The sequence below is a fragment of the Polyodon spathula genome, chromosome 1 (assembly GCF_017654505.1).
Source record: "Polyodon spathula isolate WHYD16114869_AA chromosome 1, ASM1765450v1, whole genome shotgun sequence".
NCBI lineage: Eukaryota > Metazoa > Chordata > Actinopteri > Acipenseriformes > Polyodontidae > Polyodon > Polyodon spathula.
This window is the reverse complement of record NC_054534.1, coordinates 11,132,362-11,204,450: the sequence shown is the minus strand read 5'-3', so window position 1 is coordinate 11,204,450 and position 72,089 is coordinate 11,132,362. Positions and strand designations below refer to the sequence as shown.

General features: G+C 36.5%; 1 protein-coding gene across 3 annotated transcripts; it reads right to left on the bottom strand.

Moving 5' to 3' along the window:
* Positions 1 to 40,613: 40,613 nt before the first annotated feature.
* On the bottom strand, positions 40,614 to 49,473 carry LOC121314132 (insulin gene enhancer protein isl-1-like). 3 transcript variants are annotated; one of them, XM_041247088.1, is made up of 6 exons: positions 49,144 to 49,473; positions 48,184 to 48,373; positions 45,436 to 45,695; positions 43,586 to 43,869; positions 42,402 to 42,569; positions 40,614 to 41,790 (listed from the first exon to the last, which is right to left on the bottom strand). In XM_041247088.1, the coding sequence occupies exons 1-6, from the start codon at positions 49,169 to 49,171 to the stop codon at positions 41,674 to 41,676; spliced, it is 1,047 nt and encodes a 348-aa protein (XP_041103022.1). In that variant the 5' UTR covers positions 49,172 to 49,473; the 3' UTR covers positions 40,614 to 41,673. The 3 variants fall into 3 exon arrangements, with proteins under 3 accessions (XP_041103022.1, XP_041103031.1, XP_041103011.1); XM_041247097.1 differs by having other exon boundaries at positions 40,617 to 41,790; positions 43,586 to 43,872; positions 45,436 to 45,581; positions 49,144 to 49,467; XM_041247077.1 differs by having other exon boundaries at positions 40,618 to 41,790; positions 43,586 to 43,872; positions 49,144 to 49,466.
* Between the last annotated feature and the right edge of the window lie 22,616 nt (positions 49,474 to 72,089).

The window sequence follows — 72,089 nt, the reverse complement described above, 5'->3', positions numbered from 1 at the left end:
CTCAGCACCAATTAAACAGGCCACATTAACATAACAACGTTTTATTAAGTTGTAAAAAAAAACAAAAAAAACATTTGTAATGTTAAAATATATTTGTACTTCAGAAACATGAACTGTCAATGCATGCAAGATTGTAGTGGGCTCAAAAGGCAATTTCATCATCAGGCAAGGTAGCAGGATAACGTCGATGGGTGCTGGGTAAAACCTGTCTTGCTCTTCTGTTTAAGACCCTTTAGGACCCCTTAGCATATATTAGGACTGGTGCCCTTTATAGTTGTTTTTCAACATCGCTGCACTAAAAATATCACCATTCAGAATGGCAAACATGTACATAACTTAATGATAAAACAAGCAGGTGTTCAGATGCTGTGCTGTGTGTGATGTGATGTTGGCTCCTGATTGGACACCTGCCTTCTGCAGCTGCACATACTCTGGCAGAGCCTGCATTATCTTTTCTGTCTTCATAGTTTCTTTTAACTTGTTTATATCATTTACTTTTGTGTCGTTTTTAATTCCTTAATTATTTCATATCCCAGTGTGCATGTTCTCTATCATTATCTGTTGTTATTTCAGTTTAAATCATTTTTTTAAAAATAAATGTCCTGAAACTGTGATTTTCTTGTAGACTTTTTTTTTTTTTTTTAATTTACAAACTCACAGTTGCCACATTAGCAGCAGGGCAGTCATTCCAGATGCACACCCCTAGAGGTAATTTACAAAAGCACCTCACTTTCGAATGCAGCTTTTAGACTTGATTGGAAAGGAACATTTTGACAGAGAACACGAATGATAGGATCTTTAACAGGTGAGGGTTACATATTTTAAAAGTGTGACCTGTCCCATTCAGAGTTGGATAAGAGCCTTACTTGTTTGTAAAAAAGGATACGAGTTGGCTATGCAGACAACAGTTTTTGTGACTTGAATATATATTTAATATCCTCCAAAAGCTTTGATTTTGAATAACTTCAGAATTATAACTCTGATATGATGATATATACTAAATGTATGTTCTGCTTTGATCAGTTAAAGTTAAGGTTGAAGGTTAGGGTTGTAAAATATTCAAAAAATTGCTTGTTTTCTTTAACAGTTTCAGATCATAATTAACATTTACTCATATATATATATATATATATATATATATATATATATATATATATATATATATATATATATATATATATATATATATTGAAAGATGTAAATTAAAGTAGAGATTCAGCTTTATAATAAAACAACAAATCATTACATAACATGCATAAAATGGAAAATAACATGCCAAACTAATGTCATACTTTGATGAAAGTATTTGGGCACACTTATATTAGTATTTTGTGTGCCTACCCTTTGCTTCCTTTACAGTTTGCAATGTTTTTGGAATTTTAAAATCAGTTCTTGGCATCTTTCTGGATATATTTTTGTCCATTCTTCAACACATACAGTTTTGAGTTCTGCAATTGACTTTGGTTTCCTTTTTGCAACACCAGCCCTCAAGTCAATCCACAACATCTCAATGGGATTTAAATTTGGGGACTGAGATGACCAATCCATAACTGTAATCTTCCTTTATTCAGAAATTCCTTTGTAGAACTCGTAGAATGCTTAGGGTCATTATCATGCTGGAATACAAACTTTGTCCAATAAGCCTTCTACCATTGGATAACAAATGAGAGTGCAACATTTCTTGATATTTTGCATCATTCATTGATCCTTCTACAATACAAAAGTTGCCAGTGCCTGGGGAAGAAAAACAAGCCCGTATCATCACACTACATGCTTCATGTTTAACACTGCTCATGATGAACTTTTCTTTAAAGTATTCTCATCTCTTCCTCCAAATATATTGTTGATTTCTTGGTGAAAAAAAAGATATAGTTTGGATTCATCTGACCATAACATTTGGTTGAAGAAATCATCAGGCTTCTTCAAGTATTCAATAAAAAACTCAAATTGTTTTCTTTTGTGTGTTGTATTTAACAAACTTTTTCACCCATGGATATTCATCTTGTTAAGAAATATTGAATTGTTCGCTCGTGAATTTCTTGACCATCTTCTCTTAATTCTTGTGTCAAATCTTTTGCAGTAATCTGAGGATTTTTCCGGGCTGCTCATACAATTCTTCTTCCAGATTTTGCAGAAATCTTTTTTGGTCTTTGTGACAAAGTGGCTGAGTGAGAACAGGTGCAGGAGTGATGCAGTGCGGTAATTAAACAGACAGAGCCTTGTAATCCAGTTTGGAAAAGTGATCTTTTATGCCAGGTCTGGTGACCAAAACAATAATCCCCCGGCAATACACAAACAGTGTGTATTGCACGGGGTAAATAATAACTGGATTACGGGATTACTGTTCTGGTTTAGTGCTGGCCTTAGGTGACAGCTCCAGAACTGTGTTAGCTGTCTGGTAATGTGCAAGACAGCTTCAAGACAAAACTACAGTTAAACAATTATAAGACAAAACAAACAAAACACAAACGGTACTTTTATGAAATAGGAATGGGGTCTGTCACAGACCTTCTCAGTTTATTTACATAAACCAAAGCGAAGGAACTGATTACGATTCTCCGTCCCCTTTTATACTGTCACACATGACCCTTTGGTAAATGAGTACAACAGCCTCTCCAATCTGTGGCTGCCACGCCGTTTCCCTTCCGGGTCAATGCATTATTGCAACAGAGTCTCACCTCCTTCCTAGCTGGCCGACTTCCCTTGAACCCTGGGAAAGAACTGTAAAGCTAGCCAGTCCAAGGAACTCTGTTCTTGCTGTTTTGTGCCCTCACAGGTCGGGAGAGAGATTTACAACCAAGAATCATTGTATTTCTGTCACAGTCTTCCACACCTGGAACTAGTTGCAATAGTTCTCCTGTGTTTGTCAATGATAGCCCACACAATGCTTTTCCGTAAACTGAGTCTTTCTGCTATTTTTCTGGCAGTTTCTCCTTTTTCGTTTAGTTGTATCACTGCCATTTTGAGAGAGTTGCTGTTTTCTTTAGTTTTAACCATTTTTAAATCACACATTTCCAATTTACTTTTGATTGTGTATTTATTTTTTATATAATTTTTATCAGGTGTTGGCTTTAAATCATAATTGTCAATAATTAGCAACAAATGGGTTTCATACGAAATGTGTTATTGCCCAAATACTTTTGTCAACATATGAAATTAGTTTTTGCATGTTACTTTTCATGTTATGCATATTATGTAATAATATGTTGTTTTATTATAAGCCTGAACCTCTTATGCATATCTTTCAATAGAACAATAAGGAATGATAGAAATTGCTTTCTTTGTGTGTGTTTTTTTTTTTTTTTTTTACCGGCCCTAATACTTTTGTCTGTGCCTGTATATGCCTTAATCCTACACTTGTATTATGATTTGAACCCCACTTGCAGGTCAGTTACTGTCTTGTACGGTCCTAGTGGCAGTGGCCTCACAGATTAGTAAACATGTGCTTTATCAGACTCATTATCAAGACAAACAGGTATTGCAAGGAGACAGATCCACCTCGCTCTGCCACTCAGGAGTTCTAGACATGAACAAAAGAAATACAAGTACCCAAATGCTGCTTCTCACTCTGCACAACTGAGGAATAATACAATCGTAAACCTTGAACACTCAACCTTAAATTCAATTGATAATCAGTCATTACAAGTCACAATTAAAAATTGTAGCTATTAATACTGAAAACGTATCATATATATGTAGGTCTAATTCTTGCATGATTTGCCCTGTATGGCAGTTGAGATTGTTTTAATTAAACAAAGTGGTAGTGTTAGCCGATCAGCAGTCAGCTGCCACAGCCTCTAAGCTAAAGCGGCTGAAGAAGCAGGCAGGGGCTGGATATCATAGATTGAAATGCAGATTAGGCTAGCTTGTCTTAATACAATTATATAGTGTCACGTCTTTACTCATTACGTCTCTGTGGCAATGTGGTTAACAGTGTGCAGGTGCAATGAAGGTTTAATTGTATAATCCAATGCCTGATGGTTAACAGCAGTAAACAATAACAATGTTAATGGAGCAATACAGCAGTGTGTATTGCTTATTTATAATCTGCGGGTTTGCCCCAAAATAATAACAGCCCCGTTTCAGTTCACCCACATGTAACACAAACACAAACACCAACACCAGTCCACAGTGCATGTTCTAGTGCTTGTGGTGAATACAGTTCTTTAGTGTTGTTGATCCGGGTTTAGTGCCAGCCTTTATTAGCTGTCCAAATAAATACAAACAGTATTATTAACGACAAACAAAAACAATCAAAACACTCAAGTTTCACAACACAGGTTCTCCTGGTCATTTAATGTCATTCACAAAGGAACAGATCACATCATTACGTCCCCTTTTTATAACATCACCCATGAACCTTTGGTGCGGATGCCACACCATTTCCCATCCTGGTCATTGAGTTCGTATACCATAGCTTTGCTCCCTTTCTAGACGGCCGACTGCCACCTAACCCTGGGAATAAACTGTCATGCCATTTAGATAACAGTATGGTGTTCCCTTTACACAGCGCTCTCGCAGGTTGGGAGGGAGATCTAACACCAAGAATCATTAGACCTCTGTCACAGTCTCCTTTCTGCCCATGTTGATGGTCACTGTTGTGATCAAAACAGGGACCTGTGGAATTTACTTTAAAAAAATGTATGATGTCTTAAAAAGAAATTCTCCTCTATAATCTATTATCTCTTTACTGTTTTGTGATGCTAGGGGATGTGTGTGTGGTGGAGTTAAGCCACTCTGAGTATAGCTCTCTGTAGATCTGTAGCGTGACACTATGCTGTGCAGGGTTAATGTATGGCCCAATATGCTGAACAATGTTCCTATTCAGCATTAAAAGTGTTATTGAATACATGATAACAACATTATTTTGTATTTTCATTATCAATTTAAGCCATGAGAACATTCTAAAGTATTTTTTTTCTTTCAAGTTGCAACCACAAGTTTTTAAATTTCCATGGGCTTTGTGGAATTGTCATATAGAGACACTTTTAACAGAACAGAGAGAGCTGTCCGATTATTCAGTCACTTGCTGTATGTGGTTAGAATTGTGTGTTTAAATGTTGAGGAGTGTTTCGCGTGACTTGGCTGGATGCTGGATAACATGACTATTAAAGGATCAGGGTATGAGTTAATCCTGACCTTAACCATCTCCTGCTCTTTTGAAAATCTGAAATGTATGGTTTTGATTGACACCTTGTTGTGAGTAAGGAGTTCAGAAACATTCATTCCATTCTTTTGTAATTTACCTGTACACTGTACTTCATTGGAAACCAGGCATCGTCTCCTTTCCGGTTTCTTTACATTCCCTGCAGGCAGATTCAGCTCCCTTCCCATTCTGTCACTCTGTAACATAAACAGACATGCACCTGCTATGGCCTGCAGCAAGGACAGATAAAATAATAAAGACATCAATAAGTTCTGCTGCAGCCCAACATAGTACTCAACATCAGATTGAAAAAACTTAAAAATAATATTATATTTCAGAAAGTTGGAAATAATAGGTCTCTGGGTGTTTTCATATACAGTATATATATATACATACTGTATATGAAAACACCCAGAGACCTATTATTTCCATCTTTCTGAAATACATACAAAAATATGTCACCAAAACAGGACAAAACCCCTTTAATTGGTGTGAATATACAATTGAACATCCTTTTATTTACTATTGAATATGCATAGTGAAGTTAACAAATGTATCCTATGAGCCTTGATGACTTAACCAAAGCAAGCAAGGAAGTAACAGGTTGAGAGCAGTGGAGGGGGACATGCAGTAGGTTCACACATAGCTCTGCGTTGTGCTCAACCTGAAATGCAATCATCAATGTTTAGAGCTCTTCTTCTTTTTATTGGTGGGCACACTCTCGGGTGCTTTGCTTGGGCTGGTGTGTCAGGTTGTAATTACTTGGTAAGTAAGTGAGTAAGGAAATCGCCTCTCCTTCTATATGCTCTACATATTCCAGCCAGAGGCAAGTGACCTTCCTAATGGTGCTCAGGGGAGGGGAAACACCGCAGCATTAGGTAGACAATCCCTCAGGCTTAACTGTGTGTTGGTTAAATACGATGGAATTGATAACTGCTTTTAACAACAGTGTTCAACAGCACAGGTCACCATAACCAAGTCGTTGTATGCAAATCTAAGAGAGGGTTTCACCTTCCTTCAAACTCCCACGTAAGACAGATTCAGTGTCATCCTTCTAACCCACTGTGCCTCCTCAGGTAGCACGTAGCTCCTAGAAACTCACTGAACAACGTCACTTTTGTGTTTCTGGTTGCTCTTCTTAACGATGGCTGGTAATGACGTCAACCAAGAGTATCCTACAGTGTCTTGATTGAAATAACGTGGATGCAGCTACTGTACAATGCAAAGTTAGGAACAGGAAGTGTTAGGCTTTTATGAAGGAGACTTCATATTATATTAAAGTATTAACATATTGTGTTAGCATCATAACAATATATTATAATATAATATATCCCTAAAGTCATAGTTCACACTGTCGCATACTCTATGCTAAATACTTCATGCACCACTTTTGCAAAAATAATGCTGTTTCATCTGAAGGGAGGGATCCGGGTTAGACTGTGTCTCGTGAAGGGAGGGATCCAGGTTAGACTGTGTCTTGTGAAGGGAGTGATCCAGGTTAGACTGTCTCGTGAAGGGAGGGATCCAGGTTAGACTGTGTCTCGTGAAGGAAGGGATCCAGGTTAGACTGTGTCTCGTGAAGGGAGGGATTCAGGTTAGACTGTGTCTTGTAAAGGGAGTGATCCAGGTTATACTGTGTCTCGTGAAGGGAGGGATCCAGGTTAGACTGTGTCTTGTGAAGGGAGTGATCCAGGTTATACTGTGTCTTGTGAAGGGAGTGATCCAGGTTATATTGTGTCTCATGAAGGGAGGGATCCAGGTTAGACTGTGTCTTTAGCTTTCCAGTATTATTCATGTCACGTCCTTACACAATCCTTTTTTGGATTGTTTGTCTCTGTGCATGTGTGTGCATGTGATTTTGTGTGTCAGTGTTTGTGTGTGTGTTTGTGTGTATGTGTGTGTGTGTGTTGGTTTGTGTGTGTATGTTTGGTGGCGGTGTTCTTGGAGGTATAAGTATTAGTGTTGTTTGTGTGTGTGTGTGTGTGTGATGGTGTGTGTGTTAGTGTGCGTGTGTGTTTGTTGGTGTGTGTTTGGTGGAGGTGTTCTTGGAGGTATAGGTATTAGTGCTTGTGTGTGTGTGTGATTGTGTGTGTGTGTGTGTGTGTGTGTGTGTGTGTGTGTGTGTGTGTGTGTGTGTGTGTGTGTGATTGTGTGTGTGTGTGTGTGTGTGTGTGAGTGATTGTGTGTGTGTGTGTGTGTGTGTGTGTGTGTGTGTGTGTGTGTGTGTGTGTGTGTGTGTGTGTGTGTGTGTGTGTGTGTGTGTGTTTGGTGGTGATGGTGGTGGAGATGTTGCAGGATGAGAAGCAGGATACATAGATATAGTGTTGTTTGTTGTTTGTGTTTGTGTAAGTGTTTGGGGGGGGAGGGGGCAGGTATCAATGTCAATGTGCGGACGTTATTTGACAAATTATTTGTTAGAAATAGTAAATAAAAATATAGCGAGTCAATGAAAAGTCCCCATAAATATGGGAATACAAGCATAGTGTTGTTTGTGTGTGAGTGTTTGGTAGAAAGCGTTGGCCAGTCTCTGCAGACTATCATGTGTGAACGGGTTAAACAATGTGCAGGGTCACACTTACTGTTTCATTAGTAGCTGTGTACCACAGGCAGAGTGCTTTGTATACTCAGCTGTAGTGGCAGGTAGAGACCTCAAGCCAAGACATGATTATTGTGAGTGCTCACAAAAAAATGTCTTGTTTCCTTGAGCAAAACTGGAGACCAAATGCAATCCACATGCTAAATGTGTGCTGTAAAATGCAGGCTTTAGTGAGGTTTAGCAATGAAGTGACAAGGCTTTAACAAACTAAAAAAACATAATGTTACTCTTTTCAAACATTAAACAGAAATCATTGCCTAACGAACACAACAACCTGCTCAGCCTCCGCAATCTAATTGCATATGATTTAGGTTTCTAAAGCAGAATGCACCAGTTAAATTACCAGGAATGAAGGTTGTGTGGATTACTTCACATTAGAAAACTACTGCATTCACTGTAATCATGTGCAGATGTGTATAGTAGTTTACTACGAATAAAAAGATATACATATCAGTATTGTCAATTAATATCCTTCAGTCAGAGAACATAAGAATATTGTTATTTAAGTGAAGTGTTACAAGCAGTTTTCAGAACACTAATATTCTTGCTGTTCACAGTCTTGATCTTGGTGTTTTTATTGTTGTTGTTGCTGCTGCTAATTTAATTAAATCGAAAATGAAAAGAAAAGATATAGTAACCATAACAATGTATAAATCGGCATTGGGAGCTATTCATTTTTTAGTTCTTATCAATCATTATATATATATATATATATATATATATATATATATATATATATATATATATATATATATATATATAATACAATATCTGTATCTGTCAGAGAATGTATTTATTAACAAAATAAGTTGAGATGTTGTCATTAAATGTGATAAATGTTCTTTTGTCAAAAATTAAAACTCATTTTCTTTGTTAATGGTTATCCTCAAGTCAAACTCCACAGAAAGATAGTATTTAGTGATTTGTATAACTTGTTCTTATTTTGATTCATAAGGTCAATAGTACCATGGGAACCAAATTAATAGCAGCTTTTTGGAAATGAAAAAATTAAACTATGACTTGTTAAACATTGTAATGCTAGTCAGTTTATTCTAGCCTCAGTGGAACACAAGAGAAACTTTACAGTAAGTTGAAATGAGTAGAGCTTTATATAGTTATAGCGAGCTATCATGCAAATTAAAAAAATCACAGCAGGTTCACAATACACATTGCACATTACAAACTGGTCTTGTTCAAAGGCATCACTGAGCTACACTGTGGCTGGCATAATGATCACTGTGAGGCATGATGCTTTCCCCTTAATGCCCTGAGGCATGGGAGCAGGTTACTGGCCCTTGTTGTCAGATCAGGAGAATAAGCTGGTTGGGGTAGCAGAAGCGCAAGTTGTGGATTGTTGCCATGGATTCCAGAAGCCTGTGGGCTCTTAAAATTGGCCGTGTAGAGCAACTCCTGTCTGGATCTTGCCACGGAACACAAATTAGGCAAACATGGGTGGTGTGGTCAGTATATTATGCACTATATGACCATTCCCAGAATTCCAGGCACACTTCTACTGAAGGATATATGTTTAAACAATGGGAGTAGGTTTGCTTCAGTGGAAGATTGACATGTAAGCACAATACTTTAGGTGGAGATATAAGCTTATTATTCTATTTCAGTATTACTTTTTATATGTGCTCCCTTACTTTTTAACAGAGAGCAAGGGAGGTAAATAACTTAGCAGCAATTAGTGTGTTCCAAATAAAGGGACAATATTAATGCCCGCTCTTTGAATAGTTGTGAAAGACTTTGTTATGACGAGCATAATTGCTTTTTGTCTCTTTCAAGTGAGATATGTGATAACAACGTAAATTCTTTTGTGACTCCACTTAAGGATGTCAAAAAATTTTTAATGCCTGTAAGCAATAGATTGTTGGAAACAGATCTCCTGTGCTTCTGCGTGGCAAATGTTAACACTTAATGGTAGCGGCTATCATTCTAGTATACAGCTATGGAGAAAAGTTTTGCATCTTCTACAATTTAAGGATTCAGACATCATTTAAAAAATAAACTATATGAACATAATCTAGATATGTTATTTAATATCACGTAGTCAAAGAAACTATAAAATAATATTGCAAAAGTCTGCCGGAAGCCATAATAGTAGTACCTAGTATTTCATATTAGATTTCAAAATGTCACATTTTTCATTTTTTGTCAGTTTTTCGTTAAGAATATGGAAAACTGTAATGTGGTATTTAATTCAATATGTTAAAGTAGCATTATTCAACAGGTTTCATTCAACATTATGAAGCACAATTTGTTAGTTCTATAGGGTGGTGTAAAACTTTGGCCAGAGCTGTAGGCTGTAGTGTTGGTTCTCACTAGGAATTGGTCCAGTGCTTCTTCCTAAGCCCGGATTTCTATTAACATACAGAATTATGCAAGAAAAAATAGAAGCTTGCATAAACTTCAGTGTGTGATACATGCAACTTTCATTTAAAGCACTATTCTTTGAACTATTAGTTATTTCCATTTACACTCATTTGATATTACATATTATCATTTGATTAATGGACTTTGATATATATACGATATCTATATATATATATATAGATATATATATATATATATATATATATATATATATATATATAATGTGTAGTAGTCTTCCAATTGTAAAAGTAAACTTTACATTTGATTTCAATAAATAAATGTAAGTAAAAATTACATATTGATTTTAAAATGTAAGTATGAATTAATTATTATACTTGACCACACAGGTAATTATACCCTGCATGTGCGTGTGTATCCTAATCAGGACCATATAACAAATGTAGTGTGTTTTGGATATATGTTCTGGATATACTAAAGATGCATGCAGGTCATATTTGCATCCTGTAGTCAGATACATCTCTTCTTTATGCATCACACTTTCAACAGAAATTGTTGTTCCAATGAAAGTTGATGTATGTTTTCATTAAAAAGAGTCATGTTAATTTTGAGGAAAAGGGCAGATTAAAAAGTGGTCACAAAAACACGAATTCTTATTAACCCCAGGGCACCATGTTATAATTGCATTAATGATATCTGTCAATGTATAATGTAACGTATTTAAATGCCAAATGAAAGGCCAGCTGGAATCAAAAATAATAATAGGCACACCAGATAAGTGGAGTAATGAAATAAACACAGGCAGAGCGAAAGAGAGATAAGAGCCTGCATTATATATTCATTTATTTATTTTTTATCCTGTAACTAAAATATATACAGATCCTTCAGGTAATGTAAAACTTAAGAGAGTTTCCCTAAGAACTGTATAGTACTTCAAATACCGCATCATCACAGCAGACACACACACACACACACACACTCACACACATACGCACACACACCTGCATGGTGATGTCAGTCATTTTATGGGTATGAGTTATCTTTTTTGCAATATCATGCATTTACTTTTTTATTTTTTTTAATTTTTTTTTTAACTTCTGCAGAGTGCGCTGTGAAGTAAATACAGGAGAGAACTCTGTGAATTGCAATGCTATTCTTTGCATCCTGTGGGATGTGTGTGTCAAATGCAACGTGTGACAACCAGAGCAGGGTGATTGTTTTACATAATTTACAGTAATCACAATGAATATTTTATGCACTATTCCTGTATAAAGCAGAAAACAATATCGGTGAAATCACACAAGGGTGAAATCTCATTCCTGCTTGGTGTATAATTCATGTTGTTTCTCTGTACTTCTTATTTGTAATTTGGGTTCTTCAGTGGGAAAACGTGTCATGATGGTAAAGGTAAGACATAGCTTACAAAATGAATGATTCGATTAACATGTCTTGTGCTTCCCCAGGCCTGGGTTGGACTCTATCAAGGGAGTCTGCTGGTCTCATACTCAGCCCCAGTGAAAACCAGTCAATAAACAAAACAGCCTCACAATCAGGCACAACTGCAACTGTGCTCCAGGAATAACCACAGTACAAGGGCAGACCTGTAAGGGAGGCAGCCCCAGCTAGCGTCAATGTCCCTTTCACAAGCTCTAAAAGATCATAAAAAGGAGTAGAAATGTGGAGATGTGTTCTAGATACAGTTCTCTGTTTCTGTGCATTTGTTTTGTGCAAGAAATATATTTAAATCGCATTCAGTAATGAAGGGGTCTCAGCTTTATCAATAAAACAATAATGCTGATTAATGAAAAGCAGTGTGTTCTACGAGAGATCACTCTAATGTCAACAGGCACGTTGCTCCTTCTTTTATCCTAAACAAAAACTGCTGAAAGAAGTTGTGGAATCGTGTCATGGTATTGATAGAAGTTAAGCCGGTTCATATTTAAAGTAGCTAACAACATGCTATCCGGTACTACACAACTGTAGGTTAATGCGACTCTACTTTTTGACTGTCTTGTACTTCCTGGGTCATTTCACCTGGAGAGTGAATCCCCTCCCCTTCACTGGCTTCTTTCCTGTCAAAAGACCATCAGCTGCTTCCCCTATTGACTGACATGCTTTTAACCAGTAACATGAAATGTCCCAGGTAGTACAAGTACAAACAGATGACCTGAGAATAAGCCATAGAAACTGAGAGATTCCTTTACCAAAGTAGAACCAGAAAGCATGTTTTAAAATGCAATTACACTTATGTGCTATAGCATGTGTTTCTTTCAAAACTGAACATCTGACACATATGTAGGTAATGTAAGTGCAAAATGGCTGAGGTCGATGGAATAATTTTGTTAGCTACAATTACTTGAACTATTTTAGGTCGTGAGCTCTGCTATCATTATGAAGGCAGACACACTGAGTGTCACAATCAAAAGAAGAGACAGAGAAAAGTACAGATTGCCCTGGTGTAAACAGAACAAGCCCTAGGATTTCAGTGGCCTTTGCTTTTGACAAGAATGCCAAAGAAAGCTCCTGAGCACTTAGAATAGGACATTAAGAGCTGATGTCACTGTAATTGTGACAAGCCACCAGTGAGAGGTCACTAATCTCTGTGTAATATCCACAGCTGAAGAAGGAAGAAGTATTTCTCCTGAAGAACAGGATCAGTACTGTGCTGTCTGAACCTTTCTGAATGTCTCTTAACCTGTTTATGAAGTCAGCAGGCTTTATAAATTACCAACAGAGGCTTTTTCTTTGTTCAGATTTTGTTTCCATTTATTTGAACTTTTGCTTTCCTGAGTTGAACAAGAAAGACAATGGGAGGTTTATTTTCCAATCAGAGCTGAGACATACTTTTGCAGTCAGCATGTCATTCAAACACCTTCTTTTTAGTTTTGGGGTTTGTGTGTCAGATACTGTGAAACACAATAAGGATATCCCTCAAAGGAAGCTGTTAAAAGTGTCATCAGTCTTTGGCTGGGAGATATTTACAGGGATGGATTCATGGATTGGTATGACTTGTTTTATTTAAAATAATTGTTTTCTTGATTTGCCTTGGGCGAGTAATTGATGATAAATTATATATGTATATATTTCTTAACTACATGGCAGTGACATAATTTGCATCAGTTGTATATTGGTGCATGAAATAAGTCTGCAATCTATGGTTAATTCTTGCTTTTATTATTTTTTTTTTTTTCTACACAATATATATATATATATATATATATATATATATATATATATATATATATATATATATATATATATATATATATATATATATATATATATATATATTTTTTTTTTTTTTTTTAAATAAATGTGGTTTCAATTTTGCATTCTTACAAGAACTTAGGAAATAAAGCCCTGGATCTTTTGTGTTCCCTGTTTGCTTGTTTCTGTGTCATTTGCATGCTCTTGGTGTTTATTGTTTTAAAAGAAGTGGATATAGAGGAACACCTACAGTGTACGTGTAAGTTGATAGGACTCAATCCCATAGTGTTAAACAAATCAGTTAAATATTTACTTTTCACCTATAATCCCTTAGATAAATGTTTACAGGAGAGTATATTCTTACGGTGTGCTTTTCCTGTCCCTTGTGCTCATTGTTCTGAGAGAATTTTCTGGTGAAATTTAAAACAATCTATTTCAATCTGCCTGTAAATGGACCAGTATCACAGGTAGGACCCTTGCTTGCTTTGTGCTCTGTGTTTAAGCTTGTGCTGTGCCCATCGCATGGCCTGTATGCAGATGTGTGCAGATGATTAACAAGAAGAGCAAAGAAGTGATATAACTGGGATCAGGCTACTTGATGTGCGAATTAGGCAACTGCATTTTCTAAGGTGTGGTGCATTATCCTTGTAGCAGTGTTCAAACAGTTACAAACAATACACGATTACTGTGTGCAACTGTTTATTGTTAAAACAGAATACAATTCTAAAAACCATTGTTATCTGTATCACAGTGTATAGCTAACACAAAATACAATTCTAAAACCATCATTATCTATATCTCAGTGTATAGCTAACACAATACAATTCTATAACCATTGTCATCTGTATCGCAATTTAATGTTTATAGCTAACACAGAATACAGTTATAAAACCATCAGTATCTGTATCACAGTGTATAGATAACACAGAATACAATTCTAAAACCATTGTTATCTGTATCATAGTTTAATGTTTATAGCTAACACAGAAAACTATTCTAAAACCATTGTTATCTGTCTCGGTGTATAGCTAACACAGAATACAGTTCTAAAACCATCGTTATCTGTATCAGTGTATAGCTAACACAGAATGCAATTCTAAAACCATCGTTATCTGTATCACAGTGTATCGCTAACACAATACAATTCTAAAACCATCACTATCTGTATCAGTGTATATCTAATAGAATACAATTCTAAAACCATTGTTATCTGTATTACAGTGCATAGCTAACACAGAATACAGTTCTAAAACCATTGTTATCTGTATCATAGTTTAATGTTTATAGCTAACACAGAATACTATTCTAAAAGCATAGTTATCTGTCTCAGTGTATAGCTAACACAGAATACAATTCTAAAAATCATTGTTGTCTGTATTCCAGTGTATAGCTAACATAGAATACAATTCTAAAACCATTGTTATCTGTATCACAGTGTATAACTAACACAGAATACAATTTTAAAACCATCGTTATCTGTATCACAGTGCATACCTAACATAGAATACAATTCTAACACCATCGTTATCTGTATCACAGTGCATACCTAACATAGAATACAATTCTAAAACCTTTGTTATCTGTATCACAGTGTACAGTTAACACAGTATACAATTCTAAAAACCATTGTTATCTGTATAACAGTGTATAGCTAACACAGAATACAATTCTAAAACCATCGTTATCTGTATCACAGTGTATAGTTAACACAGAATACAATTCTAAAAAACATTGTTATCTGTATCACAATGTATAGCTAACACATAATACAATTCTTAAACCATAGTTATCTGTATCAGTGTATAGCTAACACAGAATACAATTATAAAACCATTTTTATCTGTATCTCAGTTTATATTTGTCATTTGGTACACACTTTAGTATCAAACTGCTGAAACAATAGCCGTAACAAAATTCAAATTGAATCCCAGAGTTTGTCAATATTAAATGTTGCCATATTTCAACTAGAATTATGTCCTGATTCTTTCCACCTTGGATTACCAGCGAATCCTGATGCTACATTCATGACTGCAATGTTTTCATAATATTTCAAGGTCTCTACTGGCCTGAAACAAAGATAGATCTATCAATGTTGAGTGTAAATGCAATCGAACCATCACAGAGAACAGACGTTCCTTGCTATAAATATTTGACCCCCAGGGCCCTTTCAAATAATATTACACTCATTAAAAGTAGACAGGATATTTAACAACCAGTAATAATCATACTTTGAATAAGTGAATATCCATTTACAATAAATGTTTAATGAGGCGTACTTGGTAAAAGTGCTGCATTATGAAAGCAAGATATTTCAAACAAGAATTTCATGCAATGCGTTTATTTAAAATGACACATTTTGCATTAGATTTGTGTTGCTTTTATTTTCACAGACTTCAGCTCTGATGTGGGATGGGAAATGTGAAGTAATACATTCTCTGTATATTCTTTTTGCACCTTTAGCTTGAACAGCTACATGCAGACATGCTCCCAGCAGACATCATACTTCTGCACTCAGGCAGTTAAAATATATTCATGACTTGAAATAGTATCCCTCTATTATCATGAAATACCCTGAATGTTTTATACAAGTGTGTAACTAATACTATGGGAAATATTGTGAAATAAAAGAGCCCAGGTATCTTAGCAGGCATACGCGTGAACTGCTGCTCGTCAATGACACATGAACAGATGACCCGGTTTTATCTCTTGCCCTGCTCATGGGGGGGGGGGGGGGGCTTTTTATTCTCATGAGGGTGCTGACCTGTGTCACTGCCATGCATAGACAAATGGGTCCTTATTTGCAGCTTGCGTGTGTCTATATTTACACCATTGTCTTGCAATGCATTGAAGGCAGCCTACTGCCTCACTGTTAGACCGTTGTCGCGCTATGCATTGAAGGCACCCTACTGCCTCACCCACCACACAACTGACAGGCAAGGTCAAAAACACACGTACCATGGAAATCCGTCAGGGTCAAAATGAGACTCATTTATTCCGAGATGTTGTTTCGAAATACCATTTTCGAATGCAGTTTTGATATGCCAAGACCATCTTGTTAATATATATCTCAACGGTCTATCCTGATGAAATAAATACATCTGAAGCATCTTTGTATATTAATGTTGTACTGCACCTCATTACAAGGTATACGTATGAAATACAATGCTGTCCTATCTTAAAACTAGTAGTTTGGATAGATTGCATTGGGTTTTTTTTTTTTTTTTTCAGGGCTTGGTAACTAAGGTTACAATACAAAAGAAATGCTTGTTATCACATCTTCCTAATTATAGTACATTTACTCAAAATCTACTTGCCAAGTTTTACAAATACCCCTCCCCTAAGACACTGTTCAAGACAATTATTATTATTTTAACTGATACAAAAGTACATACAGACGCGTCATCCTAATTACTTCTCTTGAGTTGCTTAATAATACATTAATCACATTTGATTCAGCTGTGTAACTACTGTTAAATATTTTCATCAGATACTCTCCATTAGTTAAGTAATTCCTTGTTTTCTCGTAGCATTGATTGAATGGTACTGCCAGGTAATGTTAAACTTGTGAAATGGCTTTATTATTTCTTTTAGATCGGTCTTCCATAAAGCAGGGATTGTTACAGTGGAGTGAAGCAGTAAAGAAACAGATTGAGCAAATTATATACAGCAGTGTGCACATGTATTAGAACACCTCAAGATCTGTCTTTTATATGCTTTATATACCTGCCTACATGAAGACAGCAGGGTGTGAGAATTTCAATTTTCAGTGAGTAATGAGTGATACAGAGACAATACCACTTGTGTGTTAAAATGTTAGACAACTTTGTGCTTTAATTAGGAACCTTAACAACTTCTAAAAAGTCCTGCATTTTCCCATTGGTGGCTGTGTTTCTTTTCTCTTGCTGTTGCTATGGATACAAAAAGATCACTCCATCCAAGCAGGCTAGTTACCTGGGTTGGTATAAAGCCAGGGTCAGTTTAAAACTTTATAACCACAGTGTTTTACTTCTGTTTTTGTTAATATAATAGATTCATTTGTTTCTGTATAATATTATAAATAGTTTAATGGAGAGCCGTTTCAAGCATATAAATGCCGGTGGCTTTTACACATGTTCTAGTTCCAGTGTTGTATGATCTTACAAACCAATTAAAACAGGATGTATAAAAAGGGCACCGATAAAGGATTCCATTTAAACAGTATTTTTGAATTAGTGCTTCAAGGCATCTGAAATTTAATTTACATACATCTCCAAGTGTAATTAAGGACAAGAAACATAACTATAACAAGCCATTAAAGGAAATAAAGCAGGCCTCGTAATAATTACATTGATGTTGCAATGAATTTCATTTCATGGTGTGAGGTTACTGTGGTATTTAAATGAGGTGGAAAAGTCTGCTATTAAATTGAAGACAGGAAATTGATTGTAAGATAACTTCATACACGGTGTAGTCGTATTTCATTTTAAAGGATTTCACAAGGATGGTCAAAAAGGTTTTAGTGTTTTTTTCAGGAACACGTGCTGCTTAAAAACAGCTCTCACGTGACAACAGTCATGCATTGAGATTCAAATTAAAACGTGTGTTTATCATTCTAGGGAAGATCTTATCAGCCATTAAATGGAAAATGATCATGGATTATCATATTTTTATGAAGGTTCCTACCAACCTGCTGCCAGGTACCAAGTAACTTACTGATAAGATCCTCTCGGATCTGAGAATAATTAAGTACAGTAGAGGTAGGAGGTAGGAGGGAGAGGAAGGATATATTTATTTACCAGTGTGTCTGTACAGCTCCTTCCAAAGCATCATCCACAAACCAGTGTGTTTGTGCAGCTCCTTCCAAGCTGTATCCAAGCAACCCCATTCAGGTTTTTAGTAGAACGCAGTCTTAAACACACTGGAAACATTCCCCATGTTGCTTCATGTTTCTCCATGTGAATCAAAGCACATTACAAAACTCACCCAGACTTTTTTCTAAGAAACCTTGATGGATCATTGATGTTAACCGTTAAACTTTCTTTAAGCATCACAGGTTTATTTAGAGGGTCAGGCAACATCTGAAAAAAAGTTTATGTGCTAGTATAAGTGTTGGTGTAATATTTAAAACCAGAAAACTCTTAATATAACAATGCACATATACTCAAAGGGAGGGAATAAATATTTAAAGGAACAACATATTTTAAGACAGGCATTACAATTACTTTTATCTTCCATAATACACATGCATATGTTCTTGGAGTTCAATTATTCCAGAACAATCCAAAGCCACAGTCTAACATAAGCTCCCATTCTGGTTGCACACAAATGTTAACATAGATACATCAGAATCTTTAGGCTAGCCAAACTGATCAACTCCCAACTTAAGCAAACCAGCTTGCAAAGGCTTTTTAAGCTATTGTATGCACAATATAACTCTTAGTATGTGATTCTGTTTAATAATATGAAACACATTGAAATGTTGTGACTCTGTAAATCAGTCTCGTTGTTTCCACCTGCTTACTTCAATGTAAACACCAGAGAGCTGAACAGGGCGTCTCTATGTGGATAGAGGCCGGTAGGCGACGTGGAAACTGTTTTTATAAACACTGGGCTTATCGTACCAGCTGTAGTGGTTTAAAAAATCATTACCATGTTGCCCTTAAAAAAAAAAAAAAAAAAAGCAGGAGAGAAACAATCTAGGCTCGGCAAATGAAGTCAGACTGTGCTGAGCCTGATCAGTGCTGATCACATTGAAAAGCAGATCTGCCGTGAGGGTGGTAACAGGGCTGTAATTAAAAAAAAAAAAAACACTGACGCAAAGTCATCCAGCCTTCATTTTAATCCAACCCTTAATTAGCGTGAAGGCTTTCCTGAAACACAATTTCGAGCGTGTTCATTATGTGTGCTTTATTTGAGGAGAAATGTTGTGGCGTGTGCTCCTTTGTTGGGTGCTCGGGTAATAGCCACCAGCTTTGTTTACCTGCAGTTATGTACTGTAGAACACAAACAAAACCCCTCCAAATCAAATGCTTTCTTTTTCTGGTCTAGAAGATCATTCCATTAGGATGTGGTGTGTTTTGATGAGTCAGCTTGCTGTGGATTAGTACAGTCAAGTACAACTGGAAAACAACGTATGGCTTGGACGTGTGTCCTGCCTAATTACATGCATTATCTCATTTGCCAATGTAAGGGACTGTTGTGCCTTCTCCCATTTATTTAATTATGCTTTTCACATACTGGCAGGGGCCATTTGGTCTAAAAAGCCACATCAGGTTTTTACAAGAATAAAAAAAAAAAAAAAAAAATGTTCTGCCTTTTTGGTAATGCGGAGCAATTTGTCAAGTAATTAGCCACACTAATTAAATTTGTGTCTCTCTAATCAAACGAATATGCTAAAACATTCTTTCCAGCGCCAGTTCTCTGTCTGTTCGTATTTAACTTGATGGTTTAAAAGAGGCTTCTATTCTGGCTTCCACTCCACTTAATCACCTAATTTGCATTTTATATTGGTAAATCAAATCTAGCACTAGGAGCTTTTAGCGTGATTGACGATGGGCACTGCTGTTCAGATGGGCCTTTTTTCACAGAAAATCAGGCCAGTATTAATGTGAGCAAGGCCTGGCATTCCTGTATTCAGCAAATTACATTCACTCAGCTAATTAAAAGCACTTTGGTTTGTTTGATAGATTTACCCAGCTGGTGTTGTCCATTTTCATTCGATAATATTGTGTATAATATTATGTTCTCAGTTTTACAGTGAGGACCTTCTTGCTAAATCTAAGACGGTAGAATAAACAGCAGCAAATATTATGCTTGACTTATCAGTATCCAGTGCTGTTTTTTTGTTTGTTTGTTTTTTGTTTTTTTGCAAGGTGTCACTTTGAGGACGTATGATATACTAATTCAGTGACTTCAGCTGTATCCTGAAAGCTCAATGTAAAAAAGCAACACCTGTGTTGTTTCAGCAAACTTTAGTTTCATTCAGACTGTAAAGATTTCCAACGGTCAGAGAAAAGTAGAAAGAAATCTCTTTTTTTTAGTAGGTTATATTGCCTGTGCACAAAATATATTAGGAGGTTGAAAGGTCTTAAATCTGTACTGTTTGCTTTTAAATTTCATTATACATATGTTGTCCTTCTTAATCCTTAAAAAAGAGTACATTTTATTGTTTGGTAAGCATTTAAGTACAACACATAATCAGATGTATATCAAAATGGACTTAAACAAAACGTTAGTGTGCAATACATTTTTCTTTCTTCTCTCTTGAAATTAACTTGGCAAATCTGGAACTCTCAGCAACGAAACAGCAAAGTGTTGTAAAGCAGAACTCGGAAATTATCTCACGTGAGTCCAGAGAGTTGTGAAGGTCTTCTCATCTGTTGACCAAAAGGAAACTGTGATTGTCTTAACAGCAGGGATGTAAATTAATTTAGCTTGATTTTACCTAAATTAGATTATCCTAATTTGCTTCAAGCTGTGATACACAAATAGATACAAATGATGTTTATTCCTTTAGGGACACGAGGGAGTACTTAAAGAAAACAGCCTTAAACTCCCCTTCACAGGGTGATGTTCTTATTGTGCCAAGTGGAATGTTTTAATCAACAAAGTCATTCATTATTGTGGTGACTTGAAACCTTTAAGACAAAATATAATATTTATTCCAAACAGCCATATGACTTGTATTTTTTAATTCATAGATTGTATTTAAGAAAAGCAATAATTAAAACTGTCAGCAGAGTGGAATTCTGTTCCATTTCATTGTCATATTCATATTCAAGTTTGCATTGTTATCTACTGTAAGCAACTAAGAAAAAAATACAGATTTAGTAAATGATTAGTGTCTGAAAACAGTAAAATTATACAGGCTAAATATAGTAAATAAAGTGCCAGAAGATCCTTCAAAGGCTAATATTTAGTTAGGTGTATGCAATAATTAAATGTGCGTTCCAAGTCTTTTAAAAGTAATGATGAAACATGTTTTGCAGGGTGGAAATTTGAGTTTATCATATACCGAGTTTAGGATTTGTAATGTACAATGTGCTTTCATCTAGCACCACAATAATGCACATTCAATACATGTTTGTCAACTGGCACAGATTATGTGTGAACTAAGATCAATAATGAATACATGGCTGGTTAAAGTTATTAAAGCAAATTGAAATGAAAGGTTACCTTTACTGTATGTTGACTTTAGGAACCGTTTTACCCACAAGACGTGATAAGAGACTATCAGAAAACAAAAGAAAGCATTTAATCTCTATATTGCACCATTTTGCTTAAATTGAAATATACCATTTTATTTTTCCTAAAAAAATAACTAACCAAGCCCTAGACTCCTTGAATTCCTATGCCTTTACTATCAAACTTGCCTGTCCTTATTTATTGTGATGTGTGATTAATAAAACTGCATACTTTCCCTCCTAATAACTGCTCGCACAGACTAAATACAGTATCTCTGGGAAATAGGAAAAAAACATAAATAATAAAATCCACATGAAATAAATAAATGAATGAATGAGGCATGTCAGTGAGTCCAGCACACCCCCCTCATAGAAGAAACTCCCATTCTTGTTACAGGAGTTTATGAGTATGCTGCTGCTTTATGGACAGGGCTGTGGGTGCCGCATAATTCCCAGGGATGTGACAGTCGCCTTAATTGCAGCTTTTAAGATCATTACTGTTAGAATGTGAAGTCCACAATCGACATGCCTTTCTGCCTCCTGACAAGCAGCCCTCTGCCAGCAATGCAAGCTAAAGGGAAAAGGGGAGAGCCTTTGTGGTGTATTATTGATCCAGCTCCTCAGGAATACACTAACACACTTGATTTTTTTTTTTTTTTCCAAGGGAAAATTAGATTTTTTTTTTTTCTATTTGAGTTCACCTAAAGCATTATGCAGAAATTCAAGACACATAAATTATTAATTCTGTTGACTGTTGAATGACATCAGAGACAGCAGTATGCACATGCTGATGAACCAAATTTAAGTATAAATTAATGATCTAGTTTAACTTTTCTGGTTTAGAGTCAAACTTGTATCTTGCCAGCATGTCTTGCCATATCACAAGCCAGAATTCTTCATACGCAGTACATTGTGCTTTTACTGAACAAGAAAAGAAATACGTGTATCGAACAACAAATGGAATCTAGTTACCAAAATAAAGTAGCTTTTCTCATTTTAAAAATGCCTGTGCATTGCTGAGTTAAAATCCTAGATATACACTGAGATGCAACATCCCAAGGCCAGGGGGTTAATGTGTTCCCATTTTGGCACATTGCGGAATTGGAATTGGAGAATTTAATACTCACCATTACTTGATACATATATAATCTTTGTAATGTGTTTGGTCATACTGTCATACGTTGGAATGCTTTTGTGTTAAGTTGTAAACAATTAATATCTTTGGCACTATTTTTTTTATGAAATACATACTGGGCTTTTTTGTTTGCATTTTGTTTCCTGGGCAAGTCGTTCAAATGAAACATATGTTCAAATGACAGGCATCTATACTAGTAAAACAAGATTTCGTTTTTCTATTTCAGTTATAGAATATTGTTATTTAAAAGTACATTTAAAATATTGTTATTGTTAATTTAAAATTATTTATACAGCAAACTGTGATCTATTGCCATCAAGTAAAGTAAATAAATAGCTAATTAAATAATTCTAATAAAACAAAAAATATATATGGATCCAATGCTGGTCAATTCACAGTTCCTTGTACAAACATAAAACTTATTCATAAATGAATGTCATACCTTACTACAATATTACCACAGCATACAAAAACAGACATGATAGTTTTATAATCATAAGAATGGAGCATTATTTGTGCATGTTGTTTCTTTCTCAGTCTCCTGCTCATTTATGAGACTGGCTTTGTAGTGTTGGGGCGGCCAGTCAGTAAAAGATGTGTCTGCTTGATCTCATTGTGTGGTATTTATAGAGTGCTCTGGCTAATGTCAATCTTCACATTATTGTTTTTTTTTTTTCTTGAAATCTGAAAGTTTCTTTTTTCTTCTTTTTCCCAGTCCATTACTAATAAACTCTTCTCCTGGTTTCTCATAGAGTACATTCTCATATGTGCATTTGAAAAAGATTGAAAGTTAAAAACGTACCTTTAAGATGTCTCCGAGTAGTTCACATTCCTTCAAGTTATTATCTATGTGTGTGGGCAAATGATAATATAACAGCTTGCATGCTAACAATGATGTCATGCAACCAAACAGGACACAAATCATATAAAAAGAGAAGAGTTCGTTAAATATATTGTTTTCTCGTCATTAGAAAAGTGTAATATTGTTTTATTTTATTTATTGTGTCACATACGGTATCAGTTTTATTGTATATGTCCATAATGAATGTATCTGTGTGGCTTCTGTTTTCTTTGTGCGGTTCAGTTTTATGGCCGCTTCAGCAATGTGTTCATTATGTTACACTGTGTCTATGTTTATGTTTCATTATGTCTTATTTGTGCTACGTTTTATTTAGAAAGATGTTTAAACTGATAACACCGTGTAACACATTTTTTTTTTTTTTTTTTTTTTTTTTTTGGTTCCTGGGTAGTAAGTGTTATTTCCTAATTGCTTAGGCCTCAAAAGCATAGAAAATGGCTATTATTCCCCACAAACTTTGCTTTTGTGACCAGGACAGTGATATTTCAAAATATCACTATTTCCAATGGGAAAACGGGCAAATGTGTGTCTTTTCGTTCACATAAAGTCAGAAAAAAACAACATATGAATCCAAATTAACATGTATTTATACTAAAGTAATACAAAAATGACTACAAAAGATTTAGAAGTGAATAGTTTTTCGAGATTTACGATTATACTGTATTCGTGTGTTTAAAACAAACTGAATAGCACAGCAGACATGAACATCAACCAAACAGCTAATAAAATTTCATCTCAGTAACAAAGCACCTTTGAACAATATGCAGCTTTGGGTCAGTGTGTCATTAGTTATTGAAACAGGCCTTGTGTTTTCCTTACTGAATGACAGAGACTGGAAGACTAGCAGTGCTCAACAGGGTCTCTTTCATATCAGAATACATACAGCCTTCACTGGAATGGATTAAGAAGAGAATGTAAACACCACAAAGAAACCATAGCGGAGCTCACCTCAACAGTATAGGTGCTTTGAAACCTGTGTGGAGGAGAATGCCGTGGCCTTAATTTTCAAATAGCAGACTTCAGTAACCAAACTTGGTAAGCTCAATTCCCAAGTGTTTGTGCAAGTCATACACCCAGAGCATGCTGTAAACTCGTAATCAATGTGCAGAGCTGTGTTTTCATAAAGACGGCTTTATTTCTAGCACTTCAATTCACTGCAGTTTCATTAGCTGACACTAGCATGTACTTAGCTGCTTGATGACAATTTGAGATGAAGATATCAAAGACAAGGATCCACAAGTGTTATGCAATGTTGCTTTAATGTATGAATTCGGGTGACAAATGAAAACTCTTGCTCTGAAACAGGGTTGTATATGCAATGCATGTTTGGCGTCAGCAAGCCGTAGGTTGGATTTAAAATAGAAAAAACAGGGATTGCATGGAAGAGCTGCAGATGCACACAACAGCAATGCCAATGCCTTACATCCATAGCCAGAATATTCTCATCACGCCTTCAAGGTAAACTCATTTCTGGAACCTTTTATTTGAAGCAGAGCGCTGGAATTGGTGTGAGAATGTGTAACCTCTTGGACTGCCATCTTGATCAACAAACATATTAGTCATTGTGATTCAGTCTCACCTAGATGAATGTGAAGGAAAATTTGTATTGTTATTAAAGCATTACTGACCAAGACTACATAACTGAACGCAGCATTAGGTGTCTGTGAGGGGGAGGCAATGGGCATGGGATTCTAAACCTGTTATAGAGAAACAAACATCTTTCTGTATGAAGACATTTTTATGTGCCTGTGCATGGGATTCTAAAGCTGCTGTAGAGAAACAAGCATCTTTCTGTATGAAGACATTTTTAAATGTATTTTTAGGTTATATTTTGGATGCTGTCAATCTTAAGAGGACTATTACCTGAGACACTCATAATATCCCCTCTAGTTTCTGTGTTATCTGTATGATCACAAGGTAAAGGCAATGCAATGGAGTTCAGAAATTAAGCAGAGGATTAAGTAGATTAAGGAGCTCCTGGTTCATTGCTCAGCAACTGAATTACTTTGTGAGCCTCAGGCTACCCATGAACTTGTGTCTCATTCCTATTCAGGTGTAATAGAGAGTACAGTATTAAAGACTCCAAAAACAGCTTCTCAATTTATTATTATTATTATTATTATTATTATTATTATTATTATTATTATTATTATTATTATTATTATTATTATAATAATAATAATAATAATAATAATAATAATAATAATAATAATAATAATACATGCATGCATACATGTACACATATATAACTGGTGGAGAACCTGTTGAAATATGTGACTATAGATTGAGTATCCTTGCATACAGTTCCCTGTCTACAATAAAGCAGTCTTATAACTAGGCTTGTAACTAAGTCTGAATTGAGTCACAGTCTGATTAATGTTGACCATAGTGAAATTGGACAGCAATTCAGGAAACTTGTATGGAAGAAGTAAATGGACAGTTAAAGTCCCAAAATAACTAAACTAGTGGTGGTCATACAGTCACCTGCCGGCCCAGCGAACTCATTGTCTATGTGACAGTCATAGAATCAGAGCAGTCCAACTTCTTATCGTGGGCAGCTGCCTACAGGCTTCATTTTCAGCACAAATGGCTGAAGAGGTATAATGGAAAGGTCTATTCAGTCTGAAACCATTAGTGCATTACTGTCCTGGTTTTCTGAATCAATGAACAAATGATTAAGGTGTACCCTAGTTTAATGTTTTATAAGAGCTATCTTATTTGGACATCAGCCAAAAGGGTAAAAGTAGAAAGGGGTCTCTTATGTACCAACCCTCTTGGCAGGCTATAAACAGCTGTCTTTTAAGGGCAATTAGCCCTATTTTAAACCTAATTTAAATGTAACTAAATATTTCAATGACTCTTTGCAGACATCTAAAATGTCTAAATATGTGTCACCATATCAGGTTGTTTTTTTGTTTTTTTTTAAACTACTGAATCAAAACTACTACCCATAGTCTTCCCACCTGTGTGTCTGGAGCAATGCTAGAAGTGTGCAACAGGTAGGATTGTGAGGCAAGGTTAAACCCAGCTAATTTACAGCTATCAATCAGTATCGATCGTAGACTTCAAAGCAAAGCTTTATGTGAACATTGAGATGATGAACACCAGCTCACCTCACCAATCATTCTCTTCGTATTTCCACACTCGCACTGCTCTTGAGGCTAGTTCAGTATTAATAGACTGAAAGCTGCATCATTCTGTTGCAATGTATTTGTAGTGCTGACTTCTGTCCATTTATTCATGATGGTCTGAGATAGACTTGAACCTGGGGTCCACCACATGTCCTTTTACATGTTATTACCTTGGGTCTCAGAATGCTTTTTCCTTTGAACTTATTCTGCTTGGGCAAGTACTAATAACAAATATTAAGAACATAAGAGCACAACAACGTTTACAAACGAGAGGAGGCCATTCAGCCCATCTTGCTCGTTTGGTTGTTAGTAGCTTATTGATCCCAGAAACTCATCAAGCAGTTTCTAGAATTATCACAGGGTGTCAGTCTCAACAACATTACTGGGGAGTTGGTTCCAGACCCTCACAATTATCTGTGTAAAAAAGTTCCTCCTATTTTTGGTTCTGAATGCCACTTTGTCTAATCTCCATTTGTGACCCCTGGTCTGTGCTTCTTTGCATTATGAACTCGGGGGAAGTATTTTGCTATTGCTGTTCAAGAAAAACCTGTATGAAACAAAAACTGAAATATTTTGGAAACCTGGGTAGCGTTTTGCCTGATTTGAACAGAATTAATTAAATTGAAGATGTCAGTGCTTGTGTTAGATATAGAGTGTTTGCCTGTTTCATCCACTGCACATTGTGGCTAAAAAGGTTTAGTGTCCTATTACAGACTATATCTAATACCTATAAGGGAAACAGACCAGTCTGCATCCTAATGGAATTGTCCACTGCAGGTAATACAGTAAATCATGTTTGTATTTCATGGGCAAGATGAAAATGTATTTGAAGGCAGAGTTGGTAGCTCTCTTTACATAGTGAATTGTCCTTGCTCAGCTTTACCAATGTCATAATGCTCAGCTTTATCTAGACAAAGAGGAGAGAAGGAGAACTCTTTATTCTACATATCTTGGCGTGTTTTCAAACTATGAGAAGATGGGGGTTTGAAGCCCAGGGGGATAGTGTGATAGACAAGGAGGCATTAACAGGTTAAACTGTTCATTAGGGTTCACAGTGTGGCCTAGAAGCTAATCCTGATTGAAATGCAGTGCTTAATACCCCAATCCCTCTGGAAATAAGGTGTGGCCTCAGATGAGCAAGCCCTATTGAGTAAATGAATTTGTACAGTACATAGTGACTCTCAATGTTTAATTTGGACTGTTGCGCTATACACATTCATTTGAACTTAGTAAATACTTACTGTACTGTTCTCAGAGATATTGTTGGTTTGAATGTTCCCAGAAACCACAGTTATAAAAAATATAAACAAACAAAAAAAAAGAGATTGATATTTAAAATATTGAAAGCCATATTTTCTTTTTTATTTACTGAACTGTTCCTGTATTTATAATTGAAATGCTAGTGCTGCAAACTGTTTGTCATAGCCTGCAACATTTAAAAGCTTGGTTTTGAGATGTTGTCTTGGAAATCTCTTTATAATGCTAATGTAGCTTTAATAACTGCACTGCTGCCTGAAGTTTACAACAAATTCTCTAATATTTACTTATTTTTCCTAATGTAGGGCTAAGGAAAGGTCACGTGTGCGTGACAAATCATTATCGTTTTGTGAATTTGCATGTTTTGCATCATGTCTTGTGTCATTTAAGGCACTTTTGACAGTGCATGTGAAGATGTCAGCTCCCAAAGTGAAAGGAAAGGTTTCTTCCAAATGTTTTTTAAACCTCATTCCATTTAGAAAAACGTCCTCGATCGAGCATGTACCAGCAGTGGAAGTTGAAGTGATCACAATCAGCGATCCTACTGTAAACAAAGACACACTGGAAAAAAACACCACTCTACAGCAAGCAGTTCTCAGAAATCCTGCTACGATGTCAACACGAAATGTGCTGAATGTAAGTGTAAACAGTGGTCAAACAAGATGGACTGAATGGGCTAACACTGCTCCTAAAACAGAGTAGCTGTGAGGCACACAGACATAGAGAAGATTTTTTAATTCCTAAAAACTGATTTCTTGCAGGAAATCGGTGTGCTGACTGACCGCCTTACTCACAAGTGCATTTTACTGCCTATATTTCATTTTTGTTTTGCTTCAAAGACCAGATGCATACAAATGTTTTAAAGCTTGAAAATTGAAAGGTCGCCACAATCATTTTTTGTCTGTATGCCATACAACACTAAAAAAAGCGGACGTGTTTATTATTTTTTGACAATTATTTGTGTTTTTCTTGGATGTGTATGCAAAAACAAATGAGACAGGTCTTTCCAAAAGTCCATAAAACAAAATTCAAGTAGAGTCATATTTTTCAGACCACAAATACTGGTTAAGAACACGTATTTTTATATGTATTGATCTTCTTAAAATGTTTTACCCTGAAGTTTGACCTTTGACCTTTTTTGGTTCTAGGATGCATATAAAAAGATCCAAGCTTAATGTTTTTAATTGTTTTTAAAACCTTTCCTTAGCCTTACCTTAATTATATTTTACTTCGATTTCTACCTCTTATAAAATATATCTCTTGCTATATATTACAGTTATAAATACCATATACATTTGATGATGTACTAATTCAGAAGCAATTGTTGATTTTATTAACGTTATTAAAATAAATATCATCCATGTTTAAACACTCAACCGCAAAGTAAAATAAGTGACACATGTTTCGCCTAGTGCCTGCATTAGACATGTTTTTTGACTGTATCAGGGAAAATAGGTTACCCATGTCAATGTTTTTGGCTAGACCATCTCACCATTGTACTGTCACTCATAATGTACTAATGACAAGAGGTCTTGATGTAAATATATTTTTAAAACGAAGTGTGTGGTCGCACTATAATCTTGTGAGATATTGAAGCACATTGTTTTATACAGGGTGGTTTAATAATTAAGAATTCACGCTTAATTACAATGTACATAATATGTACATCTTGTGCATGATATAACCCTAACTCTAACCCTAACAGTAATTATAGCTTCCTTGTGTGAATGGGATTGGATGGCGCTTCTGAAGCAGAAGATGCAGCTCAATAAGAAAGGGTCCCGCTGTTGTTGTTTACTGATGTGCTGCCTAAATTCTTTTTATTTTATTATTTGTATCACTGCATTAAAGGTATATGATTATGAAGAACAGAGTTGATGAGATTAACGTAACATTGTATTTTATTTACCAGCGGGAGACATGTTCTAGTCGTCTTTAAATGTTATCTTTAAAGAAAGCATTTCAGGTATCGCCTTCTTCAGTGTTCTAGTCATCCTGGCAGAGAAAAGGTGTGTGTGTTTAGGATGTGTTAAACTTGCTGTATCTGACTTTTAAACACATACTGGAAACAAAACACGGCAAGCTTGATTAAAACAAATAGAACCCTACTCAAAAGCATCAAAGCTTAGTTTGTGGTGCATTAATATTGCAAAAATGTGTTGTGTACCAGACAAGCAATGCTTCTCGATAAGATGGTGCACCATCCATAACATCGAAATCGCATGAGGTTAGATTCTCTAAAGCTGTTCACTCCAAATTGTCATTAGCACATTTATTTTAGAAAGAAAAATAAAGTTACCAAGACAGAAAATCCCAATGAAGATGTATAATTTAAGGGCTTGTAAGTGGTATGAACTTTAAATAATACTGTATTACTTCAATTTGGCACTGCCCTCAAATTAAAGACGCCCTCGTATTGACACCACAGTCATATATCTACTTTATAATAGAGACCACCCTCGAATAAACACCACTATCAATAAAGAAACATTAAGGTATTTTTTTCTCTCCCTACTAAAATAACACACACACAGTAAACAAATAAACATGCAACACTGACTATGTATAGACTATGTAACTCCCCAGAAGAGACTGGAGCCTCAATCTAACATGTACATTACAAACTAATGTACACACACATAGTAAGCACATTTTATTTTATGGTAGTACAGTTCTCAAATAAAATGCAAGATAAACTATATACAGAAAAGCAGCCCTTCTGAAGTTTTTATAGATGGCTTTGACATTTTGTTTTTAGTTGTAATTGTAATTCCTGTACACAATCCCTTACAAATAAAAACAATGTGCTTACTATCTATGAGAAGATTTAGTTTTGGTTTCTCATGCAGAGAAATTACAAGCAAGCAAGTTGCAGTGAGAAAAAATAACCGAGTAGGATATATTGTAGATTTTACAGAAACCAAACTTATATTCTGAGGTAATTTTTGGTCCAGCAAAACATCTACGTCACACTCTTGGATTTAACTGCCACACCAGCATTGTCCCGCCCCTTAACAACCAATACATGGTAGTATATGGATGGGTGAAGAAATGGTCCTTGTGGAGTTTGCATTTGTTCAAAATAAAGATTTCATCAGATCTCTGACTTTGAGATTAAAAGTGACATCACCAGCCAGGTAATCTAGTCAATACACTTAATCTAGTCAATACACATTGAATTATCCTTTGCCCTGTGCAGTCAGGTATTGGCTTTCCAGAGTGGATCCAGTAAACTGGTCTGTTCCAGCAAAGAGGCCATCAGTAGCAGCATGCTTTGACATTTAAAACAACTTGGTGCAGAGAACAAATATATTATCTTGAGGGTATCTACACTAACTGAATGAATGGTTAGACAGTTATTACATTCTAAATACTCAACCACCTGCACAATCAGTCTAATTCCAAAGACATGTATAACTGGCAACATTGTTTTCATTTTGTAATTAAAATGTTATTACATTGTAATTATCCAACATGCATATGTAATCACTGATGTTAAATATATGTAATCATTGATGTTAAATCAACATGACAAAATGTAATATGAAGAATAATGCACACGCAACTGTGCATAATATAGGATGTTTGGTGATATAGAAAGTTAATAGTTAATGCCATATTTTGTCCGCAACTTAATATTTAATAGTTTGCTTACATTGTCATGGAATTCTTGAGGTGTTCTAATAAATGTACACGCTACTGTATATATTGGGTCACTTAAGGCACTTCTTCGAATGAGCATGACTGTTAGTCTGAACAGTATTCATACAATGACTCCTGTAAACGTTGTGCATTATATTACTTGGTCTTGTTTTGTTTTAAACAGCTGTAACTGATGTAAATCAGCACTTGTGTCTACATCAACCCTCTTCAGTGTTAAGTGTTAAACAACATCTTTATGTAATATGCATTGAGCCTGGTGGTGAGGATGATCCGAGTGACCTGACTTCTACTTATCAATTGAAAAGTAGCCACAAGAGCATTATTGCTAGATAGTACTTGAGCTTTAAGACTTGTGTACAAACTGAAAGGTTGGAGTGTATCTTTTCAGCACCAGACTGCATTCCCTATGGATCCACCGGTCTGCCTCTGAGCCACAATATATTGCTCCAGGCTCTTAGCTTCTCTTTCACACTCATTCCGCTGACAAGCCTCTCTTGGAGCCTCCTCTTCATTGACACATTCCAAGCCGCTTTGGCTAGGCAGCATCTAGCCTGTGTCTGCTGACAGGCAAGTGAAACGTCTAAAAGGACTTATTTTTAAAACAACGTGTCAGCTCACACTGTGGTCAGTTTAGCCAACTGAGGACTCAAAATGTCTTTTGAACACAGAAAATTCCATGATAACTTTATCAAAGTAAGATATATCAGGCCTGCAAGCTGTGTCGCTTTTAAGACATAACCTTTTACACTGCAGTTTGTTTCTGCTAGCTGTGCTGCGGTGCTATTTTTATGTCACACTGTGGATTGTATCTCAGCTGTTATATTGACAATGCAATAGTCATACGTGATTGATCTGTTATAAATGTTCATCAAAATATTAGAAGCAAAATTATTTATCGTGGATAGTTTTTCATTTAAAAATGTTTATGTAATTGTAGTTTTTGTATCTTTTCAGTCACTGTGGTTCTTTAATATTTATTATTCGCTTTAGAGTAGTTTGCAAATTTATTAGAACATCCCCATTGCTTCTGTAGTTTTGATTTGTTGTGCATATAAAATCAAACCACTGTAACTGAAAATCTTGAAAAATTATCAAAATAGGCAAATTAGCGATTGTCTAACTTAATTGATGACTTTAATAGGCCACACGTGCAATTAATTTGAAATAGTAAGAGAAAATGAACCCTTAGCCACAAATGATAAAATGCATGAGACTTTTTAGAAGTTGTTTAAAGTGTCTAATTAAAGCAAAAGTGGACTAACATTTGTTTGTATATCACTGATTACTCACACCCTGAGGTTTTCATACAAGTAGGTATACAGTATAAAGGATATAAATGGCAAATTTCGAGGTGTTCTAATAAATGTGCACACTACTGTGTGTGTGTGTGTGTGTGTGTGTGTGTGTGTGTGTGTGTGTGTGTGTGTGTGTGTGTGTGTGTGTGTGTGTGTGTATAGAAAAAATCCTCAGCAAAATCCTCAGATTACTGCAAAAGATTTGACACAAGAATTGAGAGACGATATGAACCATTTAATGATACCTTAACAAGACGAATGTCCGTGGGTGAAAACCAAGATGCAAACCATTGAATACTTGAAGAAGCCTGATGATTTCGTCAACCAAATGTTATGGTCAGATGAATTCAAAATATAACTCTTTTTACCAGGAAAGTAACTATATGTTTTGAGGAAGAGAGGAGAATAAAGAAAAGTTAATCATTCCCAGTGTTCATCATGGTGGAGGTTATGTGATGGCATGGGCATGTTTTTCTTCTTCTGGTGACTGGTGACTTTTGTATTGTAGAAGGATCAATGAATGTTGCAAAATATCAAGACATTTTGCACTCTCATTTCTTATCCAGTGCTAGAAGGCTTATTGGACTGAAGTTTGTATTCCAGCAGGATAATGACCTAAGCATTCTGCGAAGTCTACAAAAGAATTTATGAAAAAAGGAAGATTACAGTTATGGATTGGTCATCTCTGTCCCCAGACTTGAATCCCATCAAGATGTTGTGGATTGACTTGAAGGCTGGTTTTGCAAAAAGGAAACCAAAGTCGATTGCTGAACTCAAAGCTGTATGTGTTGAAGAATGGGCAAAAATATGGCCAGAAAGATACCAGTAATTGGTTTCAAAATACAAAAAAACACTGCAAGCGGCACACAAAATACAAGGTTGCCCAAATACTTTTGTCAAAGTATAAAATAATTTTTTGCATGTTATTTTTCATTTTATGCATTTAATGTAATAAGTTGTTGTTTTATTCTAAAGCTGAATCTCAAATTTCTATCTTTCAATAGAACAATTAGAAATTATATAAATTACTTTATTTGTGTTTTTTCTCATTTTTTTTAACTGCCCAAATACCTTTGTCTGTATATATATATATATATATATATATATATATATATATATATATATATATATATATATATATATATATATATATATATATATATATATATATTAAAAATTATGACGAAACAAATCACTTCCTTTGTGGCTTCTATTCTTGTGTGTGTGTGTTTTTTTTTCAATAATGAAAAGTTGCCAAGTTTAAAATGCGCAGATCGAGTTTCTTGCATACCCTGCAGTCTGGCTCTTGTCACTAATTTTTCAACTGCTCGCTGTACTGGAATAATAGTGCAGAGCTCCAAGTCAAACTGGGGGAGGGATTCCTCATCACAATCACAGCTACCGTAATCTTATCGAGCAGCTTGGCATTGTTTCTGGTGCCTCCAGCAGGTACACTGCTGCTTTTGTTGAAGTCGGTTGCTGAGCTGAATAAAGTTGCACACATAGCCAAACCTAAGCAGCATTCTTTCAGGGCCTTTTGTGTTGCCTTTTTTAAGCCAAGAATAGGGATAAAGGGTACATTTAAAGCTCAGGTAACCAAAATTTTCATACATACTAGTTTTATTTCTATGTGTATTTATTTTTATTGGAAATCTTTTGCCTTGTAGCAACATGCCCCCTGTTTTTCTAATAAAAATAGGTGTTCTTAAAACACTGCAGGGCATTTATTTGTTTTTATGATATTCCAGAAAACTGCATAGAACACTTATTTTAATCTACAAAAAAAAAAAAACTTGATTCCAATAACTAATGAGTGAAATCTTTGTGAAGTCTATCCACAATAATTAGAAACATTGATAATGTTGTATGTAACTGTTCTGTAACGTATAACTCTTGTGAAATTTGTTTTTGAAGTACTGCAAGCATTGTGGTGTCCGTCTATTCTCCTGGGATGTTAGACTGATGTGATCTTGCCCAAAAGTATTGACACCCTTCTGTCTTTTCAATTAAAAACCTTATTACCTTTCTCAAAACATCTGAATTTGAAAGTATGAAGAGGAATTTGAAAATGAAAAGGTACAAACTAAATATTCAGTTATTTCTGTAGCTTTACAGTGCTACACAATAAGATCAAACAAGTTATTAGTTTTTGATACTGTGATTCATTTACTCAATAATTCTTAACATAATTGAAATTATTGATTATTACCAAAATAAATTAGAACATTTTGCATTGAAATGATAACAATGAGATCAAACAAGTATATACTTGTTTGAGCTCATTAGTAAAGTTACATTGTCAATGTGTAATAGATAGATATACTATATATATATACTATATTCATTTGATAGCGAGATAGTAGAGCGATAGATACCATCTAGGGGGTATCTACATCAGATAGATGTAGGGGGTAGATGGGGGGGGCGGGGGTGTGTGTACGTCTGTGTAAAACTGGACTAATGGAGCGTTCAATTCTGAACCTTTTCAAAGAGGATTGTCAGAATACTGCCTGGAGAACAACTCTGGAAAGCTACCTACCATGGCCACCTATTTATTTGAATCCACTGTCACACACATTAGGGCTGTGTAAGTAACAAAGACACTGTTCCATGCATTTTCCATGACTTCATTCATTCTCAGTTACACAGCACATACACATCTAGTTTGTATAGGTACAATGTAGTTACTACATGGGTATTTACAGTGCAATAAAAAGCAATTGAAATACAAAAAGATATACATAAAGTTGATTGTAAATTGGAGCTATTGATGAAATGGCAGCTACTTGAATATGTGAGACATGTGTACAGTGTGGGGAATTTTATTAACCCAAAGACATCTTGCAAATGTGTTCTAAAATCTAACATCAACTAAATGAAAAAAGGGTAAAGAGAGATATAACTGACAAACCGTTATACAAGTTAATCCAGCCAGCATAGCACTGAACTCTGGGGCTGGCCCCACTATACACATTAATACTAGGAAGCTTTATGACACAAAGCAGAGCCATGCGTGGAACTGAAAAGAGCATAGAAATCATTGGTGCTGCACAAATTGGATTCTTAGGGACAGTGGGTCTCTCTGTGTGAAGAAGATTCTCCATCAGCAACATGGCTAGGTAACCCATTCTATCCCCTCACCACTCTTTGTGTGAAGAAGAATCTCCTTCAACAACATGGCTAGGTAACCCATTCTATCCCCTCACCACTCTTTGTGTGAAGAAGAATCTCCTTCAACAACATGGCTAGGTAACCCATTCTATCCCCTCACCACTCTCTGTGTGAAGAAGAATCTCCTTCAGCAACATGGCTAGGTAACCCATTCTATCCCCTCACCACTCTCTGTGTGAAGAAGAGTCTCTTTCCCTCTTTCTCCTTTTCCAGCTGTCTCCTCTGGTCCTGGTTTCTGTGCTGCACTTTCAGTATTGTTTAGGGTTAACTAGTCAGCCCATTTTAAGATTTGAAAGACTCCTATCATGCCCCCGACCCCCCTCCCCAATTCTTCTTTGCTCTAGACACAATTCTCAGAAATCACCTAGGTGATGATGTAATAACACTGTGGAGTCAGGACTGAGACGATCTCATTTAAGAATGTTCTCTTGAGCTCTTTAGGTGTAGAATATGGATCAAAACTAAACAGAAATTTTGTGCCATTGACTATGACATTGTGTCTATTGATTTGATCTGTGTTAGTGGATCTATGTTAGTGGATGTTAGTGGATATTTGATCTATGTTTAAAACTGAATCTCAAATTTCTATCTTTCAATAGAACAATTAGAATGATATAAATCACTTTATTTGTGTTTTTTCTCATTTATTTAACTGCCCAAATACCTTTGTCTGTGACTGTATATATATATATATATATATACATACACACACACACACACACACACACACACACACACACACACACACACACACACACACACACACACACACACACACATATCTATATACATATACATAGTACAGCTGATGACTGCAATATCACAGGATATCGCTTCTGTTTGTATCGATTGAGAGTTCGTTTGCAAGATAGTCAAAACTTTGTATTCGTTGTCACTGAACAACATGTATACATTATTTTTGCATTTCTGTTGTATTTTCGATCACACAAACTAATAAACTGATTTTGCTGAAGCTGAAATCATTGCTGAGGCTATAAGCTGCTGGAGAGCCACTCCCTGAAGTAGCTTTTTGGTGTCGTCTTAGTGTCAACATACTGGGCTCTTGAGATTCTTGAGACAGTCAGTATTGAGAAGTGATAAATGGGTCCTGCTTTCAAGTGATCATCACAGTCTTTGTGCCATTATTCTCAGTATTATTTGCTCATTAAAACATGTTCTGAAAATGCTGTGCTCCCCTTTCATTTAGCAATGACATGTTTAGTTTCCTGTTTAAATATTCTACGTAGATATAGTCTATTCTAGGCCTAAATATAAAAAGTATCACTTTGAAAGCCCTGTATTTTCATTTGTTTATGTGTATGTATTTAATTTGTTTGTTTGTTTTATGTAGGCCTACTTATGTTTGCTTATTTGTATGTTTCTTATTTTTTATTAAAGATGTACTCTTCCAAATGAGGCACTTGGAATTCCTTGAAGCTACCTTGAAAATGACATTTTACTTACTGCTAAACACAATTATAAGTGCAAAAGAAATATACACTGTGTAACAGTATAGCCAACTATTGTACTTTTCAATAAAGCTAACTGACAAGCGTTTACCATATAAAACATTTGCATGAAAACGTTAGTCTACAAGTTAAGCGAGATCAGTACTGGCTATGCACACCTTTTACACGCATTTACTTTACATGCATTATACCACGTTGTACTCCCTGTGTTCTCTCTATACAATTGATGAGCATTCAACCACGTCGTTAATGACATGTTTCAGATGACGTTTGTTACACAGCATATTATCGCGATGTTTCTTCCGGGTGCAAGATTTCTTCTCCTGTTCCAGATAATTATGCACAATGGAAATCTAACCAGAATATATGTGCGTACAATTGATTGTGGTGACTGGATAAAGTGTTATTTTATCTGCGATGCATTCGAAAACGGGTATAGGATGTGTTTTTTTGTTTTTTTTGTTTGTTTTTTTTTTTTTTTTTTGTGTGTGTGTGTGTTTGTTTGTTTGTTTGTTTTTTAATGATTGTCATTATTTCCAGTTAAGTAATTTAATAACTGGGAATTTGTATCGTTTTTTCCTGTAATTGTCGCATGGGGATCAAAAAAAAAAAAAAAAAAAAATCCTTTATTTTATTTTATTTTAAACCCCTAATACAAATATACAAAATATGACTTTATTTGTGATGTTTTATTTTGGAAGCCACTTCATTATATTGATCAAGAAACCCACTGTGCGGAGCATGTTATTATTATTATTATTATTATTATTATTATTATTATTATTATTATTATTATTATTATTATTAATAACCTACCTGTTTTTATCTGTAAATATGTAACAACTCGTTTAAATTGTATGACACTTAAAAAGAACAGTGCTGGCATGCAGTCCACATCAAACTCGAAGCATTTAACAAACCGGATACTTTTTTGATACTTATTGGATATCTGGCGACAGATCTAGCTGTTTCGACCTGGTATGCCTCAGTACAGTTTGTGTTTCCCTGTTGCACAGTGTGGTGTGGTCCTGGCCGCTCTCTTGCTCTGGGCTTTGAGAGCCTTTTACCTGATCCCGGCGAGAGATAAGCAGCCGCCGAGCCACTACCTCTGTCTAGACTAAGGATCTTACAATCAAACTTGTTTGGATTAGCCTCCACGATCTACCAACCTGCTCGGCCTTTGTAGGAAGAAAGAAAAAAGACACAACGCCCTGTCTTCATCCTCCGAGATATTGGGCACCTCCCTCGAGGCTCACACACTAAACAAGTTTAAGTATAATTGTATAGGTTAAAATCCACAAATTATCGCAAGCGGCTGCCTGGGGGCTAGGAACACAATTACTCCTTTAATAAATCGGATCCGAACACTTCCAGACTGGTTTTATAAACCTGCAATTAAAGGATAACCAGGTAACGTGATGCAAGAAGATAAAAGAAAAGAAAAAAGTACGATATTAATCATGGTTTTTATGCTATTTATCCCATTATTTTAATTAGCAGATGACCCTAAGCCGCTATGAATGTCAATTTAGTGTGTTTTAGTGGCAGTGAACAATCCAATTAAATAAATACATTTTATAACAATCCCCACTTTCAAATGACCCACCAAGACCTCACTCCTCAAAGAGCTTAGTTGTTTTTTTTTTTTTTTTTTTTTTTTTTTTTTTTTTTTAATCCCTTCTTAAGGTGTGGGAAGCTTGTCGTCATGGCTTTGTGAAGGCTCTAAAGTTTGAGTTGGCGGCGCCTGAACTCCAGCAGTGCCATTTATTGTCATGTAGGCTATTGTTATCTGAAAAATAAAAGGAAACAACCAGAAACCTGCAAGCAGAGAGAGGTTCTGTACAGCGTTAGCTGACACCAGCCATCTCTTGGTTTTATGCTGGCTGTCTCTTTATTTGCAGTAAGACTAAGTAAATTAGAGATGCTACAGTGTACATATTACAGTATCCCTGGCCAGACATTTATATTGAAATGATAAGCTTGGTGCAGTATATGTCGCTCGCAACGGCGAAATTAACCCAGCCCACCAGCACCGAAACGGGAAGCAAAGTATATCCACACAGGGCGGTGCGGTGAGTTATGAATCCGTTTCACATGTACACCTTTAATTTCAAGTACTTGAACTAAAGAAAGACAGATTATGAATTTCTAATAATAATTTTTAAAAAATCTAGCCTGATCTTAAATATGTGTATCAAAAAGGACGGTCAACGAAGAACATTGAAAAATTATTATTATTAAGAAAAACAGAAATTCGGTGATTTCTAAACGGTATATATCCTAACGTGTTAGAAGATACATGTATTACTTATACATTTGTTTGTTTGTCTATTTATTTATGCATTGACATTGATACAATACAGCATTACGGAAATTCTAATATATATATATATATATATATATATATATATATATATATATATATTATATATATATATTATATATATATATAGAGATTGGAAAAATAAGGCCACTCCTCCCTGTATTTTGAGATTGACTATCTTGCAAACGAACTCTCAATCGATACAAACAGAAGCGATATCCTGTGATATTGCAGTCATCAGCTGTACTATATGTCACGGGGTGTTCTGCACACCCTGCATGTCAACCTTCACATGTGTTGCTCCCCCGTGATTGCATCGGTTGTTTTCCGATTAGTTTTGATTAGGCAGGCCGTATTGTTATAATATCAAAGAACTGATCCAGCCAAATCGAATTTAGCAATGAAATGTTCAAACTTCTAAAGTATAAGATTTTTGTTTTTGTTTTATTTAGTAATCAAATCAAATCAACTTGCATTATCAAAATGCAAATCGCTGCAGAACGTTATTTTCAATGAGAATTAGATATATAACATACTGGTACATTTTATATTAAATCAGTCGCTATTTTTCGTTCAATTATTCTTGCATAAGACGTATTAAAGCATATTAATGGCTCAGCGGTACTTTTTATAACTTAATGTACCAATGCAAGAACAGTTTGACCAACTCGTGGTTTCAGAAAATGCACTACAAATTACATTCATATTGACATCATTTATTGTAATCGTTTAACCAATTAACATGAACCAAACGTACTTAAATATATTTACTATCAGAATACTGAAAAGTTAACTGTACACGGCTGAACACAGTTCAAGGTACTATAAAAAAATATACAGTGCTTAATCAAATTAAGAAAAACTCAATAATTATTGCACTTTTTTTGACTTATGTCAAACTTTTATTTGTGAAATAGTCCTGAAGATATACATATGGCGTTGTTTTACACAATCTTCAAGAAAAGACAGGACACGTAAAATCTGACAGATAATTCAAAGACCACAGTACAATTCTTTCTCTTTTTACTTCAGCAAACAAAACAAAAACAAATACATGAAAGTGGCAAGTCTTCCGACAATAAATAATAAATAATATATATTTGCAGTACAAGAACAAACAAAAAAAAGTCTTTTTTCCAGAGCTAAAAACTGTTGTTTTAATCAACAACTATACACATCTTTGGGAAAAAAGTTATTGGACAGACACAAGGACACACATTCACACACAAAATTCCACGAAGCTTGTGGCAAATTAGAGGTATACCTTGTTGCAATGCTTTAGTACTTGGGCTTTTAAGGAAAGAATTCAAATAAAAACAGGAAAGCGCTATTTGCAGTCCCCTTCCGACCTTCTTTGGGGCGGAGAATCTCAAGAACCGGTCACATACTAACCAGGATCAAATGGGCATTGAGTTACATGTCAACCAAAAAGCACTGCAATGCAGATCTGCATTTTAGCATTGATCCTGTACAGCTTTCGGGACATTTCTGTAGGTCTCCTTTTTAGTTCACTTATTTGCAGAAATGATAGACCTCTTCCAAATGTAGTTTTTTCTTTTTCTTTTTTTGGCAAGGCTGTAACCAACTTGACAACGTGGCCTCCAATATAGAACGCACCATTTAGAAATGATGAGAGAAGCCGTGTCCGTTTATTAATCTCTACGGTGTGCAGAAGATGCTGAACCCATTTCCCTACAACTCTCAGAATTCAAATCCGCGTTATGCACTGAAGCATGCTTTGGGCTTCTGCAAATCTCACGATTGTCTTCACAGTGTACACGCACAACCAGGGGTTGTTTGGATAAAGAGGCTTCGTGCAGTTGAATGGAGGGTACTCTTTATTAATGATGGTGCAACCGGGTTCAATGAACTGATTGTTAGCCATAGTCTGTTCGAGTCTGTCATTTTCTATAGGTCCACGTTGCTCATGCCTCTATGGGACTCGATACCATGCTGTTAGGTGTGTCTGGTAGTTGAGAGGACATTGACGCTACCTCGCTCCCAGTAGAGTTAGAACCCGGTCCTCCTTCTGAAAAATTGACCTTATGAAAAGAGAAAACAGAACAGCATTTAAATACTTCAATGAATGCATATAGTTCCGTTTTAAATGTGTTATCCAACGTTTACGCGAGAGACAACTAAAATCCGCATAAAACATTGTAGCATAATTATTTATTATTTATTAAAGTAAAATACATGTATTTGAAAAATAATTGTATTGTAATAAAATCACTAATGGAGCAACAGAGATTACTTAATAATACATTAATAAAACGTTTCTGAAGATGAGTCTAATCGACTATCTGATGAACATGTCAGCTAATGCAATGACTCAAACGCCCATTACATCATGCTTTTAAAGCTACAGAAGGGCACTGCGCAAAAATTCAAATATAACATTATAATACCCTGCGCACCGCATTGCAAATTTATAGCTGTAATAATAATAATAATAATAATAATAATAATAATAATAATAATAATAATAATAATAATAATAATAATAATTTCCACACAGAAGTGTAAATCCGCTCCGGTTTGGTGCAGTGTGTAGTGTACGGGATGCAGTATAATAACTGTAAGGTGTGTGTTCTGGTACACTGCTGGCATGCTCATATATACAGCGCGCTTTGTGCTTCGTTCCTGCACTCACCAGTTGCTGGAATGCAGGCTGGTCTATGTCACTCTGCAGTGCGAAGTCGCTCAATACTTTCCAAGGCGGCTGGTAACTCTGCACTTCCACTGGGTTTGCCTGCAAACCACCGTCGTGTCTCTCCGGACTGGCAGCCACCATTGGAGTCCCCGTCATCCCCTGGATATTCTGCAGACAGCCCCAAACAAAGTTTGAGAACCACAGAGCTCATACGCTTGTCATAGGCTACGCATTATTCAATAACAAACGTGAGAAAGTCAAATATTCAATTCGGCATCTTCTTTTGTTTCCACTGAACGCTTTGTGTAGCTTCAGTGTTTCATTTACAAAATTAAACCAAATAAAGACTCGCATTCAAGCTTTACTTCGTCGTGGAATTCCTGTGGTATGAACTACACGCGGTTGCATTATCTTTGAAGGCAAGTGAAAACTGATAAACCCCATTCACAGGAACTGATGCATACATACCTAATTTAACACAAAGCCAGCTCGCAAATTAAACGTGTGTTTGTTCAAAGCCGTTTGATTTATATTAGGATTTCATGTAAAAGGCACCACTGGATACAGCTGTACTTCCTTTTTCACGTTTATTCTGCAATATCTATCCATGGGGTTATATAAATTATCTAACACAGACAGCGTTTGCTGTTCACAGCGCTACTGTAAATCAACTGAACGTACGCATAGCCTGGTCTTACACGTCCTGAAATGTATCGTCAAAACACTGCATTCTTTCTTTGGATATTTAATTAGAATATTACTTTTAATAAACATTCGAATACAATACATGTATCAAAGAAAGTTCAAATGAATATCAAACAGACTCCTTTATTATAAGTACTCTAGGATACTACCATCAACAGCAATAAATACTACTACCACTACTACCAATAGTAATTATTATTACTATTATTATTACTATTACTTATTATTATTATTATTATTATTATTATTATTATTATTATCCCGCCTTGCGCCCTGCCCGGAAGGGCCCGGCTCACTGCGACCCTGTAAAGGATGAAGCGGTTAATGATAATTCGAATGGGTATACTTACCCTGAATAATAATAATAATAATAATAATAATAATAATAATAATAATAATAATAATAATCGCATACCCTATCTCTTCGTTGGTGTCGTTGTGCTATCTGGAGATAGGGACTAACAGTCCCGGGTTCTTACCGATTTATCGTTCGGCTGTTGCTGCTGGAGCTGCTTCATCAAGATGCTTCTTTTCTTGTCCTTGCAGCGTTTGTTTTGAAACCAGACCCGGATGACCCTCGGACTCAGGCCCGTCATTTCCACGAGCTGCTCCTTCATCAGGGCGTCGGGTCTCGGGTTGGCATTGTAACACGTCCTCAGGGTGTGGAGCTGTTTCTCGTTCAGAACTGTTCGGACCCGGGTGGTTTTTTCTGGCTGTTTGTGGACGTGTGGTCTAAGCGCGGGTTGTCTGGCAGAGATAGGTTCTGCTGTAAGGAAGGACAACATTCACAAGTAGGCCTAACTGCTGCAATAAAATATGTTAATTTAGAAAAAAAAGCCGCAACATATTGCAAATCATGAATTTTGTAGGGTTAAACAAAGGATAATATAGCAGATTTACTGCATACAAAGTAAGCCTAATTGGGTTAAAATAATTAGCAAATGGAATAGAAATAAAAGCGAGAGAATAATGTGATGTTTTTCATATTAATTTCCATGGCATTTCCAAGCACATAATGGGGAAAGCAATAGCTATCCGCAGAATAGATAACATACCATAGTTTACAATGGGGGAAAAACACGCGATGCAGTTCCCAATAATATGGATAAAGCCCGACACCATATATCGCCTGAGGGCTTTTGACAATTAAACTTACATGCAAAACTGCCCGCTACCCATTTGCATGTATATGCCTTTTATTTAACAGTTTTCGTTGTAATGAATGTAGGGACTGAAGGGCAGCTGATACACTGTGACTATGATGATTGCAATGTTTAATTGTATGTATTTAAAAGCACGCTTCTGGTTTGTCTCGCTTTGTTTTAGGTGATACAAATTAAAACAACCTGTAAGAATTGTATCTGGACTCTCACCAGATATCAAACTCGTTGATCAAACATGATCAGATAAAAGTCAATTAGTGCAGATTATTATGGTGGCATGAAGTGTGGGATGTTTTGTAACATCCGGGTATAAGTCTTTTGGGGCGCGTTGTCTAGGAGGATTTGTTGTTGTTGTTAATAATGGTGCCTGTTATTTCTGTATAACGTTTTTTGGAAGACATCGTATATTTCCCTTTTGTTCAGCTTTTCCGTTGGTTATCGATGGTGTCTTCATTGTACACAACATTATATAAAGTACACTAAGCAATTATTTTTCATAAAGCTCAGACCAAGCTGTTTTAGAGATAAAGTAATACAAAATATATATTTACTCCCTCCCCCAACAATAACGAAATATTGCCAAGGCCCATAAACTTTATCATAGGGAAAATACAGAATACACAAATTTAAAAAGAAAAGTAAACTATACGCAAAATAATACAATTAATTTCCTTTAATTATGACCAACAAAAGATTAACCTTTTTTTTTTTTTTTTACCCCCCCCCCCCCCCCCCAAAAAAAAACAAAAAAAAAAAAAAAAAAAAAAAAAAAACATGAGAAGCGTCTGGTGCATAAATCGTAGCAAATGCGTACCTTCGGTGTGCAGAAAAGCCACAAAGCAAATCGCACGCACACGTTTAGACGATACTACATCACCCTTTAATGTAGTGGGAAATATATATAATATATATATATATATATAATATATATATATATATATTATATATATAATATATATATATAAAGTGATAGGACACACTAAAGCAATCAAATACAAGTGAATTCTAAGGCATCAAGTCGTCGATCTGTGACACTTTTAAAATGCAAACATGTGATGCTAAACAAGTTACTCTATTCCAGTTGTAATGCGCTCCATGCGCTAATGTTACAACGAGTGTAGCAACGCCGTGTCACTGCTATCAGTGGGAAAGCATGCTCAACATACCTGCCATCTGTAAAGGTCTCGCAGGGTGCAAAGGGCTGAGAGGGTCCCCGGCTCCCATTGCTGCCCTCTCCACAACATCGTGATCGGCCCTGCAGAAAAGGCCATCTTCTCTGAGCGCGAACTCGTCCCCGGGGATAAGTTGCCGGCTGCAGGCCACACAACGAAAACACTCGATATGGTACACCTTTGAGCGGGCTCTCATCACGAAATCATTCTTACTGAAGCCTATGTTACACTTAGCGCACTTTATCCCATATAACCTGAAATAAATGCGATAAAAATAAAAACTATTAGCATATATTGAGCCTGTGTTTAAAATGGATACAGATTCCAAGCATACATTGAGAGGACTCAATTGACAATTTGTGAACATAAATAAAACCGGGACAAGTAAACATAAAGTAGAGACAGAGCACTGTGACAGACATACAAGTGAGAGGGTGGCGTATACAACAGAGGGATAGACACACAACACATTGACAGATACATCGATATATGTACATATGCATATGATATATACAAAGTACATGTGCATATCATGTGGAGCCGAGAAGTAACTGCAGAATCACATTTAATAGTACACTTTACTATTTGCAGTAAAATAAAACAGCAACACAATAAACATAAGACAATCCTACACGCTGTTGTATTATAGGCCTATTCAAATAAACTGGAATGACGTGCACCTTAATGCGCTGTAATCTAACTGTAATAGTTAAAATATAATAACCACGCAAAAAGTTCAAACAATGTTTCCAGCTGACCCCCTCACCGAGTCATACAAAGTATCTTTCTCGGGAAGCGCGTTCCATTCCATTCATATTCCATTTCCTGTTTAAATGTGCTTTGAACTTTCAATCCATTGAATATTTTAGAAATAGATGCAATATTACATTTGTCAAGTGAATATACTTCACCTGATGCGTGTAAGATTTCTTGCCAATTACATTTTGCAAATATCAGTTCATGCACAACACGCATTTCAATAAAGTTTCCGTCTTACATTCATCATTCTGCCTTAAATTGGTGACGATAAGTTATGTTTCGAATGATCAGTGGGTACGGTCAATCGATATGTGGTGTTATAGGGTAGATATCTTTTTTTTTATTCTATATATATATTATATATATATATATATATATATATATATATATATATATATATATATATATATATCAATGTAATGTCCCATTCAAATATGTACACATTATATATATTATTTATTATTATAATATTATTATTATATTATTATTATTATTAGCTTGCTATTTAACTTTGATAACACGCCGCAGTATTAAATGAAAGTGATTTTAGGTAGGCCTTGTACAACATAATTTGTTAATGAGTCCACATGCAAGTTCTATAGTTATTTATTGTGAACGTTTGATTACTAGGCTACTTCTCCATAAACTCACACGGACTTGTTTTGAACTTTGCTTCCGTCTGCAAGTCGATGCTGTTGCAGAATTTAGATGTATGTGTTCAGATGTATTTTTTAACGGAATATCTGTATAGCACCACTTCTGACAGTGAGCCATACATACCCCAGAGACGGTACTCGCCGGTATTGTGCCATCTCACGGGTATGTTGTAAAGTGCAATTCTGTGTATATATTATCAGCATTGACCCCAGGCAGGGGAGACGTATTAACACTATACGCAATTAAACCTTGGCATTGTCTGGTACCAATAATACATGATAGCCACCTGCGTTAATGAAGCTAGCTACATTTGTAATTAAAAAAAAAAAATGTACACTTTTAAAAAGTAGTCTGCATATCAAATTAGATATATTCAACATAAATACACCTCTATTTTACATTTCTTATGCCACATTATTACTAATGCAACAAATGCATCGGAAATACACAAATTATGCAGATGACAGGTGGCTATAACACGGGATAAACAAGCCATGGCCACCGGTCTTAGAGGTAAACAACAGCGGGCCGGGTTTACCGACGTTCTGTTATCAGTGAGCAGATTCTGAATGTGACGGAGGAAGAACTTTCATTAAGCCAAGTGTTCCAAGCAGTGCGACGGGCGATGTGATCTGCTTTGTCAAATCCGCCAGGCCAGATAAGATAAAGGATACCAGCATGGCAGATATTGTTAATTGAGTTTATAAACGAGGAGTACGAGGAGATAACCCTGCAGCTCTAGCAGCTTTTTTTTTCTTTTATTCCTTTATTCGTTTTCTTTTTATTTGCTAATTTATCTCTTGTAATATATACTTTCAATTGGATGTATTTGCTCATATATTCCTCGGTGATAATTTTATTATTGTTATCTTAAATAGTTTTTATAATTTGTCATATAAGTATGCTCCAAGTTCAATATTAATATTATTATTAATTATATTATATTTAATTTATATTATTATTATTATTATTATTATTATTATTATTATTATTATTAATAATTAGGCATATAATAATAATAATAATAATAAGCTAATAAGCTATTTCAAATCCTCATGTTTTTGAAAGTGAAGAAATATAATTGGAATGTATTTATAATATATGTTTTTGTATTTATTATTTGTAAATAAATTTTAAAAGGGTACTTTTTTATTCATCACTTACACTAATATGTTACACACATGATTTGCTGTTTCCTTTTGGGTTCATGGAAAATGAAAGCTGTTCTCCAAAAAGGTTGCTTTATTGTTGTATTTCATCAGTCAGCTAATAACATCTAATTGAGCCCAAGCTTAAAACACAAAAGAACACTTTTCAAAGACCTACCTGATGTAGTCTCTTTTACAATAGGTTTTCCCGTCCCTAACAAAGCAGGTACAGGACTCGTCCAAATACTGATTGCACTCTGCACATTTCAAACACGCTGCATGCCATTCCAAATCGGGAGAAACTCTCAGAATGTACTGATCATGAATCTGATTTCCGCAGCCAACACACAACGATAGCAGCCGTTTTTCTGTAAACACAAAATAGAATAAATGACACACATATTCAGATTTCAAATGAACACCTATCAGTGTGCTTAAAATAAGCCAGCCTTCTGTTTCTTGTGAAATGCATGCAGAAAGCATTAAACACGGCCAAACCCTAACTATAATTATTGACATCAGTACCGCCAATCAATATCTTACAGTACTTCAGAGCTGTGCTGCAAGGGGGCACAAGACACAGCGGCACACAACAGCTCCCACGCTGCAAGTTAGACGAATAATCATAATAATATTAATAATGCTATTAATATTGATATTACTACTAAGAAGAAGAAGAAGAAGAAGAAGAGCACTTTTAAAAGTTACACGTTTCTATTGCATCCCATTCTACAACACATGTTCGTTAAATTGAACATACAGAAGCAGTTATTTTGAACTGTCATATGTCTTAACGTGACTGAGTATAACGAATTTAGGGATACCTTCAGAAACCTACATTAACAATCTTATCAACACACGTAGAGCTCTGTAGAATATTCGCACTTAAAACGCGTCCTAATACTGACAACAATGGAAAGACAAGGCACAGTTCCGCTGGCCAATGCAATAAATTAACAAAATAATAATAATAATAATAATAATAATAATAATAATAATAATAATAATAATAATAATAATAATAATAACTAAAGAGTATGTTTTGTCATGTAAGTATGTATTATTATGTACGCCCAGTAAAACATTCATTCATAAAGTAAAACAACACGTTCTTATTGAGTAGAAATAGCGCACTTACTTTTTGGTGGGTCTCCCATATCTCCCATGTCAAGGTAGTAAGGAGGTGTTAGATCCACTGTGAAAAGTAGGCGAGGCAGTTTTATATGAGAACAGGGTTTCTGCGATTGCAGTAGTTTGTATATACTGAATGTGTGCGCGGGTGTATGTGTGTGTTTGTGTGAGAGAGACTGAGAGGCGCTGCAGTGCTGTGCCTTGCTGATCACTACTCTAGTGTTCGCGTTAAAAGTAAGTGTACGGCGCGGGCGCTGCAGTGCCTCGTCTCAGGGTTGATCAGGAACTCCTGTCCTTATCTCTCACTCAAAGTCTCTGCTCGAACTCAACTCAATCGCCATTGGTCTGACGTAGGGCGCGGAAACGTCCCCTTCGTGGAAAGCTGATTGGCCCCGAAAGAGCCGAGCAGCTGTTCCTATTATCACATTACAACTCCTGAAGTCCTGCAGACGCTGCAGCTGTACTTCCTGTGTCTTCTTTCTCTTTCTCTCTTTCTCACCATACCTCTCCCTCCCTCCCTCATTTACCGTCGTTTCTACAAATGTCATTTCTACCTTCAATTCAAGTTGTGTTGTTCGTCCTGCTCAATGTTTCAGCGCTGGGAATGTTGATCTTCTTTATGTATTTATATATGTATGTGTTAGTTGTTTGTATGTAAGCCTGTGTATTTATCTGTCTATCTTCTGTCTATCTGTATCTGTGTGTGTGTGTGTGTGTGTGTGTGTGTGTGTGTGTGTGTGTGTGTGTGTGTGTTGTGTTGTGTGTACTACTATGAAACATGTGTTGATTATGCGTTCTTGCTTATGAAACATGTTAGATTAATTTATCAAGAAATTTAATTGCATTAATCTGCAATTTAAAATACTCGTGCACTGGTAAATATGTGTTGTGAACGATATTCCCGAAGAATAATGATGGTTGATATTGTCTTCAGAGCAAACATTACAGTATTTTGTGCAACTGATAACTTAATAATAATAATAATAATAATAATAATAATAATAATAATAATAATAATAATAATAATAATATAAAATCATATTTTTTTAAATCATTTAAGAAACTGTATTTGTGTTTAATGAAATGCCCGTGAAATATCAACAATAACCCGCGCGTGATCCTTCCACTGTGATTAATTGCTGCTACAATTGTGCTTAATGACTATCTTGCAAACAAATACAAAAATGAAAACATTTAAAATCAACATACGTTTTATTATTTACACGATCGTTTAATATACACCTGGTTTTTGTTTTGTTTTTGGTGTTTTTGTTTGTTTGTTTCTTTGTTTAATACGGCAGAAATAAGATACGATGTTTGCGCATTATTAAATCAAATGGTTTTGATACGTCTGCTATTGTAAGAGTGGACTGTAGTTTCCTTGTAATCACACAGACAAGAAGAAAAAAAACAGCTTCTATAAGGAATACATAGCGCGACCATAAAGCATTTTCATATTCTCCAAAACACACCCGTGGCTGGGAATTAGCACTGAGATGCTAGAAAGAAGTAGCGAGATTTCCAACATCTCACAAATAAACAGCTGTTGCGATGGGATATTGTTTCCGTGGCTTGCATGGAAAGAAAGATACAGTTCAGATGAGGTGTATGGGTAGCGTTGGACGCATGAAAAGGCATGCATTAAATAATATTTGTACATCACAATAAGATAAACTGCCTTTGAAATAATCCCCTCGTGTAAATTTAATTTATGAGGGCATTAGATAGATGGATAGATAGATAGATAGATAGATAGATAGATAGATAGATAGATAGATAGATAGATAAAACACATTTATTTTAGATACGTTTTCAAAGTCTATATGTAATGTGAAACACACAATGACGAACTTTGAAACACGCGTTTAAGCTTCTCACAATACATCTAAAGCTGAGCGTGATAAAAATCAGTGACAGCGCTCGATGTTTTAGCTTTGTAAACCGACTGGCAATTACAAGGAATAATTGCAGATAATGACAGTTCCAAACTGACAGGGCGGCACGTGGTTTCAAGTAAAACCAAAGTGAGGGGCAATTTTACTTAATAGTCAAAACCGAGCACGTACCAGTGCATCCGTGTGTGTGTGTGTGAGAAATATAACAGCATGCGTACATGAATACGTGTACAATTAACATATGTGTACATTTACATTTTTTTTTGTTTGTTTGTTTGTTTTTCTTATTATTATTATTATTATATATTATTATTATTATTATTATTATTATTATTATTATTATTATTATTATTAGTTTAGTTTAGTTACATATGATGCAATTCTAAAAAAAAATAAATAAATAAAAGTGCTTACTTATTATTATTAGTAGTAGTAGTAGTAGTAGTCGTAGTCGTAGTCGTAGTCGTAGTAGTAGTGTTCTTGTTTCAGATAAACCTTTATTGCAGACACATTGTTAAATAATAAAATGACCAAACAGTTTATGAGTCCTTTTTTAAAAATGTTCAGTGCACTTCTGGCAGTATTTTAAGACCGCATTTATAGAATCTATACCGAGGGGACGCTGCCCGTGTCGTTCTGTCCGGATACAAAAGCGCCCTCTGCTGTTTGTAAATGACGAGCCAACAGGGGAGCTTTAGTTTTGAATTGGCAGAAATGTCCTTTTATTTTGTATTGTATCTTATGATATGTACGCTTTTTGACAGTATTAATTACATCGACTTGGTGTAGCTGTGATGTATCTCTTGCAAAGTGTTGATATCAACACGGTATGTCCTAAAGAACCGAATTACATTGAGAATAGGTGTACAAGATAGTAAATAAATAAATCAAATACAAAATGAAAAGCATTTGATTCATCTCAAATATGTATTACTCTTCAGCCCGCCAGTTTGAATAGAAGAGCTCTTCATTTCAAGATAATACGATAAGTATAGTGAAGGAAATTAAAATGTAAAGCGTTTCTAGTTCAATAGATTTTTAAAAATGTTTTCTCGTCTCAAGGCTTAGACATATAATTAAGTCTGTCAGTCTACTGCCAAATTAAATCCACACAGTGCCTCAAATAGAGGTGCATGTGTCCCAATTTACAGCTTAATCTTCCGGCAAAACAAAAAAAAAAAAAAAAAAAAAAAAAAAAAAAAAAAAACGAGAGAGCGAGGAGAGACCGAGCGAGATTGCGGTTTTGAACATTCGAACAAGCCTGGAAAGAGACGGTAAAGAAGCATGGCTAGGGTCTTCCCGTGTGCATTTATTATTATTATTATTATTATTATTATTATATTATTATTATTATTATTATTTGAGCAGTGCGTGCGTGCGTGCGTGTGTGTGTGTGTGTGTGTGTGTGTGTGTGTGTGTGTGTGTGTATGTGTGTGTGTGTTCCAATGAAAGGCAGACAGCAAAATACATACGTTTGTAAAAACGACCAAGCTCACATTGTTACTTCATTGTTGATGAATACTTTTAGATTGGTGGTGGGTTGCCTTTTAATTCAGCGCTTATAAGCATGTATGCATTCGCTGAGCTGTATCCTCGCTTGTAAAGCCTGCCAAATTGAAACGGCTGAGACTGTATCTGTATGCCGACCTGACCCCATCTCCACCACCCCCACCACGAGCAATTCATTTAACATGCTCAGTTGTGTGCTGTGATTGTATATCAAGAAAGTATGACATAATCCATCATCATAATAACAACAAAAATAATAACAATAATAATTTAGTTACAATACCAATTAACATAAACTATATACAAAAATATACAAAAAAATATATAAAATAAAATATACAAAAAAAAAATATATACTATATATATATATAATATATAAAATATATATATATATATATATATATATATATACACACACACACACACACATTGTCTTTTTGCATTGTCTTCATTGTTGACATTTTAAATATATTGTGATATTATCACGAAACTTGTTTATTTCATTTATTTGTTTATTTTTTAAGCGGTATTCTCAGCGGTGCAATCTAGTGTAGCTCAACAGATCACTAAGGATGACAATACTGCTAAGATAAGATATATCTGTTTTCGCCTTAAAAAAGGTATGAACATTATCTGTACACAGACACCGCAACGCCTATTTAATACTGTAATACTTAATACATATTAATATGCTATAATATAATATATATCTATATCTATATATATTCTAATATATATATATATATATATATATACACACACACACACACACACACACACACACACACATAATTTGATGTATATAACCCCAGGTTTATTTTATTTATGTCTTTATTTTGTATTCTATGTGCTGATTAGATCTATGTCTTTTAATATTATATGTATATTTTTTGTGCTGGTGCTGATTTAGATTTTGAAAGTTATAATTTATATGTATATTTTTGTGAATAATCCTTTTCAGCTTCTAACATCGTGAGAGACTAATGTTGAATGATGAACGTGTTCACCGACATATAAGCGCACACCGTTCCTCAAACTGTACCTGTCTCCTATACAAGCACTGTCACAGCTTTTGGGTCAACGTTCTCATTCGCGTTTTATTATGTGGTTTACTCTAACGAGGGTTACCCTTTCTTAAAATACTGGAATCTGTTCTTGGTGAGAAAATACATTTTACCATTAAAAACAAAGTCTGCTGTATTAATTAACAAACCTACACAATAGCAATTTAGCAAGCTCTTTAAAAGCGCAATCCCACCGGCAGAGTTACTATCCCGATTACACTACAACAACACACACGTAATAAAACCCGGTCATGTAATTAGTGGATAGATCGTTTAATTGCAGGATTTGTCAAATATGTTCTGGATTTTATTCACGTGTCCTTACAATAGCTATTATTATGGGATTTTTTAAAGGTAATTATGCCTTTGTGCTCTAATATTGGTTACAGTACCAAAGCTAGTTGACACTGTAATGTGTATTTTAAGAAAACCAGTGGGAAAACGTCTTTTATTTTTCATCTCCTCACTTAATCGAATCGTTGCTTGGCGAACCTACTTGTAAATCAACGTTAACACTTTTGTTAGCACAAAGAATTTAAAAAAAAAAAAAAAGAAAAAAAATGTTTTTTGCACAATTACGTAGTCAATTAAAAAAAAGAGCTTCAAACTCTAAAGCATTATTATTATTATTATTATTATTATTATTATTATTATTATTATTATTATTAGTAGTAGTAGTAGTAGTAGTAGTAGTAGTAGTAGTATTATTATTGTTATTGTTATTATTATAATGAATGCATTTGTATTTTTGTTCCTTCTTTTAAATCTTTGATTTTTGAAAACTGAACGGTCACTACAGTATAGTAGCCAGAACTCACCCCCTATTAGCAAACATGGTTTCTGGGATTAAATGATAATCTGATCATTAATATATCACAAAAACAAATATAGGGATATGATAGAAACATTGATCCTATTGGAAATAGAAAGTGTTTGGGGTTAGAGTTAGGGTAACATCTAGGGTTAAGGTTAAGGTAAAAGTTGAGGTTTGGGCAAGTGTGAGGGTTAAAGTTACAGTCAAAGTAAGATTTAGGGTTAAGCAAGAATTATAGTCAAGGTAAGGTTAGAGTTACAGTCAAGGTAAGATTTAGGGTTACGATTAGAGTTACAGTCAAGGTAAGATTTAGGGTTAGGGTTAGAGTTACAGTCAAGGTAAGATTTAGGGTTACGGTTAGGGTTACGGTTAGGGTTAGGGTTAGGGTTAGGGTTAGAGTTACAGTCAAGGTAAGATTTAGGATTAGGGTTAGAGTTACAGTCAAGGTAAGATTTAGGATTAGGGTTTGAGTTACAGTCAAGGTAAGATTTAGGATTAGGGTTTGAGTTACAGTCAAGGTAAGATTTAGAATTAGGGTTAGAGTTACAGTCAAGGTAAGATTTAGGGTTACGGTTAGAGTTACAGTCAAGGTAAGATTTAGGGTTACGGTTAGAGTTACAGTCAAGGTAAGATTTAAGGTTACGGTTAGAGTTACAGTCAAGGTAAGATTTAGGGTTAGGGTTAGGGTAGCTTACTAAGATGTTTCTGCTTCTAGTTAGACCTTTTAACAACACTGAACAATTAACATATTTAAAGGCAGATTTTAAAATATCAATAAAATAGATTCTCCAGTCTGTAAATCGGTAAGCTTCTTGTGCATTTCCAGACATTTACTTTGAGTTTTTATCAATGCAGATAAGTCCACTTCTGTTTACTTAACACAGGTGTCAGAAACACATGCAATGAAAGATGATACTCCAGGTATTTACCCACAATGAGACTGTGGAATAGGGTACTAAATACTCACCCGTTCCTGTAACAAAACTCAAGAGCTGGTGATTAATATGCCTTGCAGATCAGAAGACTGAGAAAGGTACAGAGGTCTCTTATGACCTCATTTTTGTTCGTGCCACACAAATACATGTCCTGGCATGTTTAATTGATTGTGTTTTGTTTGTACTGTGTTCAAAGAGAATAGCAAAGAGTATCAATTGAAAACAAAGGCTGTCCTAAGTTCATTATTATCTGACATATTGTAGATACTACAGGACATTGCTTTAGCTAAAACAGGCACAATGATGACTTCATTTATTTAAGTGGAATACTCATGCCTTTAGTTTTATTAACCTATTGAGGTCTGTATGGTGAACAGTGTATGTAATACCACAACAAAATACAACAGATATGAGCAGACAAACAGTAGTGAAAGGGATTAAAACAAGAACATTTAAACCAGCACCTACAGTAAGAGTCACTTTCTGGACCATCTAAAATTTACTTTAGAGTCGGGTGGTCTAATAGTCATGTGACTTAACATTTGATATGCGTACACCTAGGGATTCACCAGTGGTCACAATATACAAATGTTCCTTCTACACAGTTTGACTGCATGTTGAATCACTACCTGTACATTGAATATGAAGTATGGGACTTCTTGAACGATGTAGCTAATCTGATTGTTTTATTTACACTCTGAATGTAACATTATCAAGGAATAGCACCCCATTCATATGGACCAGTAAGGGCCTACTACCTATTAGCATGTGCAGTGGGTCGTTGTCAATGGCTCTTATGGATGATTAGAAGAGTAGGAAACCCACTTATATTTTACTGCATGATTCCCATGCTCTGTGTTGAGCTTATCAGTTAAAAGGGGCACATTTCTCATTTTTAAATGTTTAATATGAAGTAATCAGCCCATTGAATCATTGATATTGACCACTGTACTGGGAGGGTGGGAGGTTCCTAATGGCCCACATTAATTAGATGATGTTCCTCGATAAAGTTCTGTTTAATGTTTTTTTTTTTTTTCCAATCAGGTTGGATCAGGCAGACTATGTGTATGGCTTGCAGAGTGGTTTGGATATACTAATCTGAGAGGAATAAGAATAAGAGAATCACTTAAGTGTATGCTACCTTTTCAACATAATTAAATGCTTTCAACATGCACTTCCAAATGGCGTTATGCGGTTGATTGTTAAACTGTTTCATACAGAAATTATCTTAAAAAATAAAATTTTAACACTAGAAGTGACAAGCTGGTCAATTTGACCTTTTTGAGTTTTTAAATTTAAATTACTCTGCGTTCCAGAATGTAATGTGCATGCCCATTCGTGACTTTTCCTAAATATATGTATTAGATATACTGACAGCGTTTCAGCTGCATATTCACAAGAAATTGATAACTATAAGTACATTTACCTAGAAACCAGTCATTTTAACCAGTTATTTCAATACAAATTTATTTATTAAATATAGCCTCTAATCCTGCCTGTCCTTTTCAATACAACCATCTGTCCTTTTCAATACAATCAGTCCAGTGATCAAGTGGTGTCTACCTGTCTACATTCTTTGAGTGCTTAAAAAGCACGCCTCTCTGAGGCATAGGTAACCCCGTGTGTATAGCATTGCAGGTTCATTCTTACAACTATACTGAGATTGAGTGGGCACACTGAGAGTGACACACAGAAAATACAAATGTCCCAGAGACAAAGAACATGTTCTAGAAATGCTACATGCTGTGGAGGAAGAAGACTCTGATGCAGGGTTCATCAGTGACACTGGGAATGACAGCAGCCATTCAGGGGTTCTAGAAATGAACCACAGTGAGGACAGGGCTACAGAATTGCCAGCAGCTCTACCTGTAACAGGACCAACCAGGAGCCAAGGCAGAGGTCGTGGTCGTCTCCAGAACAGGTGAATCACCTGCCGTGCCAGCTGGCCAAGTTCAGTCTGCTGCAGCCCCTGCTTCCATGCCAGCTTCAGCACCACCATCACCAGGGAGATTGTATCCTGCTGCATTGACACCAAGCAGTGGATTGAAAGGGATTGGAAAAGACGGTCCTGTCTGGAAATGTATAAATCCAGGTGTGTATGCACTTCTGAAAACACAGTGACTGAAACACCAGGTCCAACACTGCATGCCAAATGCAACATTGACACTGTAGTGACTACTATTATGTTGCTGATCAACATGCAAATGCTACTGCATATAGTACAATGTACAGTAATGCAGGCACATTGCATACAAAATAAAGTTTCATGAACATTATCTGTGGAGGAGCTGCAAGCATTATTGTAATGTTGTTGTTCGTGGTGCATACAGGGGCAAAAGTGTTCACCTAGAGAGCTTGTGGTCCAAGCAGTGGGAAATTTCTTTTTTTCCTCAGACAGCACACAATTGGTTCAGGAAATAATGCGTTATATTCATTTTGATGTGAGAGCAACAAAAGTCACACACCTTCTGACTGATAAATGTGCCCTGGCATCAGACATTGTGACATTTTCGTTTCATCACAAACAGTACTGCCTGTTACAAGCCAGGCCAAAACATCACAGTAGATGAGCAGTTGTTTCCTACAAAATCATGCTGTCCATTCACTCAGTAAAAGTCTAACAAACCTGACAAGTTTGGCAACAAGTTCTGGCTGGCAGTAGACATTGTTTCAGGGATTATATGATGAAATAACTGACTGGTATTATTTATTGTTGACAATGAGAAAATTGATTAATTGATAGTTCGTTAAATAGAGTACAGCTGGCAGTTTAATATGAGAAACGCTGAAGACGGCCATTTTTTGGTCGCAAGATGTTCATTTGATAGTTTTATGCTTCTTTAACCTCAAAAAATATATAAAAATATGAAAAAAGTAATTGCTTCAATTTGTTTTTCTTGATGAGTGCAGACATCTAATGTGAAGGCAGGGATCACACTCACCCTGCTGGCCAGAGACTGGGAGATAGTGTGGTGTAGAGACTGACAGAGCAGTACTTTGACAAAGGGAGGAATGTGACCATGGACAATCTTTTCACATCACTGCTTTTGGCCAGCGAATTGAAAAAAAAAAAAACCTGGTAGGAACTGTAAATAAGACGAGACACAAACTATCCCCTTCAGCTCCAGGCTTGCGAGTACCTTTGCACTCGACTTCGCTGTTCAGGCACAGTGACAGAACAGTGCCACCATCAGTGTTTACAAGTGCAAGAAGAACAAAGCAGCAATTATTCTCAGCTCTATGCACAAAAGAGTGGTGATCGAAACTGATGGCAAAAAAAATCCTGAGCCAGTGGAATATTACAATGCCACAAAGTTCTGTGTGGGTGTACTGGACCAGAAGGCACAGCAGAATGCAGTGAAAGGCGTCTCTCGTCAGTGGCCTGTGGCTGTATTTTATTTTGGACCTGGCAGCCATCAATGCATGTGTTTTGTACAAGGAATGTCCTGGGGAAAACTGCAACAGGAGGGATTTCATCTTGCAGTTAGCCATGGAGCTTCAGCAAGCACATATGGATCAGAAAAGGACAGAGACAGATGCCCCTTCTGGCAGTGCTGTAGCTGTGTACCCACACACAAGAAGAAACAGTGCCAGGTTGCAAAATGCAACGACAACAAAGCTGTGGATGTCTGCACCGATTGTGGAAGGGCAGTGTGTGGTAAATGCTCAAGGAAAGTGGAGAAGCATGTATTGTTTGTGGACTGTACAAGTAAGAAAGTTGCCAGGTATGTAGGCTTTTGAGTTTTATACGATTGTTTGTCTTTCATTATCATATTACAGCTGTTTAAAAAGCTAACGGTTAAAATGACCGGTTTGGCTCTTCTAGTGTTTAAATTGATAGTGCTTGGTTTAAGAAATGAAATAATACATATTTTTTCTTTTCTTTTCTCCACAATGTTTGTTATAGTGTACAGCCATACTGAACCCATAGCTCCAACCCATATTCTAGTCTTTAATTACATTTGTATTTTTTTCTACCCTTGAATGTGGTTGGGAGGTCAGGAGTGAAGCCCCCCCCCCTCCATTCTGTCCTGCCAATTATATCTGCCGAACCCCTCTTTAAACCTCAAGTCATGCCCTTGCTGTCTGTCTTCCCTGCAGACTCAAGGTTACAACGTAGTTATATAAAATGGCTACTCACCAATTTTCTTTACCATCAGAAACTGAATTTTTGAAAGATGACTGCATTATTCCTCATTCTTCAATTCTTAATCCTAGTAAAAAATGTCTAACAAAAACATTTCTAAAGCTGGACTTTCACCGAATTCTATACCCCCCATTCATTCCGTATCGGCGCAGCAACCTCAGCATCCCAAAATTATGTTAACCAGCAGTTAATAAAACAAATGTGGTGCTGGTCTTCGAATGTAGTATAGTCTTACATCCACTCTTCACCCCATGATACATCTTATGCCCAACTTAGTATTGCTAGTATGCCCAGAGAGGGGGGCATCTCGCCCATAGGACCACCACAGGCTTCCTCCTATACATTTCTTTTCCTCTCCAGTGAGCGGAGAGATTAGTCTTTAATTACCCTATGACAGTATATATGTTAATACATTTTATTTTGCATTGGTGGTGCAGTTGCGGTCCTCTTTTGGGGGTAAGTGAAGCTCAGTTCCCAGCCTTAGAAGCCCAGCCATGCTGGCTTCGTCCTCCACCTGGAAAGTTCTTCACGAGACAAAGAGGACTCCCGGCAAAATCTATTCTAACTATTTATTTTTCTAATTTTCTCACCTCTATGTTCCCTTTGGGGGAAGTATCAGTTGCTTCCTAGCCTTGAATGCCAATTGGTTTGGTCTCACCTCCAAGAACCTCTGTGAGCCAAGGGGAATCCCCATACTCATTTTTAAGTCACAACGCACTTCTCTCCTCTTCTCAATTCCTGAGATTCTTCCTTCAGCACTTGTTCCTGTTGCGTGAATACTCAATAGCAACAAGGAGTCACACACTGTTTCTTTTGTTGCTAACTTTTTGAAAACCCCCAAAAGTTTGATTGTGTCAACTGCCTATCCTTAAACTGACCTTGCCCGATACAGACATATATCTACCTCATGTGAGGATTAGCTCAGATTTCCCACCGCAGTTTTCTCATAGTTATTGTGCACATTGGGTTTGGTGTTCGGTAGCTTCTCTTCATTGCCTCCACTACATGCCTGTGGCAAAGTGGTTAACAATGTGCAGGTGCAGGATTGCAGCAGTGATCAATGAACAGACAGACAACAGTAATACAGCTGCAATGTTATTTATTTCTTATAATTCAAAGTCTGATGACAAAACGGCAGTAAACAATAAAAATGAGAAACAGACAATTCAGTGGTGTGTATTACACTGTTTTAATCCACGGGTTGGTCCCGAAATAATAGTCTCGATCTTATACACCCACACGTAACACAAAACACAAACACAAGTCCACGGTGCGTGCTCTAGTGTTCATGGTGCAAATACAGTTATTCGTGAAACAAAGTGCAGTGTAGTCTGGGTTTGTGCTGACCTCTGACAACAGCTCCAGATGATGTTAGCCGTCTAAATAACAATAAATATTATATTCAATAACAACAAAACAATCAAAACACTCACGATAATAACACACATCTTTCCTTCCGGTTTAGCTTAACCATAACAAGGAACAGATCACTTAGCTACGCCCTCATTTGTACCATCAGTCATGACGTAGTGCAACCGCTCCTCCAATCCGCGGCTGCCACATTGTTTCCCTTCCAGGTCAATTATTTAGTGTATTGTAGCTCCGCCCCCTTTATAAATGACAACTTTCTTCTAACCCTAGAAATGAATTGTCTGGCCATCCAGTCCAGGGCACTCTGTTCCCTTTACACAGTGCCCTCATAGGTCGGGATAGAGATTTATCACCAAGAATCATTCTGTCTCTGTCACAATGCCTCTATCAGCTTCCTCCAGTCTACCTCTCATAGTTATTGTGCACATTAGGTTTGGTGTTCAGTGGCTCCTCTACATTAGCTGATCTACATGCCTCTATCTGTCCCTGTGTGCCAGAAGTTTGATGTATTGGCTGTTCCTGGTTCCTCTGTCTACCCCTTCCTTCATGATCTCTGTTTCTCCGCATCTTTCCACAAGCTGGCTGCCCAAGAGTTTCCAATAACATTAAGAACATTTCTGAAGATATACTTATATTACTTTGTGCCATGCCAATATTGCAAAAGTAACATGTGATCCCACCCCCAAAAAGCAGGAGTAAATAACAAAATGGAGTAAACTGCTTTTATGATAGACCCTGCAGAATACCTAGGCAGTCTATTGACATCATATGTAATACGAAAAGCTGAACTTCTTAGAAGAGAGTGTTCTTTAACAAAGATCCAGGGAACCTCAGTATGTTAGAGAACCGTACCATACTGAGTTTCATATTATATTTCAATACCACTACAGCTGACGTCACCTGCTTGAAAAAACAAACCTTCAGCACCTTGTCACTTGAGTACATGCCTCACACACTTTGCATAATTCCCTTAATAAAGCTTTTGCCTCTGACGAAAAGTGCCAATGGACTAAATAAAGGTTTGTTATGTGTAGAAATCCTTGCAGTTGCATTTTACAATGTATATATTAACTGTAAATAAAAGTGCCTGTATGGGCAAAAATCAACACTAATTAAGCGACAGAGCCCATCGATGTAGGAACTGCCGTATAACTGGAGTTATGCATCCCAAGCCGAAGGCGATATAAGTAATCGTATTTTCAACTTAAGACCTGCTCAAGCAGCTGTGAAAGAGCACTCAGTTGTGTGAGTGACTGCAAGGAAAACAGAGGATTATCAGATAGGAGTTATAGAAAGACAATGCCTTGTGGGGGGGAGGCGGTGGGGGGAAGTGTCAACACAGACATCAGACCAAATCCTTACCAGTTAATTTGGGAAGGAAGATGTAAATGTCTCAATTAACACCTTATAAACACAGAATGTTGCTACTTCAACTGTCTTGTAGTACAGTGTGTCTCTTTTTCAGATTTCATGAGCATCAGAAGCAACTTAGTTCTTAAATTACCACTGTGCTAGTGTCATTTATTTAAAATAGTTCAACTGGCTCAATTATTGAATTACATGGGTCAAAAAAGACTATTGATAGTGGAAACCCATAATAACTGAAGCCAGTATCAATCAAACGGTTACATTTTCAGGTTGTCCTTTTTTCCAGGACAAGGTTGCCTGTCCAGTAATCCCATGCCTTTACATGCACGTTTAAATTCATGGAGTAAATACAGCAAATGACTTCAAACGTAGAGTTGCTATCTCAGAGCATGCAAATTGAAGGTGGCATGCTTTGCATAATGGCCTTTCTGTCAAACACTTCAGAATGTATGTTTCTAATAAACCGCTCTCTACCAGACAAGAGCAGCCTGTTTTCAGACTCGCACTGATGGCTGAAATAAAATAACAACTATTCATAATATACTGTGTATATGCTTTCTGGCCCAGTTGCTACAAACTTAAAGGGAAAGCAGTGGCCAGCCCACGATGTCACGCCTGCTGTCGATCACAAAGACCTTATTTGTATTTCCCCAAAGCTTCTCAAAGAGCTATTTTGCCCAGGGATCTGTGACTGGTGTTAATTAATGTGGGCCTATTGTATGTAGCTAATCATTTTGGACATTTTCATTAACAGTTACCCGCCTTGATGGATAAAATTATTTGGGCAAACAACACACGTTTCTTTAATGCTGACATGGCTTAGGGATTGGAAAGAAAACGACAACCTGGCAAACAGTGATTACACAGCATGTAAGAGCTTGCATGCAGTAACTCCACATTAGATAGGAATGGGAGTAGTCACTGATATCAATATATTCTCGACATTTCCATGCATTAGAATATCACATGCTTGGTATGAAACAAAGAAAGCAGAAGAATCTAAACAATATGACATGTTTGTTTTGTTGTGCATTTTGCTGGACTCATGTTGAACTGCCATTTATGCCTTTATTTCTCATAAAGGGGTTGACTATATTGATATGTATCTTAACTTATCAACCTTAAATTATTATATTAATAGTACTTTATTATGCTGTACATTCCTTATTAGTATCTGATGGTGATGCGAATATGAATTGAAATGTCATTACAGTAAGTTGCTTGATTATCTTTATCTTTAGCCCTGCCTTTAATCTACCCTTTATAGTATTAATAGTCTGAATATACAGCCCAGTTGAGCCAGGTTAGCCACTGAAGTATTTGATATGTGGGGCTCTTTGCCACATATCATCACTTGACCCTCAGAGAAAAGCTTTAGCCCTTTCGATAGTTTATTGACAGGCCTCTGTAGAGACAAGTGCTTGCGTGATAAAGGGTTGTTTAGCAATATCAGCACATTCTTCAGCCTAGTTTAACTTTAGCCAAACCCATTTACATTGCAATAGTATATACAGCAAGTCAAACCCATTTACATTACAATATTATATACAGCAAATCAAATCTACATTATAATATTATATAGATCAATTCAAATCCATTTACATTACAATACTATACATGACGGCCCCAGGACGAGAGGACTTTACCTGGGGGCTGTTAGATTGAGAATTTTGACCAAAAAGTGTGGGCTTTTCTTTTCTGTTTTCTCAACATACATTGTGTTGAAATGTAAAAATGGAGCAGAATATATTATCTTTAGCAACAACTTGACCATGTGATGCTCACGGGCTGTATCAGTCATTCAAACAAATTAAAATGTAAGCAAAGCTATGGAGCTGTCTTGTGTTTGTGTTAATATTGTAGCGAATCTCAGTTCCCGCAGGCTGGCTCCTCACACAGGCAGAGGGCGGGCACGAATTATACAAAAGAGCCATCTCCTTTGCAAGGAGCGTATATCGGTCTTATGTCTTTGTATGTGATTACGTCACCTACCAGCCCTGCTGCTGCCTTCCCCCGTGCACGCTACAGTATTATCAATTCTGCACATAAAAATGACGGTTCAGTTGTTCTCAGTAATTTATTATGATGAAACGTTGTGTTTGCAGTCCAGAGATTATATACTGTCTATATAGTGTGTATTCTAAATGAGCAAGCCATTAGCAGTGAGCAACAGGAACAGGACACTTGAAATCCCATGCAAGACTATAAATCACAGAACCCTGGCCATGGAGAGGGAAGCTGGACTCCACACTATCAATCACAACCTTTCCTTTAAGTCTGAGCCACACAAGTTTAAGTAGCCATTATTATTGTTTTTTATTACTGTTTTTGAGGCACTAATTACAAATGATATAGTGAAACCTATTAATGACAGTCAAGTGATCTAAAAAGAAACATGTTGTTAATACAGAGGTGTCCCTACAACTAGGTACATAGCTGAAATATTTGTCAAATAAATGTAATAAGATTTTATTTTAATTTAATTCTATTAAAAATCTTTAAGCACATATACATGGTCTAAACGATTGTTTGCTTTTGAAAACAAGCAGCCAAAAGGAAAATTATGTAAATATTTTGTAAATGTTGACCTTTTGGGAAACGGAAGTGTTGGTGAGATTTTGAATGAGTCTGAATTGGACATCACTGACTCTATATATCTTAAAGCTTTCAGCTTTTTTTTAAATTTAAAAGAGCCTTTTGTAGTTAAATAGGCGTTTTGTTGCTGCTGCCCCTGGTCCACTGTATGTCTGTACTCTTCCTTCAGTTGGTTGCATCTCCTGCCCCATCTGCACAGCTGTGTGATCTGTGTTGCATATTTATAAACTTTTTTTTTTTTTTTTCAAGGAAACACATGTACATGGATTAGGGAGTGGTTAACATTTAGAAAACAGAAAGTACTGATTAGAGGAAAAACCTCAGAATGGAGTGTGGTAACCAGCGGTGTACCACAGGGATCAGTATTAGGTCCTCTGCTATTCCTAATCTACATTAATGATTTAGATTCTGGTATAGTAAGCAAACTTGTTAAATTTGCAGATGACACAAAAGTAGGAGGAGTGGCAAACACTGTTGCAGCAGCAAAGGTCATTCAAAATGATCTAGACAAGATTCAGAACTGGGCAGACACATGGCAAATGACATTTAATAGAGAAAAGTGTAAGGTACTACAAGCAGGAAATAAAAATGTACATTATAAATATCATATGGGAGATACTGAAATTGGAGAAGGAATCTATGAAAAAGACCTAGGAGTTTTTGTTGACTCAGAAATGTCTTCATCTAGACAATGTGGGGAAGCTATAAAAAAGGCTAACAAGATGCTCGGATACATTGTGAAAAGTGTTGAATTTAAACCAAGGGAAGTAATGTTAAAACTGTAAAATGCACTAGTAAGACCTCATCTTGAATATTGTGTGCTGTTCTGGTCACCTCGCTATAAAAAAGATATTGCTGCGCTAGAAAGAGTGCAAAGAAGAGCGACCAGAATTATTCCGGGCTTAAAAGGCATGTCATATGCAGACAGGCTAAAAGAATTGAATCTGTTCAGGCTTGAACAAAGAAGACTACGTGGCGACCTAATTCAAGCATTCAAAATTCTAAAAGGTATTGACAGTGTCGACCCAAGGAACTTTTTCAGCCTGAAAAAAGAAACAAGGACCAGGGGTCACAAATGGAGTTTAGACAAAGGGGCATTCAGAACAGAAAATAGGAGGCACTTTTTTACACAGAGAATTGTGAGGGTCTGGAATCAACTCCCCAGTAATGTTATTGAAGCTGACACCTTGGGATCCTTCAAGAAGCTGCTTGATGAGATTTTGGGATCAATAAGCTACTAACAACCAAACAAGCAAGATGGGCCGAATGGCCTCCTCTCGTTTCTAAACTTTCTTATGTTCTTATGTTCTTATGTTCTTATATCTGCTACACCCTTGATGCCTCCTTCTCGCAAGTGCGCTTCCGCAAACACGCTCGCCCAAAGTCCCAGGACAGGCTGCAGCAGCCCCTCCTCTCCAATCATGATCGTCCCCTCCTCTCCAGCACAGCGCAGCTGAGCAAATTCCAGCCTTCAGATTCATAACAACATTTTCGAGGACATGAAGTCCCTCATTCACCCCATTGCTGTCTCAATTGCTTCAATTAATGTAAGGCTCATCGACGTGGACAAACGTGTTGCTTCCAACACTGCAACAATCTCCATTACTTCAAGCCAGTATTCACCACTTCAGTCATGGCCACCATCTCTTCAGGTTCAGCACTTCCAGTCCCCACAGCTGACATTCCCACATACAACCGGACATCAACCATCCTCAGTGGTTCACAGCGAGTTCCTGTAGTCAGAAATCATGTCCAGTGACCACATATGGTTACTTCTTTTGATATTTGTGCAATATTAAGGGTTATTTTCAAAGCTCATTTCATTTTATTTTTCTGAAAGGGAACATTTTCAAGGTCAAGTACAAAGAAATGGCTGAGTTGTTGTTTAATTTTTAATTTTTGGAAACAGGCTTCACACTGCTATTTTACTGAACTTTCCCATCCTGTACACTTTCAGTTTTCAGTGGTACTGAACTAAAGATATTTTCAGAATTTCAATTTTACCCCGGCAAAGCTGAATTTCACTTGCCGCCCTGCCTCTGCTCGCTCAGCAGCACCAGCAACACCTTGTCAGCAATAAACACTCGACTGTATGGCTTAGACAATCACTCCAGTACCATTGCAGTTCCTCCTTCAGCCTCTTGTGCCAATCTCCGCCCCCTCCTTCATTACATGTTCTGTTTCAGCAGCTCAATTGCTCGCCCCCAGCCCAGGCATTTCTGGCCCCACCCCCATCTATCAGTATTCCAGAGTACAACCTTGTTTAATTCCTCGGAATCACCAGGGATACTGTCAAATCTGAAGCCAGCCTCCCACTCGACAATCCTGGAATGCATTTGTCAGCTCATTAACAACTTCCATGTATTAAATTCAATCTCTAAACGCAACCCGTTATCTCGCCTCGGCTACTTCAATTTTGCATTTCGCATTTTTCCCAAGGCAGGACATTCATATTGCGACTTCTCGCTCTCATCTCAACTGCAAAAACCTGGACTCTCATGTAAAAATATCTTTTAGAAGGAAGAAACCGTCCTCCAGAGCTCCCAACGCTCCAGCTTTCCTCTAATACTCGGATCATGGCAGCCATTTCCATAGTCAGGGCTAATGCTAATTCCCATCTAATATGTCCGCTCATGCTCTCAAATACTACAACATTAATACATGATGAGAGACGTGGTACGAGACTGGAAATCTGTCTTAATTATGAGTTAAGGAGTTCCACTATTAGGAGAATTACTGGCGTTGTGGAACTGAAATCTCTGAATGTGAGTTCACCTTTTCCTTTCCAAGCAGACATTATAGTGGCAAACTGCTCATCAATCCGATATTAACTAGCAGGTAGGATGGTCGGCATCTCATCTCTAAACATCAGAATGTGGTACACCTTGCTGCAACACTGGAATGATCAGCAAATTAAGTTCCAGCAGCTCATTTTTAATTGTTTGGATATCAGTTTCCCACAATTTCATCATCCAAGCTCGCCATCTTCCAAGCATCTGTAATAATGCAGCCATCCCAGCAGTATGTATGACACTCTGAAGAATCACCAAGAACCGCCCCTGCATCTCCTTCCAGACTTCCTATAATCGCTCCAAAACATCATTAGCAGACATTGGTTCTCTTACCACCTGGTTCTCTTCCCAGCTCTCCACTCTCATCACCAGAGTAGGTCTTTCTCCCTATTCTACACCACACACTCTTTCAGGATGGGCACAGCCCCTTCTGCAGCCAGAGCCTGCATCAGCCATCACCTGATCAAGACCTTGGGGTGTTGGTCCACTTCAGCAGTCAAATCCTACATCCAGTCGTTGCCATCTGATATCACTGCAACTCACCAGTCTATAGCTATTATGCCCGGAGTGGGTGTGCCCTCTCCACCATGTCCACCAGAGGTTTTCCTCTAATAGACACACATAGTTTGTTCCACTAACCATCTATTTTAAGTTATTTTGTGTGTCATTGTTTGTCTTTGTTTGTCATTTTGTCTCTTCCTGCCTTTATGTTATACATTGTCTTAACAGGTGCGGGTTCAGCTTTTGGGGGGATAGTGACTCTCACTTCCACGACCTGGGGTTCCAGTAACTCTGCAGGTTCTTCGTGTGGTCAGAGGGGACCACGGGCCACATCATTCTTTCACAGCTCATGCGCTATATCTTGCCTCAAGAAAGAAGGCTTTGACTTACTTCCTTCTTTATCCTCATACTCTTAGCGCTCAAGTCCCATAACTAACAATTAGCGTTCCATCCTCTGAGGGTTGAACCCAGTCAGAAACTGGTACCCAGTCGCGAGACAACGCTTATAACGACTCTCCGAGAAGTCAGAGGGCTTTTCTTTCTCCCTTGTCTCGAGCCTCAGCCTCCAATCCTAATTTACAAAAAACACTCCCTTCCTCTCGCAGTCCTGGCTCCCGCCCCATGAAATAATAAGGCTTCACTTTGTGTCTTGCAACGTACACAAGGCGTGGTGATATTAGAGTATATCACACACCCTGTCGTGCCTTATTGCTTATATATATGTGTGTGTGTGTGTGTGTGTGTGTGTGTGTCATTTACACAGAGGTGTATATGAGCAGACACAATGAGTCATGCAATTTTGAGTTGTGGTAGTTTGTGATTAGAAGGACTGCCAGTGTTTGAAAAGGCTTTCAGTCTCAAGAAAAACACCTGCTGTTGCTACTTGTTTAGAAACAGAGCAATGCTCTCAGACTAAGATTTTTACTGTGGCTTCTGAAATGTTTCCTCACACACACACACACACACACACACACACACACACACACACACACACACACACACACACACACACTGAACAAAAATATAAATGCAACATGCAACAAATTCAAAGATTTTACTGAGTTACAGTTCATATAAGGAAGTCAGTCAATTGAAATAAATTCATTAGGCCCTAATCTATGGATTTCACATTACTGGGAATACAGATATGCATCTGTTGGTCACAGATACCTTAAAAAAAAAAAAAAAAAAAAAAAGGGGCGTGGATTAGAGAACCAGTCAGTATCTGGTGTGACCACTATTTGCCTCAGGCAGCGCGACACATCTCTTTTGCATACAGTTAATCAGGCTGTTGATTGTGGCCTTTGAAATGTTGTCCCACTCCTCTTCAATGGCTGTGCGAAGTTGCTGGTTATTGGCGGGAACTGGAACACGCTGTTGTACACGTCGATCCAGAGCATCCCAAACATGCTCAATGGGTGACGTGTCTGGTGAGTACGCAGGCCATGGAAGTACTGGGACATTTTCAGCTTCCAGGAATTGTGTACAGAACCTTGCGACATGGGGTCGTGCATTATCATGCTGAAACATGAGGTGACAGTGGCGGATGAATGGCACGACGATGGGCCTCAAGATCTCGTCACGGTATCTCTGTGCATTCAAATTGCCATCGATAAAATGCAATTGTGTTCATTGTCTGTAGCTTATGCCTGCCCATACCATAACCCCACCTCCACCATGGGGCACTCTGTTCACAACGTTAACATCAGCATACTGTTCTGCCACACAACACCATACACGCTGTCTGCCATCTGCCCAGTATAGTTGAAACTGGGATTCATCTGTGAAGAGCACACTTCTCCAGTGTGCCAGTGGTCATCGAAGGTGAGCATTTGCCCACTGAAGTTGGTTACGACGCCAAACTGCAGCCAGGTCAAGACTGGTGAGGACGACGAGCACGCAGATGAGCTTCCCTGAGACGGTTTCTGACAGTTTGTGCAGAAATTCTTCGGTTGTGCAAACCCACAGTTTCAAAAGCTGTCCAAGTGGCTGGTCTCAGACGATCCCGCAGGTGAAGAAGCCGGATGTGGAGGTCCTGGGCTGGTGTGGTTACACGTGGTCTGCAGTTGTGAGGCTGGTTGGACGTTCTGCCAAATTTACTAAAACGACGTTGGAGGCAGCTTATGATAGAGAAATGAACATTCAATTCTCTGGCAACAGCTCTGGTGGACATTCTTACAGTCATCATTCCAATTGCACGCTCCTTCAAAACTTGAGACATCTACGGCATTGTGTTGTGTGACAAAACTGCACATTTTAGATTAGCCTTTTATTGTCCCCAGCACAAGGTGCACCTGTATAATGATCATGCTGTTTAATCAGCTTCTTGATATGCCACACCTGTCAGGTAGATAGATTATCTTGGCAAAGGAGAAATGCTCACTATCAGGGATGTAAACAAATTTGTGCACAAAATTTGAGAGAAATAAGCTTTTTGTGCATATGGAAACTTTCTGGGATCTTTTATTTCAGCTCATGAAACATGGGACCAACATTTTATATGTTGCGTTTATATTTTTGTTCAGTATATATATATATAAGGTATAAACCAAGACGGCCCGTCCGGTTCCCATGATATATACCACATATATATCATCAGAACCACACACCACAAAGTGGTTTATACCGCTTATAACATGGCTATTATTTGGGGGATCAATAATAATTGCAAAACCAGAAACTTTTATTGTGTATCCATCCACAATGTAATATAGTCCCAAATTTGTGTTATTTTCATTTATTGTTTGCTTATTAAAAATAAATTACACATGTTCTTTTAATGTGAATATCTGCATTGAAAGTGCCATCTTACTAGAAACTAGAGGACTGAGCACAAGCTGATGATGGACAGAGTTTCAAATGACACTGAGCAAGTGTCAGTGGAGCAGCTGCCATGGATGCTGAAGCTGCATCTTGAGGTGAGTTTGTGTCCTTGTTACATGCAAGACACACATATTAAAGCCCGTTTTCACCCTTTTGGATCTCAAGAGATGTTTTTGTTAGTTGTCGGACACATGTATTTGTGTGTGTGTGTCCCACACACACACACACACACTTTTACGGCCCCTCAATAATATTTTTAAATGGGTTTATGATTCAGAATTGTTCACTTATGTTGGGAATGGAACAAACCAGATTCTCCACCCATCCTTATTTTACACAACGCACTAGTCAAGCCTGTGAACCTGACATGTCTCATTACTTGCACACATGTCAGTGATGAAGTTGATGAATACAATAATGTTTTTGATTTTAGAAATGGAAATTTAGTTTTGTTTTAGGAAGCTACCTGCAAAACAAGCAAACAAACATAACAATAGAGTGCAACAACTCGATGGTAGCAGTGAAAAACTGACAGAAGTTAGTGAGGTAGGATTAAGAGTATTATATATATATATATATATATATATATATATATATATATATATATATATATATATATATATATATATATATATATATATACATATACATAAGCTAACACCTTGTAACAATTTTTTTTTTTTTTTTTGGTTCCTGGGTAGTAAGTGTTATTTCCTAATTGCTTATGCCTCAAAAGTATAGAAAATGGCTATTATTCCCCACAAACTTTGCTTTTGTGACCAGGACAGTGATATTTTGAAATTCACCTATTTTCCAGAACATTCCAGATAGATTCAGTGCTGAGTAAACTTGGATTAACTTCTAGAACTTTCTAGAACTTTCTAGTAATAAATATAGTAATATAAATACAGGGGCCTTAAGCCTAACAGTTCAGTTTAGTTCCAGCTGCCTAAGTGGATACATATCTGCATTTTTCTGAGATGGCATCAAGAGGCTGCAATGGTAGCATTACTGATGGGTCTCCAAGGCGGTTTTACCAAGTTTCCCTGCTATCTTTGCCTTTGGGACAGCAGGGACACCAAGGCGCACTACCACAGGCGGGACTGGCCACAGCGGACCGAGTTCTCTGTGGGGAGGAA

Bases quoted from the DNA above. Each gene is read 5' to 3' on its own strand.
- LOC121314132 (XM_041247077.1), bottom strand. From the start codon at position 49,171: ATGGGAGATATGGGAGACCCACCAAAAA. The intron at 42,570-43,585 runs GTAAGAACCCGG...GGCTGTCTGCAG, and splicing joins AACAGCCGAACGATAAATCG to AATATCCAGGGGATGACGGG. The intron at 41,791-42,401 runs GTGAGTGCAGGA...TCTTTTCATAAG, and splicing joins AGCCTGCATTCCAGCAACTG to GTCAATTTTTCAGAAGGAGG.